The following is a 72,089-nucleotide window of genomic DNA, read 5'->3' as shown; positions in this document are numbered from 1 at the left end:
CGAGTCAAAGGGAATCCCATGTCGATCTCATTTTGTAGCTGTGTAGACCGCCCGTTGGCTCCCAGGCTATTTTTCTAGCCTCTAACAGAATTTTCTCTTGCTCTTCGGTTGTTAAAAGCATCTGTAACCGCTGTTGACAGTAATCCCAAGAAGGCTGATGAGAGAACATAAGGAACTCCGCCAACCCTGTGAGGCATTGGGGATCCTGAGAAAGGGGGTGGTTAGTTTTTTAGTTATAAATACCAGCAGAGGAAAATGACCAGTACTGAAGGGTTTAAAGTTTGGGTGGGTCCACCAGAGTCCGCCCGGACTCTGCTCTGCAGGTCCCTGTGGCTCCATGTACTCACAGCCGTCCGCCTCTCAACGCCCCGAGGGGTTTGGGGTTCCCTCGGCGGCTGGGGTCGAGGCTGTGGATAAGGGGAAGGTTATGGACTAGACCACTCAGGAGGCTTTATAGATTTTAGAGGAGCCGATTTAGCTGGTGGCTCCAATTCAGGAGAAGCCTTCAATTTCTCTTGTAACATGAGAGCACAACCACAATTTTGAGAAGCAAAACCCAATTTTAACAGTGTAAACAATCTATTTTCTTTAAAAATGAACTCTAAAAACATTACTTGCTACAAAGTTTGGCTGTCTGTTCCTGCACACAAACACAAGAAGGTGTAGCCGCCAATATATCTCAAAGACACTACCCTAAATCTTATCTTTTATAAATCAGATTTCTAGGATAAGAATTACACAGAATATTACCCAATTTAGGCGTATCTTTAGAGACCTGTTCCCATGGGTTGTCTCATGCTGTATGTTGTAGTTCTAAATTACTCTAACCCAGAGTTACCAGTTTTAAGTCAACTTTTTGTTACCAATGTTACAAATTTTTAATCATAACCAATAACTTATGAGCCACTAATCTATAACCAAGACATATAAAACATATTTATACTTTTGAAACTATTTAGAAACAAAAATGAAATGGCCATATACATTTGCCCATTTAAACCAAACAAAATTCTTAATTTTTCTAGCTGTAATTTCAAGAGAGGAGCACCTTGTCACCTGATGAATCCAATAATCACAAGCACTGAGATTTTTGTAGGAAAAGCAGCCATCTGTTCCCTTACCATAGAACTTGAGAAGCTGCTCGTCCCTATAAGAGCAGCGTTTATAATCAGCGCCTAGCAGGGCTTCTCCAGCCACACTAGATTCCTAACTACAGATGCAGGGCTCTAAAGACCAATCAATACTGTTTATTTTATTTTATTACCAAATTACCCCCAGATAGTCGGAGAGTACTACTTTTCTTAAAACCCATTCTCTCACATCTCAGGTGTAAACTATCTCTAGTCAGGATATAAAGCACCTATGAGAATTACCTTTGCTTTTGTTTTTTTTTAGATTTTCACATAGCTCTAAACACATACACAAAAACACACAAAACAGAAACCAACAGATCCAGACACACTCGACCCTTTCTTGTCCTCCACAAGCAGGCAAAAGAATTAGACGATGTTGGAGGGGGAAGCTTCCGCTTCAACAGAACTCGGTCCCTCTGACCGATCTCCGGAGACAGCCAGGCGTCCCTGACTCTCCCTACCTCCCAGGGCGTCCCCCAGGGCCACAGCCTGTGGTCCTCTTAGCACGTCTGCCGACCACAATCCTCCGGTCCTTACGGCCCAAGAGGACAGCTGCAAATACAGACGCGCGCATTTCAGAAAACCCCATCACCCCATCGTCTACAAACACCATCGTCCACTTCTACCTAGACGACCAAAACCAGAGAAGCACACTTGTTCCTCACTCTGCCAGGTGTAAAACCAAGGCACAAGGTGGGACTCGAACCCACGATCTCGTAACCCTGAAACCAAGACACAAATTCAATAAACTCAGATGGATCTAAACTCAGACTTTGCCGTGTTTCACAAACAGGACAAGATACAAACAACCCAACACAACAAGCACATGTTCCAATGTTCGTTTCAGAAAACAGACACTCAGAACAGAGACACCGGCTGGCACGCACACAAGAGGGGATCCCCATACCTCCAAGTCGGTTCTCGGGTGTGAGGGGTGGTCGCGTTTCCCGGCCAACGCACCAAATGAAAGACCCACAACGTGAGGACTCCCCCACGTTCTGACTCAGGAGAGGCGACACCCCAAAATCACCAACGAGAAAACGGTCTTGTTGCAAATTGCAAGAGGATTTTTATTCAAGAGCGCTCTCGGGCCCACGGTCATACACCACGCAGGGGTAGAGGACTGTGGCGCCCCGAGTAGCTGGGTAAGGGGGTATTTAAAGGAAGAAACCGAAACTCAAGGAAGTGGGGAGGGCTTTGTTGGAAGATACCAAAGATACCAGTTAAGAGTCACAAGGAAGTGTAAAGTTACAAGAGTCACAAGGAATACCTGGTAATTGTTAACTCTCAAGACAGCTTCTAAGAGCCCCTAACAATAGCACATTTGCATTGCAGGTTCTGGTAATGGCCAGGGTGACTTTCTTTGAATGAGCACTCTTTGAACCCAGGAAGCGGGTGGGTAGAGGAATGTCGCTATCTCTTTTATGATTAGCATACCTTTACAAAGGCCACATTCCCAAGCCTGGGCCTAAAGGCCTAGAATTCTGTTTTTACGTTGTTATACTTTCAAAACACGTGGCATATGCGAGCCAAAAAAAGTGGGCCTCCTAAGATACTTTTAGCTGAGATAATATTTAATGTGATTCTTATCCTAGATTAAGATTTAAAGCAATGTCTCTCTAATGAAGCATTAAAGCTTTCACTGTCATGCATTCATAGGTATAAATTGGCAGCCAAATCTCACAATGTGGTAGTGAAGTTTTAATGTTGATTCTTAAGGTGATAAATTGTTTTGAAATTGTGTTTTGCTTTCCCAAGATTGTAGTTACAATCTAATATTACAAAGAAACTTAGTAGTTCTAAAATTCTGTCCTCATTACAGGAGGGCCAAAATGCTTGGGTTGGAAAAAAATTTTTTTTATGTTCGAGTTAATGCAAGTTCAGAGCAGTCTGGGGGAAGCTGGCATGAAATCTCCTTTGTTTTGCAAACTGTGACTAGGGAAGTTCTGAAAAACCTCTCCCCTCCCTGCCTTCAGGAGAGAATTCCTTTTAGCTGTAAGAGTACCTTTGCAGATGTTGCTCTAAATAAAGTTTAAATTCTAAGTTTATAAAAAAGGTCAATCGGACTGTAGAATTTATCAGGGCATTACAATCTGACTTGCCTACTTTATATAAAGTTATTATAGTTTTAAAAGTTTGGTTTTTTGTTTTTTTTTTTTTTCCTTTACATTCTGGTATTTATAAAGATGTTTTGCTTCTAGTGAGCTGTAATCAAGAAGCTAAGAGTTTGAATCTTTCAGTGTATATTGTTTCCTAAGTGGAAAGTATTTTATTAGCTATTGCCGCTCAAGGGCAAGGCCGAGGTGGCATTCACCTCATAGCACAATTTCAGCATTCTATTAAGCCCCTGTGGTGCTAACAAAAATTATAAGATAAAGTCATATAGTTTGGGATAACTATAACAAGAATTGTGTCTTAAAAACCTGACAAGAGAGCGGTGGGCCGCCAGGGCAATAGTGCCGTGCCATGCTTCTCGGCCTTGTTCCTCAAGCCACAATGCCTCAGTTCCAGACCTGGGAGGAGTTCAGCCAGGCAGCTGAGAAGCTCTACCTGGCAGACCCCATGAAGGTACATGTGGTTCTCAAATACAGGCATGTTGATGGGAATTTGTGTATCAAAGTAATGGATGATCTAGTTTGTTTGGTGCTCAGAACAGACCAAGCGCAAGACGTAAAGAAGATTGAGAAATTCCACAGTCAGTTAATGTGACTTATGGTGGCCAAGGAATCCCGCAATATCACTATGGAAACAGAATGAATGGTTTGAAATGAGGATGACTGTTATGTTGTTGGGAAGTAATCAGCTTTTGAAACGGAGAGTGTTGGGAAGGAACTACTTATGTAACGGAGCTGTCAAAAGCTGAGAGACCAGCCTGTGTGCTAAAGTTTGCTTTAGAGAGTAGGAATGTCAGGGTTTCCAGTTAGAAAACCTTTATTTTTGGAAACAGAATAAAAATAGCTTAGGAAAAAAAAACCTGACAAAATGTCTGTTCCTTGTTCCAAACAGCAATTGATTTGGTTATTACAGAATATTAATAATTGATCTCTTGCATACCATCATTTTAAATAAAATTGACAATCAATATCCCAAAGATAAGCTAAAAATTGTTTTTATGCATGTTTCTGTATTTTCTATAAATTCATGCATGCATGCATCCTAATTATTGTGTTAAAAAAAAAAAACTCCTCTATGGGAAGTAAGTAGATGTGAATTAGATCACATGCTTATTCTTTGAGTTTCCTCCTGTTTCAGCACAGATAATGTAGTTGTGTGCTGTGGATGGTGTTTTAAAATGCTGAACAATCAAACCTTAATTTGTATATTAATAGTCAATATTATATCTCAGAGCTCACAATTGCTTAAGATTGTTCGTTCCTCAGATGCTATTAATTCTCAAATTTGCAATTGCTTATGCATATACAATTCATAAGAAAAAATGCTGTCCTTTTAAGAAGGCTGTTTTTAGGCATTTAATAAATTGTTCTGGATTGCCTGGATATCTTAAAGCAATGCCATGCTAGATTTATATCTCAGGCAATCTATAGGTCCTACATATAAGATAGATTGGATGTATAATCTCGTTCTTTATATATTCAAAACAGTTATGATTTAAGATAATACTTTAATATTCTTGGAAATTGTGCATGTTAAATTCTTTGCTCTCAGTGTCCTCAGTTACTACTTGTTTCCACATAATAGTGTTAATTCTTGAGGACTTATCCTTAATAAATTGCTGCAAATAAATGCTCTTATTTATGAGTTAATAAATAAATAAATTATACACATGTGACTATTAATAACTTTTCAAGCTTTCTAGTTACAACCGCTCTTTAAGAGAAACAATTGAGATCCATCCCATAATCAGCCTCCAAATGCAGACACCATTGCATACACTAGCAAGATTTTGCTGAAAGGACCCTGATATAGCTGTCTCTTGTGAGACTATGCCGGGGCCTAGCAAACACAGAAGTGGATGCTCACAGTCAGCTATTGGATGGATCACAGAGCCCCCAATGGAGGAGCTAGAGAAAATACCCAAGGAGCTAAAGGGTTCTGCAACCCTGTAGGTGCAACAACATTATGAACTAACCAGTACCCCAGAGCTCTTGACTCTAGCTGCATATGTATCAAAAGATGACCTAGTCGGCCCTCACTGGAAAGAGAGGCCCATTGGATATGTAAACTTTATATGCCCCAGTACAGGGGAACGCCAGGGCCAAAAAGGGGGAGTGGGTGGGTAGGGGAGTGGGGGGGAGGTGGGTATGGGGGACTTTTGGTATAGCATTGGAAATGTAAATGAGCTAAATACCTAATAAAAAATATTTTAAAAATCATGAAACTTAAAAAAAAGAGAAACAATTGAAAGTGCAATTAGTCACTGCCCATGTTACATGAATACTGACTATGACAGTCAAGTATTTAAGATGTTTTGTCAACAAATTATTAATTCTCAAGGACGAGGTATTGTGGAACTTTAAAACTCTATAGATTCTTAAAAGACAAAGAAGGGGAAAATTATATCCCCGTGCATATTATTCAGTGCATTCCCATGCACATTAATTAAATCATACCTTTATTTTAGAATTTTGAAATTTGGATGCCAAAGAATTTAATAAATGCCTTATAGTATCTTAAAAGGATCTACTTATGGGCATATGGTTTGATTCTGAACAGCTACTTTATTAGGAAAGGGAGAAGCATAGGTTCTCTCCACAGAATGCTACAGAAACATGAATGGCTAATTCGTGTCACAGGCTGACAGGTAAGTGCCCTGACTTTAGTGACAAGGAAGCTAATTTGGGTACATGTTTTCGACCCATCCTTGCTTGCCATTTTTCCAGTTTGGGCAAGTAAAGCTGCCTTGCTTCAAGCTTTTAACCTTACAGTAAAAAGAACATCAGAGACTGTGTAATCTGACTTAGAAAGATTGCTCATAGAAAAAGAGTTATGGTGATCCTTCTCTTTCCCTCATTGTGACCAGTCATTCTAACTCAATCTTGGACTGGTCTAGTAATAATTCTAATATTAGAGATTCCTATTGTAGATAGCTAAAATTCTTAATTACTTAACAAAGTTAAATCAGAACACAGCCTCCTCTCCCAGAAAGATTGCAGCCTTTCTGCAATTCTCAAGGTCACCACCCCCACACCTGGAGCTCTAAGTCTAAACTTGATCATTGCTAATTTGCAATTGAATGGAGTACCTGGACTTCCCCAAAATAAGCTTTTGTACTGTTGCCTTTCACTGTCTGGATTTTGTTTTTCAAGCAGGTCAGTCAACACCCTTCAGCTTGACTGCAGCAGGCATGCATCACCTCCTCCAACAGCGCAAGAAGCATTCCAGTACATATTGTGGCTTTTGGTCTGATTTGGGATTAAGGTTTGCTATGAGGGCCAGACAGTCTAGAAAGACGCCCAGATCTCAAAAATCATATTAATCTAGACAGAGGTGCATGCCAAGAGGCTGTGGTTTATTGATACTACACCACAGAGCCATGCAAAAATTAGATGCAAAGGTTAATGTCTTAAAAGTAGTAGTCGTAACAATAGGGCAGGACATAGCATATATTAAGGCTAGAAAGGCAGAAATCCCAGATATTAGCAATAGTCACTTGGACACTTGGAACATTGATGAATTGGCCAAAGATTTAAAAATAACCTAAGTACATTGAATCCCCTGGATTGGGTTCAATATATTATCCTACTTGCTATTATTATTGGCACTATTTTATTAGTAAATCGTTGTGTTTCCACTCATCTTTAGAGCACTCCTAAGATCTGTAGCTACAATGAGGCAGGACATCCTGGAACTTCGGCTGAAAAATAAAAGAACAGGGGAGATGCCACACACACTCCAGTAAAGTCCGCTTGACAGGCTGAGAAGCCTGGAAGCACTCATAAGGCAAAAGAGTTTCACGGAAACTCACCTCCTGGAGCTTTGGCTTTCTCATTAACCCGTACATTCTTATCCTATCCCCGAGTTAGTCTGGTGTATGGATCCATGTGCTCTCCTTTAGTATTATCTTATTATAGTACCTTTTAAGATTGAATTCTGATATAGTTTAGCCTTTGCCAGTGTTCCAACATCCTAGAAGACCCTGAAGCTGACAACTTGGAATTCAGTAGGAATTCAGCAAAGAAGTTACCTATTCAGTAACTAATTAAGCATTACAAAAGACGAGCCAACAGCTCAGGGCTGGTCTGCAGACTGTTTACTAGAACCGTAAGGACAGTCTTAACCAAATAAGGGTTTACCCTGAGAAAAGTTAGGGAATCCCACTGGGACAGGTTTTTTCACTAGGCCCAAAGAATTCAGGCAGAACTATAGAGCATAAATAAATTTTATGTCTCAGTCCAGTTTTATTTAATATTATTTAAAGGGGGGAAATGTTACCTCCTTCCAGCCTAGCAAGACTGGCTGTGACCATCCGCCACTGAGGCAGAGCCACCTGCTGTGCTGCTTCTCATCACTCTCCTTTGATATGCCACTACCTGCCACCTGCCTGAGGCTGAACCAGCTCCCCAAGATCTTCCGGAGTTAGCACCCAACTGTGATTTTCCGGAGTTCCTACTAAAAGGCTGATCTGATAATTTCAAAGGAACTTTGCATGACTGGGAATGGGCCTTCTCTCTTCTTTATAAGGCATGTTCCCCGACATTAAAGTTGAGCTTTGATCAGGAAGTCTTGACTTAGCTCCATTCTTTCTCTTGTTGCCTAGTTTCCCTCTCTTTCAGTTTCCAAGATGCCTTCCAGGCTCGAACCCAGACATGAGAGCCGCAGGCGGGATTCAACACCCAGCCTTTCACTCTGAAGTAGTGTCTGTCTTTTCCCTGAGATGGGTTTCCTGTAAGCAGCAAAATGTTGGGTCCTGTTTGTGTAGCCAGTCTGTTAGTCTATCTCTTTTTATTGGGGAATTGAGTCCACTGATATTAAGAGATATTAAGGAAAGGTAATTTTTGCTTCCTATTATTTTTTATTGTTAGAGTTGGAATTCTGTTCTTGTGGCTGTCTTCTTTTAGTTCCTTTGTTGAAGGATTACTTTCTTGCTTTTTTCTAGGGTGTAGTTTTCATCCTTGTTTTTGTTGTTGTTGTTGTTTTTTTTTTTCTGTTATTATCCTTTGAAGGGCTGGATTCATGGAAAGATATTGTGTGAATTTGATTTTGTCATGGAATACTTTGGTTTCTCCATCTATGGTAATTGAAAGTGTAGCTGGGTCTAGTAGCCTGGGGTGGCATTTGTGTTCTCTTAGTGCGTATATAACATCTGTCCAGGATCTTCTGGCTTTCATAGTCATGCATTTCATGCATTTTGCATTTTCTTTGATTGTTGTGCCTATGTTCTCTATGGGATCTTCTGCACCTGAGATTCTCTCTTCCATCTCTTTTATTCTGTTGCTGATGCTCGCATCTATGGTTCCAGATTTCTTTCCTAGGGTTTCTATCTCCAGCGTTACCTCACTTTGGGTTTTCTTTATTGTGTCTACTTCCCTTTTTAGGTCTTGAATGGTTTTGTTCAATTCCATCCCCTGTTTGGTTGTGTTTTCCTGTTTTTCTTTATGGACTTCTACTTGTTTGGTTGTGTTTTCCTGTTTTTCTTTTAGTGAGTTATTAAAGTTGTTCTTGATGTCCTCTACCATCATCATGAGATATGCTTTTAAATCCGGGTCTAGCTTTTCGGGTGTGTTGTGGTGTCCAGGACTGGCTGAGGTGGGAGTGCTGGGTTCTGATGATGGTGTCTGGTCTTGGTTTCTGTTAGTAAGATTCTTACGTTTGCCTTTCACCATCTGGTAATCTCTGGAGTTAGTTGTTATAGTTGTCTCTGGTTAGAGCTTGTTCCTCCCGTGATTCTGTTTGACTCTATCAGCAGACCTGGGAGACTAGCTCTCTCCTGAGTTTCAGTGGTCAGAGTACTCCCTGCAGGTAAGCTCTCCTCTTGCAGGGAAGGTGCACAGATATCTGGCATTCAGACCTGCCTCCTGGCAGAAGATGAAGGCCCGAAACAGGGCCTGTCTCAGAAGCTGTATTGCTTCTTCCTGTCCCAGAAGCTGTGTAGCTTCTGTAGTCAGCACTCTCACCTACAGAGAGGTCTCTGAGGGACCTGGGAACAAGATGGCTTTCCCTGGCAAAGCCCTCCGGGGTGGGGCGAACACCTCTCCTCTGGCAGGGAAGGTGCCTGTATGTCAGCCCGAAACGGGGTCTGCCACAGAAGCTGTGTCGTTTCCGCCTTTCCCAGAAGCTGTGTAGCTTCTGTAGTCGGCACTCTCACCTGCGCAGACTAGTCTCTGAGGGATCCGGTAACCAAGATGGCCCCCCTTTTACTTTTTTAAAAGAAAGGAATCATTGGAGTAACTGAGTCGTTTGTAGTGAAAATTTTGGGTGGGGTGGAAGTATAGAAGAAAGTACTATACAGACCGGCAGGGGGAGGGGAGGGGGGACAGAACTAAGCCAGAGTGGTAAGGAGGTTTGAGGGTAGAGGTTGGGAAGGCAAGGGATTATTGAATCAATTAACTGTTCCATGGGTTGTACATTTTGAGGGTAATAACATCAGTTCTAAACAACATTTGATTAATCTATATAGACATCATGTTTTCTTACTATCATGTAACTTCCCCCAAGTTCAGTAGCCATTTGACTTAGGCAAGAGAGTTCATCTGTAGCTGGAAGGTCCCAAGTCTGTCCTCTATGGGACTCAGTGTGTGACTCTGGATCTCAGAGTGTGTCTCAGGAGTCTTCAAACAGATGAGGTGTCTGGAGAAAGGAAGCTTTGTTGTCCCAGGCAGTTCCCAGAAGGTGGCGCTGTCTCAGCTGGATCTGTGTCAGCAGGTTCTGTCCTTTCTTTTGTGGCAATAAACCTGTAGGGTAATCACTACAAAGGAGCAGAACCCCAGCAGGGGGAAGTCTGCATAGGGTGGATAGTGAGTGTTAAGCCTGCAATGGTTTGCTTGGGAGCACATTCATTGTTATGATCCTAGAAAAGCAAGTGTATTTGAGGAATTTAGTCTTGGAAGGCATCCTTTAAGTCTGCTTTAGATGTCTGAGGAAGAAAATATAATCTTAATTATGCATCTAGAATAGGCAGTTACAGTTTGTTTATAAAAGGAAACTGGTTGTTAATTAAGGATTGAATAATGGTGATCAGCATAGTTGATTTGACCTGTGGAAGTAGATTAGATGACTTTTGAACCTTAAAAGAAATCTTAAACAAGTTGCAAATTTTGGGGGCATATATCACAAATGCTAGGGAGAAAAATAAACATCTAAATAAAGAAGCAAGAAAAATTTTGGTTGAAAAGCATGAACATTGTTTCATGTATTCCTGTTAGGGATAGCAAGCATTTAAACAAAGCCTGAAAACCTTTGGTTTAAGGGCATCAGGTGTGATTTTCTTTGGGGGGCAGGGTGTAGGGACCTGCTCTGTGATGAGGTGGCTGTGTGTCCTAGCAAACAGGTCCTTGTTTTCTCCATTTGTTTTTTCTTGGCTGGTATATCCTAAATGTAAAGCAGGAGATCAAAAGCCAACCTTGAAGAAAAGCTCAAAGGAATAAGCATAGAGGCTTTATAGAGCAGTCAGGACAGAGGGAGTGAAAGGCTTTCTAGCCAAAGCAGTGGTAGCCTGCTGGCTAGTGTGAGAGGGCAAATTCTGCCTTTTGGTCTGTAGGGGTCTCATTAAAATGGAGATCTGTCTTGAGGCTAGTGATATGCAGTCACATCCTCTACCTGTGGAAGGGCTTGGGGGTGTTGTCCTTATGTGACTGATGACCACAGAATTATGGAGAGCTAAGGCCTCGTGCCAGGAGCCTGGTGTCTAGGAGTGTGGCAAAACATGTTATGTCCCTTGCAGGATCACCTGCTGGGTCACAAGGGTTTTAAACCCAGCTCAACCAGAAACTAGGTTGCCTTTAATGGTCCCACAAGTGGGTGCTGCAGCAGACTGTCCTGGGCTGCAAGCACAGGTGAGGAGCTGTCTCTCCCACAGCTGCCTCCAAAAGTACCTCTTCCCTTTATCAAGCCAGGAAACCAGATGTGCCAATTGATGCTTGTGTCCTGATAGGTCCTAATACCCAAGCTACTAAATCTGAGAACTGTGTACAGTATTTCTGAATACACAAAATAGCTTAGCTTACTTCTGATACTCAGTGCTCACCGAGGCCCAATGGCAGTGAACTTGCTTTCCATTTCTTAGGCATGATCTTTCTTTCTCTACTGAGATCCTAGCACCTCTCTGTTCATGCTGAAATTGCAATGCAACCACAAGAACATTCTCACTTGCCTTAGAGCAGGGTTTTCAAAGTCCTCTCTAAACACCGATATTCCTTTTCAATCCCTCACAGTGATAGTCAGGAAAGTTTCCAGAAATATGTGGCAGCACAGTTATCAAGAAGAACCAGACATTATTGCCTAATAAAATGACTTAAGTGTAGAGTAATAAACTACATGGGAAACATGGGAATGTGGAATGAACAAAACTCATTTCAACTTTGTGTGACCTTAAAAAAGTCAAGAGTGATCTATTTTCCCAGGTCCATCAACTAAGGATGAGCTATGAATATCTCCCAACTCTTTATCTGGGCTGAACTGTCATTGTTTCTGGATCAGCCTGGATGGAGTCTTTAGGCCTCCTTGCCAGGTTCCTAGCCCTTAAGTGGTCTTTTCTGGAATACAAGCTAAGGAGGCAATTGCTTTCATTGAGTCAACTTCTTGGTGATGGTAGGTACAGAAATGCCTTTGTGATAATTACAAACAGTGGTGAGCAAAGGGTCAGATCACACAGGGTGATGTTCAATGAAAACATGGCTGTGACATAAAATTCCTCTCTGATTTTCTACAGCTGCTCCCAATTTCTCCCCAGCTCACCTTTAAATTAAAAGAATCTCTGCACTTTCAAGAATTTTAAAACAAAGCCATGCGTATGAATATGAGATTCACTTTTATGCCCTTGCAAGCAATTGGTTGCATTCCTTTTTCTGCACTTAAAAAAAATAAAGCAACACAAAAACCAAGCAAAAATTTTCCCAAACTATTTTCCCACTCCATCCACCCCAGAATGCCATATGTATAAATTATCCCAAATTAATCTTTAGCATGAGCCATATTGGTTTGATTTACTACATTTTAAAATGTATCAATTGCTCTCTTTTAACATCTTTTGGCTACTATTTTAGAGTTTGAAATGTATTAGAAAAATGAGTATAATTAGAAAGTACTATTTAATAAGTATTAATGGTATAAATATCCCAACAATATACAAATAGCATGGTTAAAGGCTCTGTGATGCTGTATAAAGATTCTTTTCTCTCTCTCTCTCTCTCTCTCTCTCTCTCTCTCTCTCTCTCTCTCTCTCTCTCTGTGTGTGTGTGTGTGTGTGTGTGTGTGTGTGTATGTTATCTGTGTATGGTGTAATCTCACATGTAGGGCATAGTAGTGCTTGTACATGTATTTAGAGCATATCAGAGATAACTATCAGTATCTTGCTTTCTTTCTGTCTCCACCTTAGTCCTTTAAGACAGGATTATTTACTGAACCTGGCTGACATTCTTCAAGTCTCAGCAATTTTGTTTCCACTTCTTTCAGTACTGAGGTAACAAGCCCACAGAGCAATGTCTAAATTCAGATACTTATGCCTGTGCAACAAGCATTTTTACCCACTGAGACACATTTTTATCCATACCTGCATTCTTTGTACATATTTAGTATATGTATATAGGCACATAAGCACCTTGGTGTGTGTATGGAGGTCATAGGTCAACTTGTGGGAGTCAGCCTCTTGTTCACCATGTGAGCTTCAGAGATTGAATTCAAGCCATCATACTTGTTTGCAAGTTCTCTCACCTCATAGCAGTCTTGCTGGCCCCCTATTATCTCTTGAAAAACAAACTAATATAGTTACCAGAATGGTTTTAAATGCCTCTAAGTGTGTTATGGTTTCTATATGCTCAGCCCAGGGAGTGGCACTATTAGAAAGTGTGGCCCTGTTGGAGTAAGTGTGGCCTTGGAGTAGGTGTGTCACTCTGGGTGTGGGCTTTAAGACCCTCATCCTAGTTGCCTGGAAGCCAGTATTCTGCTAGCAGCCTTCAGATGAAGATGTAGAACTCTCAGCTCCTCCTGCACCATGACTGCCTGGATGCTGCCATGTCCCTGCCTTCATGACAATGGACGGACCTCTGAACCTGTAAGCCAGCCCCAACTAAATGTTGTCCTTCTAAGAGTTGCCTTGGTCATGGTATCTGTTCACAGCAGTAAAACTCTAAGACAAAGTGTGTGGTTTTGTTTAGTTTCTGTGTGTTTTGTGAGACAGGGTTTCTCTGTATAGCCCTAGCTGTCCTGGATTCATTTTTTAGGTCAAGCTGGCTTTCAATTTAAGAGACCTGACTGTCTCTGCCTCCCAAGTGCTGAGACTAAGACATGTACCACCACGTTGAGCACAGTTTTGTGTTTAAGGTAAGAATATGATGTAATAGAAATAGCAATGTGATTGCAGTTAGGAAGCATTCTGTTTCTCATCCTTAACATTTTTTTCTCTTTTCTTTTTCCCTTTGATTTAAATTTTATTGCATTATGATGAGAAAAGATACATAATTTCAATTTATCTGAATTTGTTAACATTTAAAAACATATTTTGAGTAAATAGACTTATATCACATTCTTCTTTCCCTTTTGTACCCCAACTCCTCCCAGAGAGCCCCCACCTCAAAACCTGCAATACCTTTGGTTTTTTTTATCATATTCTTTAAAATTTATAAAATATTGTAACAATAAAAATGAGTATTATAAAAGTTGTTTGATATAAAACAACAATCAATTGAACAGTCTTATGTAGTTGTTTGTCTACAGAAATACTGAAAATACATATGTTTTTCTCAATATAAATTTTAAATAACTCCAAATATATTAACTGTATGATATTTTAAAATAATATATCACTATTAGTTTTTTTAATGAACATAAACAGATAAAGACTTTTTGTGTGTTTGTTTGTTTGTTTTGTCTTTAATAAAGCTTAAAATCTTGGCTCTTACTGTGTGGTACAAGCACAAAATAAGAACAGTTTTCAGATATTGGAGTTCATTGTAATTAAGACTGTACTTGAATGTCTCTCATATCACCAAAGGATTTTAACTCCATAGTAGATAAACTAAGAGTTGACAGTTCTGCTACACCAAGGAATGAATTGTAGGCATGGTTTTTGGATACAGATTTCCTGCTATGGTCAAAGCTATTTGACTTGAGTGATTGTCGTCATTCTCAGCCCACACGGAACAGGTTACATTCATTTAAGAAATGGTGTGTGTATTAAGATGGTCTATCCATGAAGTCATTCATCAACTGTTTCAATGAACAATGGTTCTAGTTGGAGGGTGGCACAGACATTAAGTAAGGGTAAGATTCTAGTTCATTGGCTGTGATGATTTTGAAAAGCATTCATCTCAAAATAAGAGTAACTTATAAAGTCCTCTTCTTCAAAATTGATACAATAATTATAAATATCAAGGAAAGCCTTCAGTCTCACTCTTTGCTGTTCTCTTACAAGCCACCTCCCAAATTAATTGTCTACATTTCTTTTGGCTGTATAAATAATTTTGAAATATGTAAGTTGTTCTGAAAACCATACTATAGTGTAAAAACATCAAATAAACAATCCTACTAATAGAGAGGCTGAGATAGGAGAAGCATGATGTCAAGATCATTATGTGGCACACATCAGGACTCTGTCATGTACAAACAAGCAGAAAGTGTATGTGGATTGTATCATATTGGACCTATTCCTTCCATTACCAAATTAGAGAGACTATGGGATGACAGCTGATAATTTTCTAATTCCTCATATTTTTGAATTTCAATCAATTGGGATATGTTGTTAATATTATTTTTCATTTTAAGAGATATTAAGAAAAAATGATTGTGATATCCTGTTAATTTTCTTGTTAGAGGTGGAATTATGTCTGTGAGGGTTTGTTGAAAGATTACTTTGTTTCTTCTCCTGGGGTGTAGTTTCACTCCTTGTGTTGGTGTTTTCCATTTATTATCCTTTGTAGGGCTGGATTTGTGGAAAGAAATTGTGTAAATTTGATTTTGTCATGGATTATCTTGTTTTCTCCATCTATGATGATTGAGAGTTTTGCTGGGTATAGTAGCCTGGGCTGGCATTTGTTTTCTCTTAGGGTCTGTATGACACCTGCCCAGGATCTTCTAGCTTTCATAATCTCTGGGAGAAGTCTGCTATAATTCTGATAGGACTGTCATTATATGTTACTTGACATTTTCCCCTTACCGCTTTTAAAATTCTTTCTTTGTTTAGTGCATTTGATGTTTTGATTATTATGTGACAGGAGGAATTTCTTTTCTGGTCAAGTCTATTTGGAGTTCTGTAGGCTTCTTGTATGTTCATGGGTATCTCTTTTTTAGGTTAGGGAAGTTTTCTTCTATAATTTTATTGAAGATTGTGGGGGCCGTGGGTGTGGGGGAAAGAGGGAAGTGGGAGAGAGCCCACATCCCACCAGAGTTCCAGTGCTCTGGGTGGGCAGATGTGGAAGACTGCTGCATACTTTCCATGTGGCCCTGGGTGGGTGTCTAGCTTGTGAAGCCAATGACCCCACACGGCAGGTGGTGGACAAGAGCCAGCCCTAGGTACCAGGTTCCCAGCTTCAGGCATCCTATGCTGGTGGAGGAGCTGAGAACAGAATGGGGCCCCAGGGCAGCACTGGGCCCTGGGGCCGAAGGGAGGAGAGGGCAGGTGGAGACGGGGCACTGGATGGTTCCCACACAGGTGAGAGTCCTTGGTCAGGTCCGTGGCTGGAGCACAGGATGGCCTTCTGGTGGGAGGTTAGACACAGCTTGTTAGGAGAAAGCCTATCCCATCTTTCAAGCATGGCAGGCCTTGATGAGCAGAGACAGTCTATAGTTTTAGAGCTTTATTGTAGAAAGGCAGGGAGAAAGAGAGAAGGTAGAAAGAGAGAGACCGGCCACGGCCACATGGAGAGAGGGGTGAAGGGAAAGAGAGAGAGGAGGGTTAGAGAGGAAGAAAGGTGAGGGCTTAAATAGAGTGAGGAGGGGCCAAGTAGCCCCTCTTATAGTGGGCTGAGCTATTTTGCTGTTGTGAGGTAACTGTGGGGAGGAGCATACCTGGCTATAGTCAGGTAACTGTTGGGGTGGAGTCTAGCAGAATGCCAGAAGCTTGATAGTCACAGAATTATGGATAGGCACCTGATTCTGGGAATGTGGCTTGCCTTTCTGTCTGTCCCTTGTAGATTTCTCTACTGAGTCACCAGAGCAAGCCCCATTCAACCAAAATAGGCTGCCTATCACAGTCCCCCAGAAGATATTTACTGGCCCTTTAAGTTGGGAATCTTCTCTCTCTTCTATACCTATTATCCTTAGGTTTGGTCTTCTCCTTATGTCCTGGATTTCCTGGATGTTTGGGGTTAGGAGCTTTTTGCTTTTTGTGTTTTCTTTGACTGTTGTGTCAATGATTTTTATGGTATCTTCTGCATCTGAGATTCTCTCATCTATCTCTTATATTCTGTTGGTGATGCTCAAATCTATAACTCCTGACCTCTTTCCTAGGTTTTCTAACTCCAGGGTTGTCTGCCTTTGTGATTTCTTTATTGTTTTTAGTTCCACTTTTAGATCTTGGATAAACCATCATTTCCTTCATGTGTGTGATTATGTTTTCCTGTAATTCTTTAAGGGATTTTTGTGTTTCCTCTTTAAGGGCTTCTAGCTGTTTACCTGTGTTCTCCTGTATTTCTTTAAGGGAGTTATTTATGTCCTTATTAATGTCCTCTATCATCATCATGAGAAGTGATTTTAGTTCTGAATCTTGCCTTTCCAGTGTGTTGAGGTATCCAGGACTTGCCATGGTGGGAAAATTGGGTTCTGATGATGCCAAGTAACCTTGGTTTCTGTTGCTTATGTTCTTATGCTTGCCTCCTGCCATCTGATTATCTCTAGTGCTACCAGCCCTGGCTATGTCTGACTGGAGCCTGTACTTCCTGTGATCCTGGTTGTGTCAGAACTCCTCCAACTCAAGCTGTTTCTATGATTCTGTGATTCTGTGATCCTGTGATCCTGAGATCCTAAGTGTGTCCAATCTCCTGGGAGTCAAACTGCCTTTGAGACACTGAGATCCTGGTGTGACCAAGCTCCTCTGATCCTGGGATCCTCTGATCCTGGATGAGTGAGAGCGCCTGGGAGTGGAGCTGCCTCTGGTTATTGTGGGGCTGGCTGTGGAGTTTGTGCCCAAGGTCTGCTCAGGGTGCCGGCCCAGACAGAACATTTTTTTTTTTTCAAATTGGACATAACACCTTTTCTGATCTTTGGTGTTTCTTTCTTCCTTTTTTCCCCATTATGCTCTTTTGTTCCCAATATAATATTTTTGTTGGTTCTTTGCAAATTTCATATCATGTACCCTGATTTCATTCATTTCACAGTCCTTCTTTGTTCTTCCACCAAGTCTTGTGACCTCTCACCTCAAAAAATTTTTTTAAAAAAAACTAAAATTAAAAAAAAATGAAAGAAAAAGGAAACAAGTTCAATTTGTATTATCTATACTCCCTGGAACACGGTCAACTCTCAGTAGTCTGTCTCTTAAATAGATCTGAGTTCTCCTCCCACACCCTAATGAGAAGTCATCCAATGTGAAGAGCTATACTTCAGCATCCTTATCATATGAAGACACTTCTCAGCTGCAGAAGATGAGAGGACTTGAACAAGGCCCTTGAAGGCAGCCCACACAAAACATGGACATCAATGTGGCCTCAGGTGGTAGTGCAGACCATTCACATCAACATGGTCCTTGGCAGCAGCATTGCCCATAGACATCAACAAATGGCAGCACAGGCTATGGACATCTACATGACCTTCAGTGGTAACATGGGCCAAGGACAGCAACTACAGCTGGGCCTCAGAACCAGGCATGTGGTTGTTTGGGACCCTCACTTCAACATGGCTCCTCAGGCTCTAGCTGTCCTGCCTATGAACACAGGCTAGGTCTATCTTCCCCCTTGCTCCCCTGCCCCGATTCATGTAGCTAATGCTATGGCCACATCCCTCATTGCCATGGCAGGAGAAAAAAAAAAAAGCCTGAGTGCTGCTTGCATCTGTAAACTGCGGCCATCTGCTTTTCCTCCAGCTCTCCAACAAGATAGCAATCTGTCAGGTTTTCATGTTCCCTCTCCCAGTCTGCTTTCTTCCCAGAGTTATCACCAGTTCTCCTGGCACCCGTGTCAGCCTTCCCAAGTCTCCAATTCTCCTTAGCAACAGTAACCCAAACAAATCCACATTTTCTGCCTGCCCCTGCTGCTTAGCACCAAAGCCCCACCTCCAGTACAGCTTACTCCAGGAGTTTCACCAGTTTCAGAGTGCACTAACCAGGCCAATGTCTTCCTCCCTCCATCCCTTCCTTCCTGTTGCTACTCTAAAAAGCCCCCATTGTTGCTGCCGCCCTGCTAGCAGTCACTATGGTCACCATTGTCTCTGCCCAGCCCATTTGCAGCTCTTGGTCACTGTCTCCCCTATAATCTGATGCCACCCCCCCCTTACTTTCAGTCCTCCCCATAATTGTTCATGCAATGGACTGACTTTGGATCCTGCCCCAAACCTGATCCTTGGGGAAGTGTCAGGTTTGGATGGTCCTGCTCTAGTCTGTGTCCCTTTCTCTCTTGGTAAACTTGCCCCAGTTGAAAAACATCTATAATTTACCCCAGATTCCACCACCTTCATCAGACAATTCCAGTACCTAACACAGACTTATGACTTCACCTTCTACAACCTCTATATGATCCTTTCTAATAACTGCTTGCCCAAGGAATGCAAATGTAACTGAGAAATAGCCCAAGAACATAAAAGATCAGATACAAAAAGCAGACTGAATCTACCACACTGGATGTGGAGTCCTCAACATAGATTCTAACTAATTACAACTACAGATATAATTGTCAGGCCATAGATAGTTCCATTACTTGTTTCTTTTCTAGCCTGATGGAGGCAGCCCTTAAACCAATTAAGTTTCAGAAAAATTCTAGAAGTAGTTCAGGACAAATCTGAAAATCCCTCTCAGTTTCTTTAACAACTTACACAGGTCCTACTCAAACATACAAACCTGGACCCAGAAACTCCATAACACCTTGTTATGGCCAATTTTATTTGCCCATTCTTACCCAGACATAATGGCCAAACTCAAATGTTTAGACCAAGGCGTGCTTACACTCCAGGTTGAAGTTCTGGCCCTGGCATTCAAAATATTTCAAAATCATGACAAACATAACCAAAACATAGGTACCAACTGTTACAGGATATTTGATCACACTGTGAACTCCAAGATTGTGTTATTTACTAGAACAACCTGTTTTTAATTGTGGTGTGGCTCAGCATTAGCACACACTTTTAATCCAAGAGTTCTCTGAATATTGTAAACAGAATTAAATAAAGTCCATCATAGGTCAAGAGGTGGAGCAAGCAACCAGGAAGTGAACACAGGGTTATTAAGAAAAAAAGCAGAGAGTAAGAGGAAGGCAGGAGGATGGGTCTAAAGATGCATGTGAAGTAGAAGGGAGGGACATTCAGTTTGAGGGGTTTTTGAGACCATATGTAAAGAGAAGGACATTGGCTGAGGACGAAGGTCAACTGGATGCTTCCTCTGCCTGTCTAAGCTAGCAGGCTTTCACTCCAGTATTTGGCTTCAGCGTCTTCATTGGTAAAATCAAATGACTGATAAAAACAACATTTGGTGCTCCAGTGCATGGCGTGACCACATAGACAGAGAAATCACACCAGGTATAGGCAATTGAGGAGACATCAGATTTGGCAAGACACTTGGGGAAGTCCTCAAGGAGAAAAATAAATAATATTAAAAGGAATAATATTTTCTACATTGAGGATGGGAAATATAATACAGGGCATCAGGACCCTATAAAGTGCTACTTTAGATGACTTGAAAATGGATACAGAAAATGAGAAGATGAGTGACTTAATTAAGACTGACATAATACTGATGCATATGTAATATATACATAATACAATCAGTCTGGTAATTCATATTTTATCCTTAATAGCCATTGTGTTCTTTGTGCCAAATATGAAAAATGGGTTGATACTTGTGCCAAATATGAAAAGTGGACATGTAAAATACAAACCTTAGAAAGACATATAAATGAAAATAAGAAAATTACTCAGACACAGACAAAGGAATTTAGACAAGCACTACTGCAGGATGAAACTACAGAGGGGCAGTAGTTTCTATCAAGGTTGGTAGAAAACAAACCTTAGTTTATCTAGTTTCTACACAAGAGCTACCAGCACACAATAGGTATTCCAAGGTTATGAAGAAGGTAAGCAGAATCCTACAGAAATATTAGATCTGAAGACATTTAAGGAAGTGATTCATATGGTATGCATTCACCCTATGTGTAGCAGATATTAAATGTATAGTCATCTCAGAACAGAATTATCCCCAAGACTGGAAAGATTTGGCAACAGCAATATTGAATATAGTGCTTGTCTAAATTCCTTTGTCTGTGTCTGAGTAATTTTCTTATTTTCATTTATATGTCTTTCTAATAGTTGAATAGTTACAATGATAAACATGATGGGAATAGAAAGCTAGGGCCATAGAACAAGGAAATAGGGCTAGAGATAGTAATATTTTCCAAGATCAGTTGCTAGGTGAAGGTCAATATGCTGACTTACAAAGGCAGCTTGAATTTGATAATCACACCGTGATGCTATGTCATTTATCAGTTTTAAGTGCTTGTGATAAGGTTGAAGAATCAGGTAAGAGGAGTGAATCGTTTACTAAAATATACATGGTTCCAAAGAAGCCTTCATTGATTTTTTTGCAGATTGACTTCAGTTGTAAATAGAATAGTATCAGATTCAGAAGTCAAACAAATATTAATCAAAACTTTGTCTTGGGAAAATGCTAATTCAGAATAGAAGGTGGTGATTAGGCCTTTAAAGGTAAGATCACAAATAGATGAGTGAATTAGAAATAAAGCTGATATTAGATTTCATGTTTATGATGCTACTTTGATGGGAATAATTTCTAAAAGTTTTTAAAAATGATAACGTCAGATGTTTTGTCATTTAAAAGCAAGGTCATTTGAAAAGGGATTATAGGCAAGGCATTCCTAGAAATGTTTTGCCCCTAGAGATAATGTAAAAAAAATACCCAGCCTTCTGGAGTAAGCAAAAGGTGTGACAAAGTTCAGCATTGGACTAACACTTGCAGATCAACAAGAAACATTCAAAGTAACCCTTTGCCACCAGAAAAAGCCTTAGGGGACCGTGTGCAACCCCCTATATAAAATTTGATTTAATTATTCCCTGTCTGCATTAGAGAAACTCATCTATAGAACAATAAAAATACTTAATGCCTGTTATTAAAAACAGCATTGCCCTAAATGTCATCAAGGAAAGAACAGATTCAGTAGATAAAACAAAATATTCAGGAGAGACAAGAAAACAAGTATTTTGACAAATTGCTATAAGTGACCAGAGACCAAAGCTAAAAATACAGATAAATGGCATTGAAATTGAAGGTTTAGTGGACATAGGGACAGATATAACAATAATTTCACCAAAATCATGATATCAAGACTGGATCTCCAGGAAGTAAATATTCAGCTTCTAGGGATTAGAATATTATCTCAGGTTAAACAAAGTGCAAGATGAGATCTATTCCAAAGTAAAAAAAAAAAAAAAATATATATATATATATATATATATATATATATATATATATTTTTTTTTTTTTTTTTTTTTTTTTTTTTTTTTTTTTTTTTTTTTTTTTTTTTGCCGGAGCACCTGGGAGAGCCATCTTGGTTCCTGGATCCCTCAGAGACTAGTCTGTGCAGGTGAGAGTGTAGACTACAGAAGCTAACAGCTTCTGGGAGAGGCAGAAGCCACACAGCTTCTGGGGCAGATCCCATTTCGGGCTTCAGACATTCGGGCAGCTTCCCTGCCAGAGGAGAGGTACCTGCCCTGCCTGGGAGGGCTTTGCCAGAGCACCTGGGGGAGCCATCTCTGGTCCAGGATTTCTCAGAGACTAGATTGTGTAGGTAAGAGTGCCGACTACAGAAGCTACACAGCTTCTGGGACAGGCAGAAGAAGCAACACAGCTTCTGGGACTGGCCCTGTTTCAGGCCTTCATCTTCTGTCAGGAGGCAGGTCAGAACGCCAGATATCTGCACCTTCCCTGCAAGAGGAGAGCTTGCCTGCAGAGAGTGCTCTGACCACTGAAACTCAGGAGAGACTAGTCTCCTAGGTCTGCTGATAGAGGCTAACAGAACCATGGGTGGAACAAGCTCTAACCAGAGACAACTATAACAACTAACTCCAGAGATTACCAGATGGCGAAAGGCAAACATAAGAATCATACTAACAGAAACCAAGACCACTCATCATCATCAGAACCCAGCATTCCCACCTTAGCCAGTCCTGGATACCCCAACACACCCAAAAAGCTAGACCAGGATTTAAAAGCATATCTCATGATGATGGTAGAGGACATCAAGAGGACTTTAATAACTCACTTTAAAAAGTACAGGTGAACACTACTAAATTGGTAGAAGTCCTTAAAGAAAAACAGGAAAACACAACCAAACAGGTAGAAGTCCTTAAAGAAAAACAGGAACACACAACCAAACAGGTAGATGTCCTTAAAGAAAAACAGGAAAACAACCAAACAGGTGATGAAATTGAACAAAACAATACAAGACCTAAAAAGGGAAGTAGACACAATTAAAAAAAAAAAAAAAAAAAAAAAAAAAAAAAAAACCAAAGTGAGGCAATCCTGGATATAGAAACCCTAGGAAAGAAATCTGGGAACATACATACAAATATCAGCAACAGAATACAAGAGATGGAAGAGAGAATCTCAGGTGCAGAAGATTCCATAGAGAACATAGGCACAACAATCAAAGAAAATATAAAATGCAAAAAGATTCTAACTCAAAACATCCAGAAAATCCAGGACTCAATGAGAAGACCAAACCTACAGATAATAAGAGTAGATGAGAATGAACATTTTCTGGGCCAGCAAATATCTTCAAAAAAATTATAGAAGAAAATTTCACAAGCCTAAAGAAAGAGATGCCCAAGAACATACAAGAAGCCTATAGAACTCCAAATAGACTGGACCAGAAAAGAAATTCCTCCTGACACATAATAATGAGAACAACAAATGCAATAAATAAAGATAGGATATTAAAAGCAGTAAGGGAAAAAGGTCAAGTAACATATAAAGGCAGGCATATTAGAATTACATCAGACTTTTCACCAGAGCCTATGAAAGCCAGAAGATCCTGGACAGATGTTTATACAGGCACTAAGAGAACACAAATGTCAGCCCAGGCTACTCTACCCAGCCAAACTTTCAATTACCATAGATGGAGAAACCAAAGTATTCCATGACAAAACCAAATTCACACATTATCTTTCCATAAATCCAGCCCTTCAAAGGATAATAATAGAAAAAATAAACAAACAAACAAAAAACAATTCAAGGACAGAAACCTCGTCCTAGAAAAAGCAAGAAAATAATCCTTCAACAAACCTAAAAGAAGACAGCCACAAGAACAGAATGCCAACTCTAACAATAAAAATAATAGGAAGCAACAATTACTGTTCCTTAATATTTTTTAATATCAATGGACTCAATTCCCCAATAAAAAGACATAGACCTACATACTGGCTACACAAACAGGACCCAACATTTTGCTCCTTACAGGAAACCAAGTTCAGGGAAAAAGACAGACACTACCTTAGATGAAAGGCTGGAAAACAATTTTCCAAGCCAATGGTCTGAAGAAACAAGATGGAGTAGCCATTCTAATATCGAATAAAATCGACTTTCAACCCGGTGTTATCAAAGAAGACAAGGAGGAACACTTCATATTCATCAAAGGTAAAATCCTCCAAGAGGAAATCTCAGTTCTGAATATCTATCATGCAAATGCAAGGGCAGCCACATTCATTAAAGAAACTTTAGTAAAGCTCAAAGCACACATTGCATCTCACACAATAATAGGGGGAGACTTCAACACACCACTTTCATCAATGAACAGATCGTGGAAACAGTAACTAAACAGGGACACAGTGAAACTAACAGAAGTTAGTAAACAAATGGATTTAACAGATATCTACAGAACATTTTATCCTAAAACAAAAGGATATGCCTTCTTCTCAGCCCCTCATGCTATCTTCTCCAAAATTGACCATATAATTGGTCACAAAACAGGCCTCAACAGATACAAAAATATTGAAATTATCCCATGCATCCTATCAGATCACCATGGACTAAGGCTGATCTTCAATATCAACATAAATAATAGAAAGCAAACATTCATGTGGAAGCTGAACAACACTCTACTCAATGATACCTTGGTCAAGGAAGAAATAAAGAAAGAAATTAAAGACTTTTTAGAGTTTAATGGAAATGAATCCACAATATACCCAAACTTATGGGACACAATGAAAGGAGTCCTAAGAGGAAAACTCATAGCTCTGAGTGCCTCCTAAAAGAAAGTAGAGAGAGCATAAACTAGGAGCTTAACAACACAACTAAAAGTCTAAAACAAAAAGAAGCAAATTCACCCAAGAGGAGTAGATGGCAGGAAATAATCAAACTCAGGGGCAAAATCAACCAAGTGGAAACAAGAAGAACGATTCAAAGAATCAAACAAACTAGGAGCTGGTTCTTTGAGAAAATCAACAAGATAGATAAACCCTTAGCCAAGACTCACTAGAGGGCACAGGGACTGCATCCTAATTAACAAAATCAGAAATGAAAAGGGAGACATAACAACAGATCCTGAAGTACTCCAAAACACCATCAGATCCTTCTACAAAAGACTATACTCAACAAAACTGGAAAACCTGGTTGAAATGGACAATTTTCTAAACAGATACCAGGGACCAAAGTTAAATCAGGATCAGATTAATGGTCTAAACAGTCCTATATCCTTTAAAGAAATAGAAGCAGTCATTAATAGTCTCCCAACCAAAGGAATCCCAGGACCAGATGGGCTTCGTGCAGAGTTTTATCAGACCGTCAGAGAAGATCTAATTCCAGTTCTTCACAAACTATTCCACGAAATAGAAGCAGAAGGTACTCTTCTCAATTCATTCTATGAAGCCACAATTATTCTATACCTAAACCACAGAAAGACCCAACAAAGATAGAAAACTTCAGACCAATTTCCCTTATGAATATCGATGCAAAAATACTCAATGAAATTCTTGCTAACTGAATCCAAGAACACATCAAAACAATCATCCATCCTGACCAAGTAGGTTTCATTCCAGGGATGCAGGGATGGTTTAATATAGGAAAATCCATCAACGTAATCCATTATATAAACAAACTCAAAGACAAAAACCACATGATCATCTCATTAGATTTGGAGAAAGCATTTGACAAGATCCAACAGTCATTCATGATAAAAGTCTTGGAAAAATCAGGAATTCAAGGCCCATACCTAACCATGATAAAAGCAATCTAGGGCAAACCAGTAGCCAACATCAAAGTAAATGGTGAGAAGCTGGAAGCAATCCCACTAAAATCAGGGACTAGACAAGGCTGCCCACTTTCTCCCTACCTCTTCAACATAGTACTTGAAGTCCTAGCCAGAGCAATTCGACAACAAAAGGACATCAAGGGGATACAAATTGGAAAGGATGAAATAAAAATTTCACTTTTTGCAGATGATATGATAGTATATATAAGTGACCCTAAAAATTCTACCAAAGAACTCCTAAACCTGATAAACAGCTTCAGTGAAGTAGCTGGATATAAAATTAACTCAAACTAATCAGTGGCCTTTCTCTACACAAAGGATAAACAGTTTGAGAAAGAAATTAGGGAAACAACACCCTTCTCAATAGTCACAAATAATATATAATACCTTGGTGTGACTCTAACTACCGAAGTGAAAGATCTGTATGATAAGAACTTCAAGTCTCTGAAGAAAAAAATCAAAGAAGATCTCAGAAGATTAAAAGATCTCCCATGCTCATGGATTGGCAGGATCAATATAGTAAAAATGGCTATCTTGCCAAAAGCAATCTACAGATTCAATGCAATCCCCATCAAAATTCCAACTCAATTCTTCAATGAATTAGAAAGGGTAATTTTCAAATTCATCTGGAATAACAAAAAACCTAGGATAGCAAAAACTCTTCACAAGGATAAAAGAACCTCTGGTGGAATCACCATCCTTGACCTCAAGCTGTACTACAAAGCAATTGTGATTAAAAAAAAAAAAAAAAACCTGCCTGCTACTGGTACATTGACAGACAGGTTGATCAATGGAATCGAACTTAAGACCCAGAAATGAACCCACACATCTATGGTCACTTGATCTTTGACAAGGGAGCTAAAACCATCCAGTGGAAAAAAGACAGCATTTTCAACAAATGGTGCTGGCACAACTGGTGGTTATCTTGTAGAAGAATGTGAATTGATCCATTCCTATCTCCTTGTACTAAGGTCAAATCTAAGTGGATCAAGGAACTCCACACAAAACCAGAGACATGAAACTTATAGAGGAGAAAGTGGGGAAAAGCCTTGAAGATATGGGCACAGGGGGAAAATTCCTGAACAGAACAGCAATGGCTTGTGCTGTAAGGTCAAGAATCGACAAATGAGACCTCATAAAATTGCAAAGCTTCTGTAAGGCAAAAGACACCATCAATAAGATAAAACGGTCACCAACAGATTGGGAAAGGATTTTTACCAATCCTAAATCAGATAGGGGACTTATATCCAATATATATAAAGAACTCAAGAAGGTGGACTCCAGAAAATCAAGTAACCCCATTAAAAAATTGGGCTCAGAGCTAATCAGAGAATTCTTACCTGAGGAATACTGAATGGCTCAGGAGCACCTAAAAAAATGTTCATCATCCTTAATCATCAGGGAAATGCAAATCAAAACAACCCTGAGATTCCACCTCACACCAGTCAGAATGGCTAAGATCAAAATTTCAGGTGACAGCAGATGCTGGTGAGGATGTGGAGAAAGAGGAACACTCCTCCATTGTTGGTGGGATTGCAAGCTTGTACAACCACTCTGGAAATCAGTCTGGCAGTTCCTCAGAAAATTGGACATAGTACTACCGGAGGATCCCACAATACCTCTCCTGTCCATATATCCAGAAGATGTTCCAGCTGGTAAGAAGGACACATGCTCCACTCTGTCTTCATATTAGCCTTATTTATAATAGAAGAAGCTGGAAAGCACCCAGATGCCCCTCAATAGAGGAATGGATACAGAAAATGTGGTACATTTACACAATGGAGTACTACTCAGCTATTAAAAAGAATGAATTTATGAAATTGCTAGGCAAATGGATGGACCTGGAGAACATCATCGTGAATGAGGTAACCCAGTCACAAAAGAACTCACATGATATGTTCACTGATAAGTGGATATTAGCCCAGATACTTAGAATACTCAAGATCCAAGATACAATTTGAAAAACACATGAAACTCAAGAAGAACGAAGAACAAATGTTGGACACTTTACCCCTTCTTAGGAATCGGAACAAAATAGCCATGGAAGTAGTTATAGAGACAAAGTTTGGAGCTGAGATGAAAGGATGGATCATCTAGAGACTGCCATACCTGGGGATCCATCCCATATTCAACCTCCAAACGCTGACATCATTGCATACACTAGCAAGATTTTGCTCAAAGGACCAAATATATGTCTCTTGTGAGGCTATGCCGGGGCCTGTCAAACACAGAAGTGGATGCTCACAGTCAGCTATTGGATGGAACACAGGGCCCCCAATGCAGGAGGTAGAGAAAGTACCCAGGGAGCTAAAGGGGTCTCCAACCCTATAGGTGGAACAACAATATGAACTAACCAGTACCCCCGAAGCTCATGTCTCTAGCTGCATATGTGTCAGAAGATGGCATATTCGGCCATCATTGGGAAGAGAGGTTCCTTGGTCTTGCAAACTTTATGTGCCTCAGGACGGGGGAACGCCAGGGCCAAGGAGTGAGAGTGGGTGGGTAGAGGAGTGGAGGGAGGGTCTGGGGGACTTTTGGGATAACATTTAAAATGTAAATGAAGAAAATACCTAATTAAAAAACTAAATAAATAAAAAGAAAAAATGCAATCTTAATATGTATCAGTATACAAAGAGGTGTACCAATATAGGATTTTTGGCTTATAAATATGCTTTGGTCTAACAGTAGATTCAATAATCTACTCATTATTTTTAGTATTACTATATTATTCCTATATCGCTTCTTTTTCTTTTTATCCCTTCTCCCCCTAACACTAGATAGAAGGGAAAGAAGGATAGAGGAAAGAAAAAGAAATCCCTGAATCTAACCTTATTTTGTTTTCTCCCTGTCCAAGACCATACTTATTTGTAACCATCTCCCTTAAACAATCCCAAACATTCAACACCCATTGGACAACCAAAAACTATCAACCCCACCTTAAGGGAATGGGACTCCATTCTCTTAAAATTCCTTCCTGCTGATTTGGAATGTAGTGTTCCTTTTGGGTCGGGAGCAAAATATTGGAAAATAGTTAAGAAAGCTAACTGTAACATTTTTTGTCCACTTTATAAATACTGAGAAAGACATAAATGCTCAGACATCAATTAGGTATTGACTAGAACAGTTTGTAAGGATGGACAAATTGAGTTCTCTGGGGTCAGCAGCTTCATTTGAAGGTGTTCTGACATAATCTCAGCATTAGCAAAAGGCACTACGATTTTGTCTGGGTCTGTACCTGACAATTGTTGCAGTGTTATTCTAACTTTTATGATTAAATCAGAAACTTTTTCTATGTAAGTATTAAATTTTTTACTTTGTTCATGTGCTAAGAAAATCCACTCTATAATACTATCTTCCCTTTGTGTAATGAGCCCAGTAGGGGAATGAGTTGAGGGCAAAATAACCAAAATATAATCAAGTTTGGGATCTATGTGATCCACATAGGCATCTTGAAGTCTCTGTCCCACTATAGTTAACTCTCTCTGATACACCTGTTAAACATCCTGGACTGTTTAAGTTTGAATCTCCTTGTAATTTTAAAAAATAAATTACTTAAATCTTATGTAGCTAACCCAGTGATAGGCCCTTGCCAATTAATATTTCCATTAATCTTTGAAAATCATTAAGAGTTTAAAATTGATATCTTCTAATCCTTTTGTGATTGAATTTTTTGTTCTATTTTATAGTTAATAGAATCTTCTCTTCATATTTTTTCATGAGTAGTCTGTAACCTGTAGCATGGCAGAACTCTTTGTTTCCTTAAACATTTTCTATAAAGTATCTGTGTCAGAATCAGCCAACAAAATATTATCCATGATATGGTAAATAATGAATTGAGGAAATTGCCAATGAGTTATTTCTAGTAGTTGCTGCACAAAATATTGACATGAAGTTGGCATATTTAACATTCCCCATGGACAAACTTATCAATGATATCTTTTTGCATATTATTAGTACACAAGTAGGCACTGTGAAATCAAACCTTTCCCTTTCCTGCTCATGCAAGTGGATAATAAAAAAAAGCAATCTTTTAAATGAATTACTAGCATAGGCTATGCCTCAGGTAATAAATAAGGTTAAGGAATTACAGGCTGTAATGGACTCATTGGTTGAATTACTGTATTCACTGTTCTTAAGTCTGTTAACATTCTTCATCTTCCTGACCTTTTTTATCACAAATACAGGGAAATTTTATGAGCTGATAGACTCTTCTATATGTTGAACCTCCAGCTTCTCTTTAGTCAGCTGCTCAAGTGCCTGTACTTTTTCCTTAGTACCACTAATCTATGCACACAGGCTTACCCATCAACCATTTTAAGGGTAGAGTCATTGGTATCTCAGCAGTGGCCCCTCTTATAAATTTAGAAATAAAGTCCCTGTGATGTCCTATGTCTTGCAATTGGCACAGCCTGAGTTTGTTTTTGATTACCTATATTAATTCCTTCCTCATCAGCATCTACCATTTCATCCCTAATTTCATCATGAGCTAGGAATATTTATCTGAGTATCCCACTTTTGTAAAAGATCCCTTTTCCATAATTTATGGGTATGCCAGCCACATAGGGTCTTAACATTCCTATTTGACTTTCTGGTCCCACACATTTAACCCATAGTATACCTTGTTTTAGCTGAGATAGCTTTCCAATTCCTAGAAACTATGTGTAAACCATTGGAAATGGCCATTATAAATTCCAAGATTTTTGAGAAATGATAGTTTCATTGGACACTGTATTCATCAAGCCTTTTATTTCAATATAATTTACTTGCTATTTAAATTTTGGCCTCTGAACATTAGCTACTGTTTGCCAGAACACACATTTTCCCAGTCCTTCAAACCTTTCTGTTCTTTCTCCTGAAGTGGCTTTGAGTGAATCTTCACCATATCCATATTCTTCTAGGAATGGAGGCCCAGAAAAGAGCAAATTAATAAATGATTTGTAGCCTGTGTAATTTTTATCAGTAAACTGTAGTTGGGCAGAGTATAGTGTGGATTTAGTGCCTACATTAATGTTTAAATTAATCTCTAAAAAGTAAAAGTTTTTAACAGTGATTTGGAGCCAAATACTTAGTTTTGATCTTAAGAGACTTATTCAACAATTTGAATCTAGGCATTGGTCTATTCTTAGTCACAGTGTTCTCCATGACCCAGGGCCTAACTGTACAGACTTTACATACCCACTAGATATTACATTTTGGCAATAATTTTGATTTTTTTCCTCTTTTCTATGGGAATCAAACTATTTTATATATCCTTAGATAGCCTCAGGCTCAGATTTATTGTCATCAACATTTTGTAGGTCTTTATTTGGTTTCTCTTATTTCACCAGTTTTATGTTACACATCTGCCATCTTCTCAGGGATGGCAAGGAAACTCAAGGCTTGGCAGTAAAGATTACCATGGAATCATGGAGCCAGCAGGAAACTTCATTATGGTTTCAAGGCATGAGTGTCAGGGCACTGGGGACTCCACCATGCAAACAGAAGAGGTGAAAGCACTGGTGGGTATTTAAACTCAGCAGCACATCCAGGTCTCTGCTCACACAAAGTCTTTCCATGTGGAGTGAGTGTTGCTTTGGTCTTTTGGGGTGACTAGTACAAAGTTGTCAGTTTTTCACTATTATTTTCAAGCTTAATGAGAGAAAAAAATAATCTACCAATAACTACCATATGTTTTATAATATTCACATTTGAATGGAGAGTTTCATCTTTCCATCATAATTTCTTTGAATACCATATAGCAGTAAAGTATTGTGGGGTAGCAACATTTATGAACATAGAACTCTTTAATCACTGAATCACTGAAATAAGCAAAACTTAGACATGCTGGCAGTGACTCGAGTCATGTGTGTCAAGGACATTATAATGTGTGCTTCTCCTTTTTTAGTATTTAGGTTTAAATATCATCTGTTTGAATACTGTTTATGTAAATTTAGCACTGTTGCTAGATGATAAAAGGTAGCATTTCTCTAAACTTCCTTTTTTTGAGAAATTATATAGTTGTACACAGTTTTTTCAGTATAAATTATTGATACCTAGACAGAGAAATAATTTCATTTTGTTTTGTTTCAGTGCTGGAGCGTGAACACAGAGTTTTTAACATGACAGGCAAAGCACTCAAAACCCAAGGTCTGTATCTACCTCTAAAAACTGTAGATAAAGTTAAATGTATATGTTTCGTGACTGAACTCTAAACAGCTCTTAGGATTCCTACCACTTAGTGCCATATCCTACAGTATTCTCTCCCTTGCGTACGGCATGGATCAATGATGATTGAAATGAATCTCAACAAACTAGCAACTAAGCTGACTACAAATGAATAAACTTTAAGAAAGTTGTTGGGTCTTGCTGCTGAGGTGCTCAATGTCCAGATAGCTCTCTTGAGCTTGGTGAAAGAGGGGGGATTCCCTTCTCTTAGTCAGGCTTCTACTTCTTTGCCTGGTCTGGAGAGCCAAACCCTATATCTTCTATCTGCTGAATGTCACATAGCCTTGGTGAGATTACAGGTTCAGCTTTTCCCCTGATAAGAACCTGTCCAGCAAGTGCCTGGAATTCCTGGAATGCCTTTCAGTGTAAATGAGGCATTCTTTGGTACTACCTCTAGCCAATGGTACTTACCCATCCTGGAAGTCCCTACCTCTTCCTCAAAACTATATAGTCCTCCATTCACTCAGAGTAAAGTTGAGCTGCCTCTCAGAAGCTGATCCTGGAAGTCTGTCATTTCTATACTCAAGAGTCATCCAAATCCTGTTCTTTGACTCTGTTCTCTCCATGTGGCAACAGCCCCCAGGAGAAGGGAGGATCATAAAAAGTAATAAATCAGTAAGAGCCAGGCATGGTGGCACGCGCCTTTAATCCCAGTACTTGGGAGGCAGAGGCAGGCGGATTTCTGAGTTCAAGGCCAGCCTGGTCTACAAAGTGAGTTCCAGGACAGCCAGGGCTATACAGAGAAACCCTGTCTTGAAAAAACAAAATAAATAAATAAATAAATAAATAAATAAATAAATAAATAAGAAATCTAGACAAATCTGCAAAGATAGAAAAATATCTAAATTCTTATTCCTCAGTTACTGATAGGCAATGAACTCCAGAAGAAAGGAAGTAAAACTTGAGTAAATGATTAAGTGTCAATAGAATTTATTCCAGGGTAAGACTTAACATCTTCATTTTTTCCTAAGGTCCTAGTGACAAAACTATAGTAGGATTCACTCTGGGAACCAATGAGGGCATAAGGTTTACTTACAGAGCACAGTTCAGGGATTATCCACAGTTGTGAGGGTGTTCTTCCCCTCAAAGTTGCACCAGAAAAGTTATTACCCAGTGAGGTTGAAGTCTTCCACTTACTTACCTACATAGGTCCCCTCCCCTAGTCTTTCCTGGCCCATATACTCTAGGTCTTCTCCAAGGCCATGTGCAATTAGGGCAGAGTTGGATACAGCATGATATAGATATGGTGAAGACTCTCTTCCTGGTTTGAAGATGGGCCTCTTCCAAAACTCACCTCATAGAAGGAAACAAAGAGAAAGGTACGCATACAATATGCATGTACACAAACACACACACCTACACTACACATAAATGATTTTATGTTTTTTTTCTCCTTGGAATTTGACAGCTATACAAACATAAAGGCAAAAAATAATATTATTTTGAGGGATGAACTAGTTAAAGTCCTTCCATACAATTTTAGGACCTATGAGACTAGAGAAGAGTCTTAGTAGTTAAAAGCACTGGCTGTCTTGGAGAGGACTAGGGTTCAAATCCCCATAATGACATGTCTCAGTGCCATCTGCAGCTCAATTTCCAGGGGCCAGTGCTTTGCATGGAATAATTTCCTGACAATATATACAACCAATAAAAGACTCACAACCAGAATATATGTTTGTATAAATCAATGAAGAGAAAGCCTGCTAAAAGAGTGGGAGGATGGCCTGAAGTGCAGCTGCATGTAATAAAACAGAAATATAAACAGACACCAAACCTACTAAAAGTCCTTAGCCCCACTAGCTAATACAGAGTTACTGAAGTGAGTGAAATTGAGAAAAGAGGCTGCAAAGAACCACAAAATAAGCCCACACGTACGCCAGTGGTAACCTGTGCATGCTGGAGCTAGAGCCCTAGAAGGATTTATAGCAATAAGCATAGAGAAATCGAACATGGAATGTCAATTTAAAGTGAATAAAGAACTTGGGGTAAGTTAAAATAATGTGAAACTACTTAATACAAATGACTCAGATGTGGCTATACTGAACAGGGATTCATCATCAATGTTAAAGGGAAGATGCCAGACAGAAAAAGACAGTATGAGTGAGCCAGGCTGCTGAGTTAAGCAATACAAGCTCAGTGTATCAAGATTCTACTTAAATGTGAGGAGGAGGCTCCTAAAGCAACGTGGTATCCCTTGCAGGATGGGGAGTGGTGATGACAGAAGAGTACATGGGCTTCAAGGGGCTGAGAGCATTGTGAGTTTTTACTCTGGGGTGTTTATGTACTAGTTTATATTACAGTAATAAATCAACATCTTATATACGTTTTGCTATATTTTGCTATCTTTATTTTACACTAAAAACAAATATAAGAAGAAAATGCTAAAGAAGTAGTGGAACTAAGATCTGGTGAAGCAGTAGGGAATGAAAAATGGATTGTTTTGGTCAATGATTGTCAAGAGGGATGCAGAATTGAAAGAAAATAATGAGAGAAAAGAGATGAGGTTGAATTTTGCCAGACAATGCATGCAGATAGGGACTTTGGTCTCCTCAGAGCTCAGAAAGAATGTAAAGCAGGAATGTGGATTTCCAAATTATCCATGTAGAAATCTTCCACAAGGATCTCATCTATAAGCCGACAGACACTCTCTATATAAGAGTGGCTCTGGTGCACCATCATATGAGCTGCGTGTTCACATGACACCATGGCGATGGTCTGAGCAGAATGGGATCCATGTCTCCAGGAATGTCACTGAGTGGACTCAATGAGATGTCTGTGGTTTCTCTGCAGGCTTTCCTGTGTTACTGGGCAGGCCTGTGTGACACGGCCCTCAGTAACCACCCATGGTCACACTGCAGGCTCTATTATGGACCCAGCTCTAGTCAGAGAGCAAGGCAGACTGTGGACAGTCAGTGCCCTATCATCAAGGCTGAGGTAAGCAGTTCTTGGGTCTCATCCTGCATTAAGGTGAGTAGGGGCTCCTGAAATAGGTGTTCTCTAAGTCTGTCCTGGAAATAAAGGTTATGATTCTCCCACATTTGAACTGGGGGTGAAACAGTTTGAGACTGTTGTGCACATCATTCTATACAGTAATACAAACATCAAAGTGGGACAGTGAAGGGAAGACATTGGGTCACAGACCTGAATGGGGTCCTCACATGGTTGGCTCATGCTGAAAAATCCCTAGCCTTTTGTTGTCTCTGTATTGAGGGAATGATTAATACTGCATAGTGGTGGAACTGGGTGAGGATGACACCTCAAAGTGATTGTGCCTTTCCCATGTGCCTCGTCTCTCCATAAACTGCAGTAAGACAGAAGGAACGCTGACCTTCCCCTGCTTCATTACTGTAAGACAGAAACCACTGTGCTGGAAGGCATTAGCATGAACCAGCTTCTATCTGGGAAGGGGCCATGAGCATGGAAGGAAGAGCTCCAGAAAGAAAAGAGTGCCATTGCAGGAAAAACAAAAACAAAAACAAAAACAAACACAAACACAAACACTCACCAAGTTTATTACCAGGAGGCATGCGGACACAATGGCTGGGCAGATGGGACATCTAAAAGACTTCCTGGTATGAGAAGGCAAAGGTAGTTTGTGGCACTTGCTCCTTGACCCACTCGGTAAGGTCTACCTAGCGTCACACTCTCTCCATTGGCAGCAACACCTGACTGCTTCTTGCCTCTAGTTTCCCTGTACTTAACTGGATTCTCTGGGATTCATAAAACAGCCATAGCCCCTTCCTTTCTTTGTATTTTGATGTGGGTTAAAGGCCTGGCTGATGTGCACAAAGCCTGATTGCTCCTTGTCTCCAATTCCTCTGTGTCTGAATGAATGGTTGTGCCCCCCAGGGCTTCTATGTAGACAGCTGCCCATTCCAATCTTTGTTCTTTTTTTTTCTTAATTTTTTTATTATTTAAATGAATTTTATACACAGAACATATTGATAATATTGAGTATTTTGAGAATCAAATAATACATAAAAATTTGTTTAACTTTTATATTCATATCCTTTCATACCCTAAAAATATCATTAATGAACATTTAATACTATCCATAACTGAGGATCCTATATCTAATGTTGAATACTAAATTATTTCAAAACATACAAAATATTCTTTGGGAATTAAGCATAGTAAAAGAGCATAAAATATTAAAAATGAATCATTAAGAAATATATTCTTTTTATTAGATATTTTATTTATATTTCAAATGTTATCCCCTTTTCCCCTGCCTCCCCTCTGAAAGTCCCCCATAACATCTCCCCTCCTCCTGCACACTAACCCACCCACTCCTGCTTCCCTGTCCTGGCATTCCCCTACACTGGGACAGCGAGCCTTCACAGGACCAAGGGTCTCTCCTCTCATTGATGTCCCTCAAGGACATCCTCTGCTACATATGCGGTTCAAAAACCCTTATGTGATACCACCTGACAAAGTGAGAGAATTTAAAATGCATTACATATCTATTTACATTGTCTAACTATAAGTTTACTTAAAAAGATTATCAGTGTTTCTAGGAGAGAAATTTTATCATTAGGTATATTTTAAAATTTTCAAAATAGCAAAAGCTCCTTGAAGTTAAACATTAAGAAAATGCTAATTTCAAGCACAATGAGAAAAGTTATCAATAATATTTCCATGATGTTTATAGAACATGATTTTAATATTTTCAACTGTTAATATTTAACAGACAGAATAACTATTTTTTAAAGATATATTTTGTTGTTTTGCCTACCTTTTCATTTCTGATTTTATTAATTTGGATACTGTCTCTGTGCCCTCTGGTTAGTCGGGCTAAGGATTTATCTATCATGTTGATTTTCTCAAAGATCCTGGTTTTGTTGATTCTTTGTATAGTTCTTTTTGTTTTTATCTGGTTGATTTCAGCCCTGAGTTTGATTATTCCCTGCCATCTATACCTCTTTGGTTTATTTTCTTCTTTTTGGTTTAGAGCTTACAGGGGTGCTATCAAGCTGGTAGTGTAAGCTCTCTCCAGTTTGTTTTTGGTGGCACTCAGAGCTATGAGTTTTCCTCTTAGTGCTGTGTTCATTGTGTCCTATAAGTTTGGGTATGATGTGTCTTCTATTTCATCAAATTCTAAAAAGCCTTTAATTTTTTTTCTTTATTTCTTCCTTGACCAAGTTATCATTGAGTAGAGCATGGTTCAGCTTCCATGTATATGTGTGCTTTCTGTCATTTTTGTTGGTATTTAAGACCAGCCTAAGACCATGGTGATCTGATAGGATGCATGGGATTATTTCAATCTTCTTGTATCTGTTGAGGCCTGTTTTGTGATTGATTATATGGTCAATTTTGGAGAAGGTACATGAGGTACTGAGAAGAAGGTATACTCTTTTGCTTTAGGATGAAATGTTCTATAAATATTTGTTAGATCCATTTGGTTCATAACTTCTGCTAATTTCACCGTGTCTCTGTTTAGTTTCTCTTTCCATGATCTGTCCATTGGTGACAGTAGCGTGTTGAAGTCTCTCACTATTATTGTATGGGGTGCAATGAGTGCTTTGAGCTTTAGTAAAGTTTCTTTAATGAATGTGGGTACCCTTGCATTTGGAGCATAGATGTTCAGAATTGAGAGTTCATCTTGGAAGATTTTTCCTTTGACCAGTATGAAGTGACCTTCCTTATCTTTTTTGATTTTATTCAATATTGGAATGACTATTCCAGCTTTTTTCTTGGGACCATTTTCTTTGAAAATTGTTCCACAATTTGTATCTTTATCACTGAGGTGTGTTTCCTGTATGCAGCAGAATGTTGGGTCCTGATTATGTATCCAGTCTGTCAGTCTATGTCTTTTTATTGGGAAGTTGAGTCCATTGATGTTAAGAGATATTAAGGAAAAGTGATTTTTACTCCCTGTTATTTTTGTTGTTAGAGTTGGGATTCTGTTCTTGTGGCTGTCTTCTTTTGGGTTTGTTGAAAGATTACTTTCTTGCTTTTTTCTAGGGTGTAGTTTCCCTCCTTGGTTTTTTTTTTTTTTTTGTTTTTTTTTGTTTTTTTTTTCATCTATTATCCTTTGTATGGCTGGATTTATGGAAAGGTATTGTGTAAATTTGGTATTGTTGTGGGATATCTTGGTATCTCCATCTATGGTAATTGAGAGATTTGCCTGGGCTGGCGTTTGTGTTCTCTTAGGGTCTGTATGAGATCTGCTCAGGATCTTCTGGCTTTCATAGTCTCTGATGAGAAGTCTGGTGTAATTCTGCTGGGTCTGCCTTTTATGTTACGTGACCTTTTTCCCTTACAGCTTTTTGTTTTGGTTTGGTTTGTTTGGGTTTGTTTTGGTTTTTGTTTTTTGAGACAGGGTTTCTCTGTGTAGCCGTGGCTGTCCTGGAATTCACTCTGCATACCAGGCTGGCCTCGAACTCAGAAATTTGCTTGCCTCTGCCTCTCAAGTGCTGGGATTAAAGGTGTGTGCCACCACTTCCTGGCCCCTTACTGCTTTTAATATTCTTTGTTTATTGAATTTGTTGTTTTGATTACTATGTCACAGGAGGAATTTCTTTTCTGATCCAGTCTATTTGGAGTTCTGTAGGTTTCTTGTATATTCATGGGCATCTCTTGTAGAATCCAAAATAAATTCAAGACCACTTAGCCCCTTCCCCCTCTGAAGGGACTTTCCAAACTATACTAGCAGTCCAAGTGTAGTGCCAGATAAGGAAGCTGGCCAACTAAATAATGCTGAAAAAAAAAAAATAAGGGCAGGCAGAGTGAGGGACTAGGCCAAAGGTAGTCACCCTATGCAAACCAACCAATGCCTTTAAGGGTTACTTGCTATACCAATTAGAATAAGTCAGCTAGCCTTGTTGCTTAAATCTGCCCCTTACAAGGTATAAAAAGTGTGTTCTTTGTTTGTTTGGGGTCTCTCTTCTTGCCTGCGTGCTGAGGGGCGTTCCCAATGCATTGGATAAAAAAACAAAACAAAACAAACAAACAAACAAACAAACAAAAAACAAAGAAAAAAAAACCTCTTGCAGTTTGCAGCGATGTTGGTCTCTGTGGTTCTTTGTGAATGAAGGTCTTTTGGTGAACTCCAACATTTGTTGTGTTGACCGGGAAGTTCCTCAAGACCCATACGCTCGAGGTATGCTCAAGCTTGTCTATGTTACTTTCTGTTTCATGTTGTCCACGTTTGCTGTCTGTGTTTGTTATTTGCGAGACTGGTCAAGTCCTGGGAGGGGATGACCGGTCTCAGGTTTGCAAGGCTGTTTTGGTCCCAGGAGGAGACCAACTGGTCTCTGGTTCTGGGTTCTCATGGGAGACCCATCTGTGTGGTCATTGCGACATGGAGATGTGCCGGGACGTCACAGGCCACAGGAAACTGGAGGACTCTCCAGATTCCCATTGCTCCCAGAAGGATCAGAGACAGTCCTTCTTTACCCAGAGGTAGCTAGGATTCAGCTACTGCATGGTACAAACAGTATCAGACCTCTGTGGGTATCACATTTAGGACGCCTTGTATTGGTCTCGTTTGTCTTATTTGTTTTCTGTGGTATTACTGTGTCACTTTATCTGGACGAAAATCTGGGCAGGGGAAGTAATCATCCCTGGCCAGCAGAGTCAGTTTTTATTCTGTGGCAGTCGCCTGGAGGATGGTTTCTGTTGTGTGTCTTGTGTGTCTTGGTGTGTCTCTGCGTTCAGACTTGGATTGATGACTGTTTTGAGAATCATTGGACAGACACTACCCATTCCTCTGGGCCTGCCCTTTTCTCCCATCCACAGGGCCCCTACCAGTTGGTACTTATGCCCTCTGGGATAAGCCTAAGAAGAAAATCCTGCCAGACTCCAATGCTAACCCCCTCCTTTCAGATCCTCCACTGTCACCCTATTCCCCTTTTTCTCCCCAACTCCAGGGAGCAGCTGGCTGCCGCTGTCCTTGGATCGCCAAGGTGGCAGACCATCGGCCCCGCCCACAGACCTGGAGCAGAGGGAGTCTGGCATGTCTGCCCAGCATGGCCCAGGCATCAGGCACTGTGCTCCTGGGTGGCCCCGCCTCCGTTCCCATCCCCCTGTGCTCACTTTTGGGCTGTGTCACACACGCGAGGTGGAGCGAGGCAGAGCAGGCGGAGCAAGGCAGAGCAAGGCGGAGCAGGGCACTCACTGCAGGGGTGCTGAGGGGCTAGCTTGCTCCCCCACATCGCTGCTGACCACTGTGCTGCCAACGCTTGCCAGCCGCCAGGCCCCACCACGCCCAACTGAGAGGAAAGGCAGAGAATTCTCTTAGAGGCTTAGAGGCAGATGGGAGGCACTCAATTGCTTATTGGACGCTGGGTTCATGGAAGGTAGGGAGCGCCTAAAAGTCTATCACCAGGCTCTAATGGCGGGCCTTGTCTCTGGGGCTGGGAAGTGCTCCACCAATCTGGCCAAGGTAAAAGGAAATTACAGAAGTTAGAAGGAAAGACAGGGTAGGTCAGTAAGAGAGTTGTGCAGATTGATAAGAAAGTAAGGAGGAGTAGGAGGGAAGGAAGGAAGGAAGGAAGGGAGGAAGGAAGGAAGGAAGGAAGGAAGGAAGGAAGGAAGGAAGGAAGGAAGGAAGGGAAGCACTGCTAAGAAGTGAGCTAAGAAGTGAAGGAAGGGAAAAACAAAGAGTATGAGGAAGACAGATGTGTACAGATAGAGGTTTGGAAAGAAGAGAGAAATATTAAACCCATAGAGAATCTAGGCAAGAAAATCTTGAGGGTAAGGAAGAGCAAAGCTTCAGCACACTCAGGAGAGATGGATGACAGTGGCAAATAGAGAGATTAACAGTGAGGAGAGGTGGAAATAGAGATGAAGGGGATTAGAGAGAGGTCTGAGATGGGAGAGACAGGCAAGAAGGGTTGTTATATAGAAATAGGAAGCATGATGGGCAGAAGGACAAAAAACAAGTGGAGAGACACACAGGCAGGTTGACAAAGACAGAGACCAGAGTCAGAATCAGAGATGTTCAGGGAGACAGAAGGATAAACCAGGGCAGAGGCAAACTATAGGGGAGGGTGGGTCACAGGATGGGGATGTGATAATTGGATAACATCCAAAGGAAGCAAAGACAAGAAGGAGGAACAAAGGGATGGGGAGAGAGAGAGAGAGAGAGAGAGAGAGAGTATTGTATGAGATCTCCATTACAGTTAGGAAAACAGGAGCAAAGAGAGGTAAATAACAAAGACTAGAGCCTGGCAAGATAGCACATGCTGATAATGCTAGCATTTAGAAACGATAAGTAGAAGGAACAGGAAGCCAGGGAATTAAAAACAGAGAAGAAACATGCATAAAATATTGGTACAGTAGTCAGAGAAATTAGAGAGCTTAGTAAGATAGTACCTGACTACAGAAGAAACCCCCTGGCTAAAGACCAGTGTGCATACTGAAAGGAAAAAAGGACATTGGGCAAGAGAATGTCCCAAAAAGCCAAAGAAGAAAGGAGCCTCACACCCCAAGGTGCTGGCAGTGCAGGAAGAAGACAGTAATTAGTGGGGATGGAGTTTGGACCCCCCCAGCCTAGGGTAACTCTCAGAGTGGAGGGAAGCCTACCTGTTTCTTGGTGGACACAGGAGCACAACACTCAGTCTTCATACAGACTGATGGAACCCTATCTCCCAAAAGACCTTGTGTTCAAGGGGAGTAAACAATATCCATGGACTATCCAAAGAACAGTGGACCTAGGCATGGGCCGGGTATCCCACTCGTTCCTTGTCATACCAGAATGCCCCTACCCACTGTTAGGATGAGATCTTCTCACCAAATTGGGGGTCCAAATCCACTTCCTTCCTGAAGGGCCTGTGGTTAAAGGGCAGAAAGGAGAGCCCATACAAGTCCTGACTGTTAAACTAAAAGAGGGGCAACGGTGGCTCTCTGAAGCTAGAAAAGAGACTGTGTTTCATATTCCCTCAATGACCAGTTCAAGAAGACATGTTAGAGAGTTCCTGGGCACTGTGGGCTTTTGTAGACTGTGGATTCCAGGTTTTGCTGAATTAGCACTTTACCCCCTCACAAGAGGTAAACAGCCGGCCCTTCGTATGGGGAAATGAGAAACAACAAGCCTTCGACGCCATTAAGACTGCCCTAATGTCAGCCCCAGCTTTGGGCCTCCGGGATATGACTAAGCCCTTCCATCTATTTGTGGCTGACAACAAAGGTATTGCCAAAGGGGTTCTTACTCAGAGATTGGGGTCCTGGGAAAGACCTGTGGCATACTTATCAAAAAAAAAAAATTAGACCCTGTGGCTGCAGGATGGCTTGCTTGTCTGTACATAGTGGCTGCTGTGGTGTTATTGGTCAAGGACGCAAATAAAATGACTCTGGGGCAGAACTTGGTAATCTCAGTGCTGCATGCCCTAGAAAGTGTAGTTCATCAGCCCCCTGACTGATGGCTGACTAATGCTTGCATGACACATTACCAGACTCTGTTGCTCAACTTCGACAGAGTCACTTCCCCCCCCCCCCAACATGCCTAAAACCAGCTACCCTGCTCCCAGACCCAGACTTAGAGCCCCCTGTCCATGACTGTCAACAAGTTCTTGCCAAGGCACATGGGTAGCATAAAGATCTGACAGACCAGCCAGTAGAGGTGCAGACATTACCTGGTTCACAGACAGATGCCCACCTGGGGCTGAGTCGAAAGTGTCTGGCAGCCCTCCCACATCTGCCTGCCCAGAGCATAGGAAGAACTCTGGCCGGATGTGGGCTTCCCCCCCCTCCCACTCTTTCCCCTTTTCCCTGCCCCCTCCCCCTTTTTTTTTGTTCCCAACAGCCTGGGAGTGGAGCTTCCTCTCGGTGTAGTGGGACTGGCTGTGGAGTTCCTACCCAAGGCCTGCCCAGCACTCCAGCCCAGACTGGAAGGATTGTGTGCCACTGGTCAGGCAGAGTTCCTGGGTGATTGCATCCTGCTGGTCCCAGTTACTCCCAGGCATTGGGGCCTTCAGTCTTTGTTCTAATTTGACGACTGAGCTCCTGCTTGTCTCCAATTCCCCTGTACCAAGATGGATGGTCATCCCCTTGGGAGTGGGGAGCTATTCAAAGCTCATTCCTCTCTCTACTAGGTTCTGATGTTGGACACAGGCTTTCTGGGCATCAACACCTGACTGTGGTTTATTTCCAGTCCCCTTGTATGTGAATGGATGGTTGTGATCCTTGGTTTTAGCATGGCCACAGCTCATTCTGCTTGCTGCTCTGCTATGGTTTGGGTCATAGAGACCCCCAGAAGAGTGGGATGAGCCACCCAGCTGGGATGTCAGTGATTTCACTTTATAGTCTTGCATCTTTGATGGGTTCCCTTCATTATTCACAAGGATCTGCACCAGATCATTCAGAAGAAATTACAGTTTGGTTGCCATACTGCAAATGAGTTTTTTCTTGTTACTACCTCTTGTGTCTGCTCTGTAGCTTGGGGTGGGGGTGGGGTTTCCTTCTTCAAAAAAAAAAAAATCCCTCTGCCCTTTGTATTTTGTGTTGAGATTTCTATATTGTAAAGCATTCCTTGTGATGTTCTTCTGGGAGATTTTAGGAGGAGCCTCTCCTTTTCCTGGTATATCGAGGGAGGAATGACTCCTAGTATTGCCTGTATCCTTGAGCTGGGTGGAGGCATAGAAGGCCTTACTCTCCTAAGCCCTTGTCCCTGTCTTATGCCTCTAGATTAAATAATATTTGGCCACTCTTCATGGGGATGAAACACCTTGTGATTCTTTGCTGCGATCTTATCCTGGGGGATGCTGAACTCGTAAGTCTTCACCCTCTGATGTATCCTCATGAAGGCATCACCTAAGCCCTGGGAAGTCTTAAAGTTTTGTCATCTATTCTGGAAGCTGGGCAGTGAAGGCAAGCAGACCATGGCAGGGAACACTGTACTGGGGCCATCTGGATGATGTCTCAGAGGTCAGGCCTGTGTCTTCTTGTTTGATCTCAAGTCAATAATACTACACACTTGTTTTTAGAACTGAGTCCCCTGAATGCTGTGGGGTAGGTGGTTTTGTCCTCTACAGACTCTAAGTCCCTGGGAACAATACTGATGGCTTGGCCATTGTGTATCTCACTGGATCCCAGACTCACTCTCCATGCAGGAGGTGGCTCTTCTTTTACCTCCACTGTATTAGTTTGTTTGCCCACTGATGTTTCGATACTTTCTTCAGGGCCCATTGTTGTCACACTACAGTGGGGATGTCCTTAAACCTCTTCCATGGTGCATGCTTGGCCATTCTTGGGCTGGTATTTGGTTGCAGTCTGCCTCTTTCAGTTCCTTGGATAGTCCAGCTCTGCTGGGGTTTTGCCTGGAAGCAGAATGCACGTTGCTGAACACTTAGCCATGGATCTGGGTGGGACTTTGAGGGCCTATGGCTGGCAGCAGCAAGAGGGGCTCTTTGGATCTTCTGAATCTTGTAAGGTGAGTGTATAAATGCAGCACTCTCTAGGCTGATAGCTGAAACACTTTCTACCCTTCTCCTTCCTGGATCATGGTGATGCAAAATTTCTGGGATCATGGCAGCCTTGGAATAGTATACAGCTTTGGAATCACAGATGGATCAGAAGGGATACACAATCTGGGGAATGTTTGAGGCTGGAACCCCAGTGTGGTGAGATTCCTTGCCTCAAGGATATGCAGATATGTCTCCTGCATTTCACAGGAAGCTCTGTGATGTTCTAGCTTTATTTCAGTTTTTGAGTCAATCAAGGAATGATGCTCAGCAGTGTTTACATAGAGCAGCTGGTCTGTCCTTGGTGCAGGGTTCCTGGGTTCCAGCCCCTTCTGAGGGCTGCTCCTTGAGGTGCAAGGCAGATCTTTGTGGCCAATACCAAGGCCTTTCTTGATGGTGTTATGTATGTTAGACTTTGCCATGGCCTTCTTTAAGGGCACCCCCATGGGCACAGACCTCATCATCTCGCTCCACTTGTAGTTTTTGGGCTTGAGGATGGAATAACCATTACTGTTTGCTGCATTGCCATGACTTCATTCTGTGGGGCCTCATAATGCTGGACCATCTGGCAATACCCAGGAAGGATGGAAGCTGACTTGATAGCTTTAGTGGGCAGGGTGCCCCTGGACAAGTTGTCAGTGGGCTGGCTAATGGTTGCCAGATTTTTTTTTTGGATATCAAAACATATAGTGTCTTTGCAATTCAGTCCATGTTTTCAGGGCTGGTTTTCAGTTTCTCAGTGGTAGGACACGCTATTCCACAGACCCTACTCTGGAAACAAGAATGTGTTTGGTTTAGTGTAGAGCTTAGGATGTTTTCCAATTCCTGGACACTTATTATAGCTACTAAACTTGATGTCACAAGTTCATGAGGCAATGGCTGCTCCTGGGAAAGCTGTGGAGGTCATTGAGTCTGGGATAGAGCTTGGGCAGGGCCACATGCACCACAAACCCCACGGTTCTACATCCTGCTAAGGAAGGGGTTCTTATGATCTGGTCAGTAGCCATAACTTACTCTGAGAACACAGAAGATGTATCCCAGAAAAGTCAACTAAATTTCTGCTATATAAGATCCTCCAAGGTCCTAAGGTAAGACAACAGCTGGGAGAGAAGAAGGTGATCCATTTTCTCACTAAGGAAATGGTTTGTGGTGTGGAGTCCAGAAAAGTTGCCTGGTGGGACAGCAGAAGATGGGGGTAGGGCAAAAGCATCAACCCCAAGCAGAGGATCAAAAGGTCCATTCGTCTGCATAAATATGGCACCTGTACCCATATAGTCCCTCCACTGCCTCCATAGCCCCTATCCCTTAGTATCACATCAAACAGGGCTCTGTTCCAATCCCACCCAGTATAGCATCTTCAGTGCCCCAGACCCTGAGCTCAGATTCTGGTATGAAAAATTCTACAAGACAGAGATTTCTTACATTTTCATAGGTTGTGAGGGAGTCTGGATCTCTTCCACATTTTTTCCACTATCTCTACAACTTGGAAATAGTTATATAGGATAAAGGAGGAATAAGGACACACAAGAGTGAGACTTTTTTTCTTTCTTTCTTTTTTTTTTTTTACAACTACCCATGCTATGATTGTAATCTCAAGCACCATTCTCCAAGGACACAGAACACTGAAAGTGAGCGAGGGGAATTGAGGGACCTCATTTCTCCATTTACACTTTCCTTGCTCCTCCCTCAGCCCCTGTCATTCCCCATACCACACTGTGAGGAGCACAGGATCAGTCATCTGAAAGCGAAATGTAGATGGGAGAATTCCACCTTCTGTCAGGTGGACCTCGGAGTCCCCCAGACACAGCACAGCAACACTCCACTGCCTTGAACAACACTCCCATGGGCAGCACTCATCCCCAGCCAACCATAGATTCCTTCTATCACAAAACCTGGGGATTCCTTGATACTATTTTCCTTCCTGCATCTCATGTCCTCAGAATCATGGCTCTCATCATGAACCTCATCGCTAAGGGGCAAGCCAGGTGGAATTTCTTTCCACAGGAAAGCAGAAGCCTACCTTTTACAGTAGCAGGTTTCGTCCAGGGCTTGTTCTGCCCCTTCTTCACCACCTCCCTGTTGGAAACAGGATAAATGAGCTGAGGTCCCTTCTTCCTCTCTGGTAGACAAGCTGCCTACCCTCTGTGCTCATGGATAACATGAAATCCGCATTTCCCAGGGAGCTCTATCTCATCCATCCTTGACTCATTCACACCATGTATAAACATATTTCCTTTTGTCCTTGTTGGGAAAACAGCAGGAAGAGCTATCTATGCTACACTTTCCAGGGATGTCCTTAGTCAATGTTCCTTAGACCCAAGGCTCCTACCCAAGTTTCTACCTGAGGCTGAACTCTGCAGCTGCCTCTTGGCTGTCAGGTGATATCTGCTTCCTCGAACCAGAGAGCACTCAAGCCCTGATCTGAGGCACTTGGTCTCATCACCTGCTTCACATCAGTTCAACACAAACAAAAGCAAGTGTCTGAGCATAGGACAAATGACTTTCTCAGACCTGTCCTGTGTCCAAACCAACTCAGAAATGCAGTCTGTCCATGGAGTCATGGTCGTCTTTAGTGGCCTCTCTGCCACCTTTTACAGGTGGTCTGAGAGCTTCAGGCAGACACCTCAGGCCACTCTCACCTTTTCCCTGCCTGCCAACTCCTGCAGGCTGAGTTGCTGCTCTTTTTGGAGATTTCCTGTCACCTGTCCTTAGCCAGACTTTAGCTACTTTGTAGGTTCTTCTTTCTTCCACCCTTTCAATCCCCTAACACTAGATAGAAGAGAAAAATGGATAGAGGGGAAATGGAGCCATCTTCTTGTAAGACAATTTCTGCTGATTAGGGGTGTTGAGTTCTTTGAGGCAAGTTTGGTCTTTACTATCAGTATATCTAATTTCTTCTTTCTTTCTTCATACACAGAACTACTTAGAAAACCACAAATACCAGCAACTGATAGCAACCACCAACATCCAATAACCCACCATGCACCTCAAGGACCTAGCATTGATATAGCCTCTGAAAAGTCCACAGAATTTGAAATGTCACAGTAATAAACTATCTGCTGCTTGCAAAATCAAGTCATGCCAGAACATGGGGCAAATCATGTTCAGCTGCTGTGGACAATCTGAAGCAACCCCATATCCCCCACATCTGAGATTAAAACAAAAACATAATTTTATATTTATGTTTTTTTAAAAAATGCCAAAATTTCTCACACCTGTCTTTCTAGGGAATGAGAGAGTAACAGTCATGAACAACATAATGCCTCTTCATTGTGTGTGAACCAATGCTTTTCTCACCTTTGAGATGTCCCTTTTGCTCCCAGATGGTGGTAATACTGGGTAATACTTCAGGAGTGGGATTAGTAGGAAAAAGAGCTCCACTCCACACATAATGGCAATACTTATGTCCATTGCTATGTCCATGGAGCTAGGACTTATCCATGAGTTACTACAGGTATTCATGTAAGGACAGAATTCTCTAACTTCTGAATTGCAATGCAGCTCTCAGGCCAGTGAGTCCTGGAGTGCAGTGTGAAATGTGTCAGGAGGGCTCAGGCTATATCACACAGCTGTATCCTCCTCATCACAAAAGGCTCCTGGCAGGAGAGATTGTGCCTCAGCCCCTCACCAGCCTCTAGCCCAGCAGTCTCTCCTGCCTCCTTTTCCTATTTTCTCCTTCCAAATCCTGCTGCTGAACCAGTCAGAAATAGACCCCTGTCCATATTTTTCTCCTTCTCTCCCAGTATTCCTCTGTGTAGGCAAATATTTTATGTAACCTACCTTAATAAGGGTTTAACCACCCCGCTAGTCCACCCACCAAAGGTAGTGGAAAAGGAGATACTGAGATACAAGTGAATCTGCTTAGAAATAGTTCTTTGGGGACAATTCCAATTTGCATTTTTCTCAGTCCAATCCACTAGCAAACACCAAACTTGAATCAAAGGCTGCTATCAAGTCCACTTGGCAGACACCACACATGAATCAGCAAGGGCAGTTCAAGCCAAAAGAAACTGCAAGGCTTGGCAATGGTGCCTTAGTCTGTGGAAGGGGCAAGAAGCCACAGGAATCTCACTAGAAGTTTTTTGAAGAGTTTTTCTCTAACAAGAGACCACAGTGAAGCTCAGCAAGACAATGTAAGGTGAGTCAATACATGCTTGTCATCAGCAAAGACTAGCAGGGCGAATTAAAGCTCAAGTTCCCACTGTCTTTGGGGCCATATTTATATTTCTTCTAAACATCATGTGGGCTGGAGAGATGGCTCAGAAGTTAAGAGCACTGACTGCTCTTCCAGAGGTCCTGAGTTCAATTCCCAGCAACCACATGGTGGCTCACAACCATCTGTAATGGGATCTGATGCCCTCTTCTGGTGTGTCTGAGGACAGATACAGTATACTCACATACATAAAATAAATAAATAAATCTTAAAAATATTTAAAAAATAAACATCATGCGTCCTTTTTTTTTTCTTTCCTGTTTTTAACATCTTTATCTTACAATACTCATGCAATACACACATGGCTACTTAATCTGCTAAGCTTGGCAGGAGCTATACTCATCCAGGCTGATACACAGGATGCTTGCTGTCCATGAGCAATCTCACAAGAGGCTTGGCCAAAGTTGGGTGACTGTCTAGCACCAGCCCCTGCCTACTTGGGTTTGTACAGGGCTCCTCCTCCAACAGGCGAGGATCTGTACTCTTGAGTCTGTATTCAGGGAGAGGTGCCAGTTATTTTTCAGAAGCTTTGATGATAAGAACAGGACATCAATCTAAAGCCACGAGATCACGTTGGATCCACCCTGACCCTGTCCTGTAGAGACTAAAAAAAAAAAAAACAAAAGAAGCTTGCTGGCCAGTGATGAGCCTTCAGGATATAGAAGCAGCTTCATTCTCTCCATGGCACAGGCTTGCTGGGTGCCACCTGAAGGCCCTGCTGTTTGCCTTGCCTTCTGCCCTTTGTGCCACTGTCCTCCAGTCCACTTGAGTGTTCCGAGTGCAGGACTTCAGCAGGCACAAGGTGGTTCCTCCTCTGTGTCTTCTTCTGAAGGTCAGGCCTTTTAAAGCGTGCCTTCTTCACAGCACAGACACTGAGGCTGCTAGGAGCATCTCTTAGTCTGAAACTCTTAGCCACATGCCCAAGGTATAGGGATCAGATATGGAAGATGGACTTTAGCTCCTTGGGGTAGATGGCATAGGCTCAGATGAAGGGCTGCAGGGCTTTCTTTGCCCAGGAGACCATCTTCTGACTGGAGTGCACGTAATCTTTAAACACTGTCTGCAATACTGTGGCTCATTCTCAGAGTTCTTGGGGGCCAATGGCATGGAATTTCTGGGCTCCCCTTTGTCTCCTTTTAAAACAATTATCCTTTGCCGGGACAGACAAAATATCTTCCATCTTAATCTCAGAAATATTGATTTTGTGAGAAACCAAGGAGTTGACATATTCTGTCTTTGAAGGAGCCAAAATGAGGAGGCTGCTCCCATGACAGCCAATCCGGGCAGTTCTTCCAATGCAGTGAATGTTCTCCACAGGTGAAAACAGAGCACTGTACTGAACAATCCAGGTGACTTGTGGGAGATCCAAGCCTCGAGATGCAACATTTGTGCAGAGTAAGACTCCAGTTCCAGAATGGGAGAACTCATGCAACACGGATGTCCTTTCCTCCTGCTCCATGTTGCCATATAGCCAAAGGAATTTCAGTGGACAGGAGGCAGATGACAGCTGCTCAGAAGTAGGGGTCCCTGAGTGACAAAGCAGGGTGTGAAGGAAGAGGCTGTAGTGGAACTCCACCAGGTCACAACTTGAGAAAAAGACAATCATCTTCTGGTTCTTCTCAAACTTGTACTTTTGCAGGATGAAGGCTGCAAGGCAGACAAGGCACAGCTTGCGGGGAAACAACACCACATGCTGGTCGAGACTCTCTGGTATGGCAAAGCTGCCTAGCTGGGTACTAGCAACTTCCTTAGGACTGGGCTGGTCCCAGCTTTTGTCCAGGGCAGAGATAACTGACTGGATTGTGCAAGCTGATATCAGCTAACCATGTTACACCTTCTGTGAGTGTCGCTGACAGGAGGCCATTCTGCTGTTTCTGGCACTCAGCATTTACAGCATTCAGAATCACTGTGATGTCCTTTTCAAAACCCAAATCCAAGATCCTGTCTGCTTCACCCACAATCAGACATTGTATTCCGTTAAAGTGAAGGTTCTTTGTGGATTTTGTATGATCCACTAGATGGCCAGAGTTGAGATACGGATATTTACGCCTTTGTGGAATCTAGCTTTTTTTTTTTTTTTTCTGATTTCCTCTTCTCTCAACCCATCAACACGCCAAGGAACAATCCAGGTGAATGGCCTAAGTAGTGTCTGGGCAGTGTAAAACCTTTGTGTTCAAAACAGTGTCCAACTCTCTGGTGGACACTAGGACCAAAACATAGGGTCCATCACTGTGCTGTATTTTTTATGTCAACACTTGAAGAGACTGGTCTACAGGGATGAAATAGGCAAGAGTTTTCCCTGAGCCCGTCTGGGTCCACACAAGGGCATCTCTGCCTTCCAATAGCACTGGGATACTCTACTTCTGAACATTGGTCATACTGGACATTATTAAGACTGTATTTATTGTGGAAATTAGATGTGGGTGGAGGTCCAGCTCCTGGAAAGTTTCTGGAGAGAATACTTGCTCTCGAGCCTGCTTCACTACAGTTCTGTGGAGTTCTGGGATTCAGGATCGTTTTTAAACGACGAAGTCTTGATTCATTCTCCTCTTGTCTTCCAAATACTTCTTTGGAGGAAACATTTTGTGTTCACTCCATTTAAATGTTCTCTGAGTTTCTTTATCACTGGCTTTCTTGGCCAAAAAAGAAGATATTTTATTCCTCCGTTTTGCTCGTGGAGAATCATTGGACACTTGGTGCTTTCTCTTGGTAGCCTCTGCTTGCCACCTCATCTGGGCCTGGGTGCGTCAGAAGCAAGTCCTGGAAGACTACTCAGGCAAAGTGCTGCAGACAGTAGTCAAAGCCCAAGCAAAGAGCTGAGGAAGAAGCAGGGAGCTGGAGCGGCACGTGGAGAGTGAGGTTCTTCGCAGCTGTTGCTGACTCCCCTGCCCCTTCGGGTCTGGGAGCCAACGCAAGCTCCAGAAGGGGATAAGAGGCCTCACACTCCTCAGAAACTGGAAGAGGTCGCGCGTAAACAGACTTTTGAAGTCAGACCTAATGGTTCTTTAGATTTTCTTAGTGTCTGGTGTTTTGTCCCTCTTCTCTGAATTTTTAGCTTTGGGTACTATCTCTCTCTGCCTTTTAGTTAGTTTGGTTGTTTGTCTATCTTGCTGATTTTCTCAAAGAACCAGCTCTTGGTTTCATTGGTTCTTTATATTGTTCTCTTTTTTCCTCATGTATTGATTTCAGCCTTGAGTTTGACTATTTTCTACTGTCTACCCCTTTTGGGTGTATTTGCTTCTTTTGTTCTATAGCTTTCAGGTGGGCTTTTAAGTTGCTAGCAGGGTATCTCTCCAATTTCTTTGTGAAAGCACTTAGTGCTGTGAACTTTTCTCTTAGCACTGTTTTCATTGTGTGCCAAAAGTTTATGTATGTTGTGCCTTCATTTTCATTGATTTCTAGAAAGTCTTTAATTTCTTCATGTCTTTCCTGACCCAATGGTCATTCAGTAGAGAGCTATTCAGTTTCCATTAGTTTATAGGTTTTCTGCCATTTCTGTTGTTGAGTTTCAGCTTTAATCCATGGTGGTTTGATAAGATGCAAGGGGTTATTTCAATTCCATATTATCTGTTGAAGTTTGCCTTGCTTTATATGGCAATTTTGGAGAAGGTTCCTTGAGGTGCTGAGAAGAAGGTATATTCTTTTGTACTTGGGTGAAATATTCAATATATATCTGTTAGGTCCTCTTGATTAATTTCATTATTTCTCTGTTTAGTTTCTGTTTTGGTGACTTGTCCACTGGTGAGAGTTGGATGTTGAAGTCTCCCACTATTAACATGTAGCGTTTGATGTGTGATGTGTGATTTAAGCTTTCTTAATGTTTCTTTTATGAATGTGGGTGCCCTTGCATTTGAGGCATAGATGTTCAGAATTGATAAGTCATCTTTATGGATTTTTCCTTTGATGACTATGAAGGGTCCTTTCCCTTCTCGTTTGATTATTTTTGGTTGAAATTATATTTCATTAGATATTAGAGTTGCTACTCCAGCTTGCTTCTTTGGTCCATTTGCTTGTAGAACCTTTGGCCATGCATATGTTTGATCCTGAGGTGTGTTTTTGGTATGTACCAGAGTGATGGATCCTGTTTTCACTTCCATTCTGTTAGCCTGTGTATTGTTTTTTTTTGGGGTGGGGGGAGTCCATTGATGTTGAGAGATATTAATGACCAGCATCTGTTAATTCCTGTTATTTTGATGGTGGTGGTGGTGGTGTGTTCTTTTGATTTTCTGTTGTGGGGTTATTTATTTCCTGTGTTTTCTTGTGTGTACCTCCCTTCTTTGGGTTAGAGTTTTCCTTCTAGTATCTTCTGTAGGGCTGGATTTATGGATAGAAATTCTTTAATTTGCTTTTGTAATGGAAAATCTTGTTTTCTCCATCTATGGTAATTGTAAATTTACTGGGTATAATAGCCTGGACTGATGTCTGTGGTTTCTTAGAGTCTGTAAGACATCTGCTAAGGACCTTTTGACTTTTAGAGTCTCTGTTGAATGCAATTCTGATGAGTCTGCCTTTGTATGTTATTTGGTCATTTCTCCTTGTAGCTTTTAATATCCTTTTTTGTTGTTGTGTACATTTAGTGTTTTGATTATTGTGTGGTGGTAGAATTTTCTTTTCTGGTCCAATCTATTCAGTGTTCTGTAAGCTTCTTGGATGTTTATAAGCATATCTTTCTTTAGGTTGGTGAAATTTTCTTCTATATTTGTTGAAAATATTTTATGGTATAGTTTGAGGGATATTGGTATTAGCTCTTCTTTGTAAGTCTGCCCTAAAACCATCTGGCTCTGGGCTTTTTGTTGGTTGGGAGGTTTTTAATGACTGCTTCTGTTTCCTTAGGGGTTATGGGACTGTTTAGATAGTTTACCTGTCCTTAATTTAACTTTGGTACATGGTATCTGTCTAGTGGTTTATTTACACAATGGAATACTATTCGGCTATTAAAAATGAAGACATCATGAATTTTGCAGGCAAATGAATGGAACTAGAAAATATCACCCTGAGCCAGGTAACCCAGATCCAAAAGGACATGCATGGTATATACTCACTTATAAGTGGATATTAGCCAAAAAGTTAAAAATACCCATGATACAACTCACAGACCATATGAAGTTTAGCAAGAAGTAAGGCCCAAGTGAGGATGCATCAATTTTTTCTTTTTTTTTTCTTAAATTGCAAAGATTTATCATCTAATTTAAAACATTTTATAATAAAACTCACTGCAGAAAACACTTATTACTGCACAGTAATGACTTAGTAAAAATGTCTGCAATCTGAGTCTACTATTTTAAAAAGTAGAGAAATTTCTACTTACATTTAGAATTCTATTATTCGACACTTGTACAGGGCAAGCTACTGGCTGGTCAGGCTGCTGTGAGGCTGCACAGAACAGTGTAAGCACCATGGCACCCTGCTGCACCATGGTACCAGGAAGCTCGACACTGCAGCCAACAGGTAGTGAGGCTCCAGGGACTAAGCAACACCTCCCCAAGATGACTGCTGCATGTTGGAGGTGAATGACAAATAGCCGTAGAGCTCCTGTTTCCTTCCAAAGGCCACTTCTCTAATAAATGTATACAAAAGTGGCTCAACAAAATGTTGATCCTGACCCAAGGGCCTTTTACCATCATTAAACAGAAAGGTAAGTGCAGGAGACACTGAGGTCTGCTGCCTTTTGTTGGTCTTTGAGACACAGGGCCTTGCCTGCAGCCCTAGTCAGCCTGGGGCACATATCGACCTCCTGCCTCTGTCTCCCAGATGCTGGGATTAAGGATGTTCGTGGATGCACCTGGGCCATCTGCTTTCCTTAAGGCAACCTTTGTCTAGGACAGGAGTGAACATACATAAAATGACTTTGCCTTTTTTTTCCTTTTTTTTTTTTTTGTTCTTAAGACAGGGTTTCATGTAGACCAGGCTAGCCTCAAACTTGCTATGTTGCTAAAACTGGTTTTAAATGGCTAATCCTCTTGCCACCACCTTCCAAATGCTAATAAGATTATAGGTATGTACCACAATATCTCCCTAGGAGCTTTGCTCGTATGAGAGTGATTAACACTTCTCAACTATTTCCAGTACAAAATGTAGGCACACTGTGTAGCTTAGGGTAGCAGTGACATGGGACAATGTTCTCTACAGCACACACATTGTCAAGCCTCTTCAGAAGCTTGGACCCTGTGGAGGAGTGACCCAGAGATTTCTAAGAACAAGCACAGGCTTCTCCAATGAAATTAGGTCTCCAGAAAAGGCAGCACGCTGGGCTTTGCAGGTCCGGGCAGGACTACCGGATGTACTAAAAAGCACTGACTTCCTATCTTCAGGGCCAAGGAGGTGAACTACATTTTAAAAATGCTGTCAACTTTACCAGGACTTAGAAGTCATTTACAATAAAGTTCTTTAGACATCAGTTATCAGGAAAATATTTCATTTAAAAAAAAAAAAAACCAGTTGTAGCCGGGTGTGGTGGTACATGCCTTTAATCCCAGCACTTGGGAGGCAGAGGCAGGCAGATTTCTGAGTTCGAGGCCAGCCTGGTCTACAAAGTGAGTTCCAGGACAGCCAGGACTACACAGAGAAACCCTGTTTCAAAAAACAAACAAACAAACAAACAAACAGACAGACAGACAAAAAACAAAACAAAACAAAAAACAAAACAGTTGTAAATTTGTTTCTTCCAATCTGTTTCAAGCATATAACAGAAATTCAGAACCCCACATCACAAAAATGAACAGCATGCAAATACTTAAAATTTTTACATCCTTTGAAAAGAATATAGACAGGAAGTCCTGTGAATAAGCAGTAGTCAGAGCTCAAGTCTGGACTTGGTCAGCAAAGGCAGGTGATCTGAGGAGTTGTGCTCTTTGGGAAGGCCATCCACAGTCCACAAGTCATGTTCTGTTAAAAGTGACAGTCTAGCTAGAAGTTTCAAGCTACCAACCAAAGCAACTTCAGCTCCTGGACCCCGAGCAGTGTCCTGCTCTGCAGAGTAGAAAATATAATCGACAGTTATGGCACTTCGGGAACTTCGGTGTCAGGAGCATAATGGGAATAGACAGATGACAAGCTGAAACTGTGCTGTAGATGCGACTTTGTCAGTTGACACTGGGACCTCCCCTTTCTACTGCTGTGCTTGAGTCAGATCACTGTCTTTTCTACTTTGGGAACCTGTTGTGCCTCATAAACAGAGTTCTGAGAGATGCCTAGGTTTGAGGGCCAAATTGGAATAGATAAAATTCTTTGTCCCTGTGAAGACTGTTCCTGGTCAGATACCTTTCCAATTGCAAGACCTTCGTAATTTAATTTCCCTTCCTTTATGAAGCTATAGAGTGGAGAACCAGGAACAGAATTAAAGTCACCACACATGACAATGGGACAGGAGCTGCCATCTTTGTAATGGGTCACATTGGCAATCTCTGCTAGCAGCATCACCAGGTGGGTCAGCTTAATATCACCACACCGAGGATTATACAGCAGATGTGTGTTAGCTATCCAGACAGATGGAGAGGCAGCATGTGGGACCTTGGGATGCAGGAGTAAAACTAATCCAATGTTGTTCTCTGTCCAGCAGAGGAATATTACAGTGGCAGAACTCTACTGGGTTCACAGATAAGAGGGAGAACTTGGAATGTTTGAGGCAGGTGGCACAGCCATCCGGCTTCCTTCCTGTTTTCATCTTATATTCACAGTGATAACCCAGTGATTCTAGACTTGGCCTGATCTCTGTCCCATAATGATCTTGAACTTTCAGCAGACAAAGCACATCTGCATCAAAATGTATGATTTCTTTCAAAATATTGGGGAAGCGAAAACTCCAGTGTAACAATGTCTGTAGGGGTGCAAGTTATCCTCCAGTAAACCCTTTGAGAGGAAGTTATATCACTGAGAAGTCAAACTTATCTTCACAGTCCTCATACATGGAATCAACATTTCTGTCTTCTAGGTCCTTTGTATTCTCTTTATGATGGCTACATAAATATTCCCAGTTCCTTTTTATTGTTCTTTGGCGTTTTCTTCATTTAGATGAGGGCTCATCTCTGTCAGCATTTGTAACGTAACGAGAGAGATGGATCAAGGCTCAGTTGGTCAGGTCTACAATTATAGTACTGAAACTATGTTCCAGACTCAAACAGAAAAGGTGGTCTACAGTTCAATGAGAAATGTCTGTACTGAAGTATGGGTAAGGTGCACATGAGTAATGTTCTGGCCACCTCAGACAACTGGAAATGTGTCTACGCTAGTAGTATTCCTGCAGATCCTCCCACAGCATGGTCCAGTCTCAACCCAAACTCTTTAGAGGATAGGGAAACATCGAGTACCCAGTATGGTGCAAGAACTTGAGTAGTGGTGAAAGTTGGCCTCCATGTGACTCAGGACGCTCCCTAGCCACCCCACAGTGCGCAGCCTCCCTCCGGATGGGGTCCCAAGCTCAGGAGGCCTGCAAGACTCCAGAGGCTGCCTCGCTGCCTGCCCATATGTTTCTTTTCCTCAGAGCAGAGGGGTGCGTTCTGATTGTGTTTTCTTTATTGCTTTTGTTTCCATTTTCAGTCATGGAGCAGCTTTATTAATTTCCTTCACCTGTTTGATTGTGGTTTCTTGTATTTCTTTAAGGAATTTATTAGTTTTCTTTTTAAAGGCCTCTCTAATCTTTATAAGTTTGGATTTAAGATCATCATTTTGTCTCTGTAACTCCTTCCATGGGTGTTTTGTTCCCAATTCTAAGAAGGGGCAAAGTGTCCACACTTTGGTTTTCGTTCTTCTTGAGTTTCATGTGTTTTGCAAATTGTATCTTGTATCTTGGTTATTCTAAGTTTCTGGACTAATATCCACTTATCAGTGAGTACATATCGTGTGAGTTCTTTGGTGATTGGGTTACCTCACTCAGGATGATGCCCTCTGGGGCCATCCATTTGCCTAGGAATTTCATAAATTCATTCTTTTTAGTAGCTGAGTAGTACTCCATTGTGTAAACAAACATTTTCTGTATTCATTCCTCTGTTGAGGGACATCTGGGATCTTTCCAGCTTCTGGCTATTATAAATAAGGCTGCTATGAACATAGTGGAGCATTTGTCCCTCTTACCAATTGGAACATAAGCAAGATACAAGATACAATCTGCAAAACACATGAAACTCAAGAAGAATGAAGATCAAAATGTGGACACTTTGCCCCTTCTTAGAATTGGGAACAAAACACACATGGAAAGAGTTACAGAGACAAAGTTTGGAGCTGAGACAAAAGGATGGACCATCTAGAGAGACTGCCATACCCAGGAATCCATCCCATAATCAGCCTCCAAACGCTGACACCATTGCATACACTAGCAAGATTTTGCTGAAAGAACCCAGATATAGCTGTCTCTTGTGAGACTATGCCAGGGCCTAGCAAACACAGAAGTGGTTGCTCACAGTCAGCTATTGGATGGATCACAGTGCCCCCAATGGAGGAGCTAGAGAAAGTACCCAAGGAGCTAAAGGGATCTGCAATCCTATAGGTGGAACAACAATATGAACCAACCAGTACCTCCCCCTCCCCCCCCCCCACCCCGGAGCTCGTGTCTCTAGCTGAATATGAATCAGAAGATGGCCTAGTCAGCCATCAGTGGAAAGAGAGGCCCATTGGTCGTGCAAACTTTATATGACTCAGTACAGGGGAAGGCCAGGGCCAAGAAGTGGGAGTGGGTGGGTGGGGGAGTGGGTGGGGGAGCGTGTGCGGGACTTTTGGGATAGCATTGGAAATGTAAATGAAATAAATACCAAAAAAAAAAAAAAAAAGAATATAAATGACGTATAAAACAAACAAAAAAGATCATCATTTTGTCCTCTGGCTGTATTAAGATATTAAGGGTTTGCTAAAAGCAAGAGAGCTTGGCTCTGGTGATGACATATTTTCCAGGCTCTTGTTGATTATTTTCTTATACTGTCTGTTAACTCTCTGGTTGTCCTTGCTATTGGCAGGATGTTTCTGATGTCAACATACAGAGCCATGGACCTAACAATGGATCTTAGGGAAAGGCAAGCTGTTCACCTCTGCTGGCAGTGTCCCAGGTGGATCCAGCAGGCAGAGACTTTCTTGGGGAGGGGATCTAACCTTGATGTTCATGGAATACCACCACAGGCCACCCTGGGAAGGCAGAGAGAGTTGTGGGCCAGATGATGGAGGTCAGGAGACAGATCACAGCTCACCTCTGCTAGCTGTGTCCCCAGATGGACCCTGCCATTGAAGTTCTTGTCAGAGAGTTCCTTCAGTGCTTTTGTGTGAAATGTTTTCCCATTCTCTTCCTCTAGCAACTTTATTGTTTCAAGTTTTAAATCCAAGTCTTTCATCTGTTTTGAACTGGTTTCCTGCAGGGTGAAAGATACGGATCTATTTCATTCCTCTGCGAGTGATGTCTTGCTATACCAGCACCATTTATTGCTACTCCTGTTTCCAGTGTATGGTTGTGATTCTTGTGTCAAAATCAGGTTTCTAACCCGTTCAGGTTTTTTTTTTTTAGATCATGTACTATGTCCTGTTGTTTTATATTAGATTCTTGGTTATTTCTTATTATCTCTGTCACTATGGATCCAAAGTACAATTTTAGGTCAGGGATTATTTGTCTCCTGCCATATCCTTTCCGCTTTGTTTGCTTTAACTATGGATGTTCCAGTATTATTTTAGAATATTTTCTAGTTTCATAAAGTGTATTATTAATAATGTATTGATCCTGGATACTACTTGCTGTAATGTTGAATTTTTAAAAGATTAAATGCAGGCAGATTCAATTGTCTAGTGCATTTCTTTGATTTCTTTGATAGTTTTTAATGTTTTCTTCACAAAGGTCTTTCACTTCCTTTGTTAGGTTGTTTTCCTAGGAACTTAAATTTTCTGCTTTAGTGAATGGAATAACCTTCCCATTTCCTTTTTTTTTTTTGTTTGTTTTTGTTTTTGTTTTTGTTTTTCGAGACAGGGTTTCTCTGTATAGCCCTGACTGTCCTGGAGCTCACTTTGTTGACCAGGCTTGCCTCGAACTCAGAAATCCGCCTGCTTCTGCTTCCTGATTGTTGGGATTAACGTACTTATGTTTTTAAGATGAATTTTCTTCTTCCCTGATGGTATTTGTCAATTCTGAAATTTTCTGGTGTTGTGTGTAGAGACTTTTAAATATACAACCATGCATACAAGCAATTTGGCTTCATATTTTTATATGTTTTATTTCTTTTTCTTATTGATCTAAGAGTTCAAGATATAAGAGAGTAGAGAGCTGACACCCTTGTGTCATTGCAGATTTTAAAGAACATACTCTCACTTTTGCCATGTTTGATATAATGTTTGACTTAGGTCTGTCATGTAAAGTCTTTATTACATTCAAGTATGTTATGTCAATTTATAATTTGTTAGGACTTTTATCATTGAAAGCAGGTTGCACTTTGTCAAATTTCCTATGTGCACCTATACAGAAAATCATGTGATTTTTACCCATAATCATATTCATATCAGGTGTTACAGCTTTTGGTTTATGCTAGTTGAACCAATCTTATATTCCTGCAATGAACACAAGTTGCTTTGAAGGTAAGTGGATATGTTTAAGTTGTTCATATCTTCCCAGCCCTTAATATTTTATTTTACTTATTTTAAATAATATTTTATTTTATTTTTATGATGTGTGTGTGTATATATATTGTGTGTGAGGGAACCCACAGTGGCTAGAAGGGATAATAAGAACCCTTGCAGCTGTAGTTACAAGCAATTGTGAGCTGCATGATATGGAGAGCTAGAATCTGGGTGTTCCCCAAGAGCAGCCAATATAAGTACTCTTAACCACTGAACAATATAAGTACACTATATAAGTTCTCTTTTTTTTTTTTTTTTTTTAAGGATTTAACAATGGCGCTCTGGAGCACTGATTGGCGTGGAACTCACTACATAGGCAAGGCTGTCTTCACACTCACAGAGACTGGGCTTCCTTTGCATCTGAACTATTACTGAAATTAAAGGCATACTCCACCATGCCTGTTCCCTAATTTAGTTTTGATAGGTTCATAGTGGAATTTTCTGTTTATCTGCATTCTCAAGTGTTTTAGGATATGTATTTTCAACATATCCGCCAACAATCCTCTAGATCTTGTCAAAATCTTGTAGAATCTCTCCTGTCATCTCTAATTTTGCTATCCTGGACTCAGTATCTTTGATGAATTTGGGTAGGGTATTTTCAATCCTATTTATTTTTCAAAGAACTAATCCTTGTTTAACATAGTTTTTATATTATTCATTTAGTCTCTCTTACATTTGTTTCTGCTCCAGTCTGTATTAGTTCTTGCCATATACTGCTTGTAGGGGGGTGGCAGCTTTCTTTGTTTTTTGAAGACCTCAGGATGCATCATTGGGTCATTTGTTTGAGATTGTACTGTTTTGTTTTTTGTTGGTTGTTGTTTTGTTTTGTTTTTTGTTTTAATGCCATTGCTACAAATTTTCCTCTTGGAACTATCTTAACTATATCCTAAAGGTTCTGATCAACTGTGCTTTTACTTTCCTTTGATTCTAGAATTTTAAAATTGTTTCCCTGAGATTTTTCAACAAAGCATTAGTCATTCAAGAGTATAACATGATCATTCTCTAAGAACTTGGGTAATTTCTCCTGGTAGTGAGTCTGAGTTTATGCTACTGTTTTCTGGTCTGATACATGAAATTACTTTAATTTCTTCCTAATTTTTAAGACTTTACTGTGGCCTAGAATATGACATCTTTTAGAGATTACATAGGCTATTTAGACAAATGTATACTTTGTACTTGTTGATAGAATATTCTGTACATATCTGGTATGTCTGTTTTAATTTTTAGTATAGTTTAAGTCTGAAATATGAGAACTTCTCATTTGAGTGTCCCCTCGAACAATGTTACTAATGTAATGTAGTAGTGAAACTATCTTTTTTCTTTTTATTCATATTATATTAACTTATTTATTTTAGTTTTAAATTTTTTAAATTTATTTTTCTATTATACAATTCATCCTGACCACAGTGTCCCCTCCCCCTACTCCTTTCAGATCTCTCTCACCTCCTCTCTCCCCTCCCCAGGTCAACCCCCATCTTTCCCCAGGAAAGAGCTCTACTCTCAGGGTTATCAACATAACACAACAGAGATTCAATAAGGAGGGGCACAAACCCTCATGTCAAGGCTGGAAGAGGCAACTCAGTAGGTGGAAAATTGTTGTGGATAGCTTGTATTTTGATGATAATTTCGCTCTTCAGGAAGAAATGAGTCACCTCAGGTGACTTCTTGTTCATCATCCCCCTAATGAATAAAGGAGCCAGTCCCTGGATGAGTGGGCAGGACTTCCGGGTTAGATAAGGAAAGAGAGGAAGCAGGAGAGAGAGTCTTTTGGGATGGGGATAGTGAGAGGACAAGTTGTAGCCACTAGCATCTCCTGGTTTCAGTGGTGAATCTGTCAGAATTTGCCACTGGAGAGCTTAGATTTAATAAGGCTTACAAAATCAGGATTTTAGTTATTGCGTCCAGTGATTGAGTTACCGTTGTTTCTGAACTAAGTTTGTGTGGTGTTTTCCTTCACATGGTGGCTCATCTGGGTTCAAGAGAGAAAAGTACAGTGCATAGGTTTGCATACTGTGCAAAAGAAAAGCATAGGTTTACCCTATGTGCACCACAAAGGCCGTGGGGGTTTTGAAGCATGAGGCTGGCATGGTAGCGACTGACCAATGGGAACTTAGCCAACTGGGTGGAAAGATTTTGGAGCTCTGATTCAGAGTCTCCATGAGATAAAAACATTGCCCATCAGAGCATGGCTAACCAGCCAGCCAGTCAGCCGGGGCAGAGAATAGCAGGGCATAGTGCAGGAACTAGCTGGTCTCTCTTTTTAATATTTCCCACAACAGAAAATTGTCCCAAAATCAGGGTAAAGTGTCACCAATACCCCATTCTCACTGTTATTAACTCTCCTCCAAATTCTAAGCCAACAACAATAACATATATAGAAAGAACCTGGTGCGAATTCTCACAGGCACTAAGACTGTTGCTTCAGTCTCTATGACACCCTCTCCCCCAGCCCTGTCTAGTTGATTTGGGAGCCATGCTTTCCTGGTGTCTTCAACCCTTCTGGCTCTCATAGTTCTTCACCACCTTTTCCATGGGATTCCCCTACCTCCAAGGGGAGAGATCACTCCCTTGGTTGGTCTCTCTTTATAATCTTTGGCTGTGAGTCTCTGCATCCTCTCCAAAAAGCTACACGATTCAGCCTCTCTAATGACAACTGGACCAATCTATTAATATAGCAGAATATCTTTAGGAATCATTTCACTGATATTTTTGGGGTGGGGTCAGTTGTTTTTGGTTCTACCGTAGGTCTCTGAGCTATCCAGCCTCTGGTTCCTGGACATCCAGGCATTGTCAGACTTAGCCTTTCTTCATGGCATGGGTATTGCCCAGGGTAGGATGTCAGGCATAGCATGATAACTAGCAGGGTATGCCAATTGACATTGTATGTACAACAGTGCCTTGAAAGAAAACTGATTCAGCAAGGTCTGGTTCCTAAAAGGTAAATGTAGAGGTGGCTGGGGATGACCCTCAGTGCCTATACATAGCAGTGCATGTTTGGAAGAAATGTACTTGTGGGTATTCTGCGGGGGAAGTACACCAACCAGTACATTTTGTGCTGCAGCAATTTGCAAAGGGAAGTCCAGCAGGGCCTGTACATTTGGGAATTTGATGGCAGGAGAGTAGAACATCTAGCAAATCCTGATATATAACAGTGTATGAGAATTAGTGGTCTATCAGGATAGCTTACAACCTGAGGCTGGGGGGTTCAGGGCTGTATTTGTTTCCCTGAGACATTTTCCTAGTAGCATATTCTGACCTTAGGGATCCCTGGGAGCCCAGTGCCAATGCTTTCTTCCACCCTTGGCCTGTGGGTTGCCAGGGCCATTGTGAACTTGTCAAGGTTTCTCTGTGACCCACAGAACAGGAGGCTTTCTTTGTGGAGAAAAGCAGGGGTTCTTTAAACTTCATCCATTCATGACCAAAGTTTTCAACCAAGAAAATTTTTACACAACCCAAAGTATGTCTTTATTTGTAAGATAAGTGTGTCAACCAAATATTTACTGCCAATAAATGATCATTTTGTTTTAAAACAGTATTGTATGCATATTATTTTACTATTTGTTAAATATGAAAACCATTTTCCACACAAATGAGATGTATATCCTTATTCATTTTTACATAGATCACTAAACCTTGCATGAATGGTTGACACAGAGTCTTGATACCTACAAGCTTCCAGATGGTGAAGATATGAGGCTATCATGTCAGGATCTGATGCTCTATCAGGCATCAAGGAGGTTTCATACCTATTAATTAGTATATATGAGGTGGCCATGGGGAGGGGGGCTGATACTTAGGGCTATAAATTTGGATGGCAGTCGTGGTGGAAGAGTGTCCAGTAGGGCCTGCATTCTAGCATTGTTTGTGGGCTGTCACTTGAGGAAGTTGTCCAGGAGGCTTGATACCTGTAAGTTTAGAAGGGAGGGCAACAGTGCTGAGTCTAGCTAGCAAGGTCTAAAGAATAGCAATTTATTTTTGGTGTCAGTGCTGCAGGGACCATGTACAAGAGGACCAGGGTCCTAGCACAGTATGTGGGGGTAGTGTTCAGTCGGGCAAGGCAACAATGTATGGATAGTTGAAGAGGGTTGTATAGCAGAGCCCTGAACATAAATGTATACATGTGGTAGCAGAGATAAGGGGGAGATAACCAAGAGGATCTGATTCCTAGCAGTCTTTGTGGAGAGGGAGGGAGAGGGAGAGGGAGAGGGAGAGATGGCTAGATACCTAATGTGTACCTGGAATGTGGCAGAGGACTACCAGTAGGGGCCAATACCTAACAGTGAATGTTAGAATGTTAGCTAGGGATAGAGGTGCAATAGGACCTGATACCAAGTAGAGTATTTAGTTTGCAGAGTCCAGGGAGTTTCAGCAAAAGGGAGATAGTTATCAAGACCTAATCTCTAGTAGTGCCTGCAGAATGGGTAGAAGGACAGTGGGCCTGATACAAAAAAAGTTTATGTGGTGGCAAGGTCTGTAACACTACTCAATAGTCAGCATTTTCTGTGGATTGCAGTGGGTATCCAGCTGGCACTGATACATTGTGCACTCAACCATGCTAAATCCCACATATACTGCTGCATAAAAGGCCCTTCTGGATACCCTTGCACTACGACTGATTTATTGCACTGCTAGAAGTCAGTATATGTGCATTGGAGGCCTGAAATCTAAAGGTATGTAGTGCTGATGTGAAGGTGTCTATTAGAGTCTGATGATTCACCAGGCTGCTTGGTGCTCTTAGTTGTATGTGTAACAGGGCCTGATTTCTAGCATGCTATGTTCAGTGGAGTGGGTGTGGATGCATAGCACCATATATGCAGCTGCAGGAGGGCAGGACCCATCAGGGCCAGATTATGTAGACTGCATGCAATGCTGGGCTTTTGTAGCTATTGATCAGGGACTGGGAAGGGGGTTCTGTGAGAGGCAAGATGGGAAAAATTAGCTGTTATCCATATATATGCTGTTTTGAAAATGTGGGGGCCTGTTTTCTCCTTTATGTAACCACCAGGTATCTAGAATGAGGTCAGCTGCTTTTTTTCTGCAATCCCCAAATAGCTGGTCTCCTGGAACTTTGAACTCAGTTTAGGGAATCAGCTTTTAGAGAGGTCCTTTTATGAATTACATATTTTCCTTTTCTCACTGTATAATACTAAGACTTGTATTGGACTATCTGATTCAATTAGGAAAGAGAAACCATGCTGGAAGAGGCTGAGTCAATCCTGCGCATGTGTCTTTAGGAGAAGATGCTGGGTAATTGTGTGGGGGTGATGCTGAATGACTTTTCCTGGATGAACAACCATCTTGACACCTCAGAAAAGGTTATAATGAAAGATCAAAGAAAATATTCCACTGAAGTGTAGCTTGGTAAGTCAGTGAGTTTATTGGGGCATCATACAGAAGCATGGGTGAGGAGTAACCTACATGAGCATGGTGGGCTCTGCAAGTGCATTACCCAAAATCTTACCCTGCATGGGTCACAACTCATGAGAGCTGCATCTTTGGAGCGCCCTTCACATCTTGCAGGCAGCAACACAGAAGAGTCTTTTCTTCCCCAGCAATGATTTATTGCTCGTATGACCTTGGAGTAAGTTCCATGAGCTTCTTGAGTTTAGTGAGTTCTCCTTCACTCCTTCTCTTTCTCCTTCTCTTCCTCCTCCTGCAGGACATGTTTCATCCTCAAGGACAGAATGTTGACATCAGGCCAAACCTTCAGTATATTCAGCCAAAACTTAAAGCTGGGATGGCTCAGTGTGACCAAGGAGATTCGGGTTATGCAATCTTGGGAATGTGTGATACAAACATTTAGAGGAGGCTACTTGAGAAGCTGTCACAGAGCAGCAATGGCATCTTTTCTGACTTCATTTTGAGTCTTATGATGAAACAGAAGTATAGAAGTTGAAGGATCTAACATTTCTCATGTGTTCTAGGTGACCCTGGAAATGCCACTCCAGCTAGTCATTCCCATGTTTACAGAAGAAAAAGGTCTAGGCATGTGAATATAAGAAATCATGTTCTATGGGCTAGGAGATGATTCAGTGTGTAAGAACATTTGTGCAAGCTTTAGGACCTGAGTTTGAATACCTGGCACTCATGCTAAAAGCTAAATGTGGCCATGCATGTTGTACATACCCAGCATCAAGAGCGATAGACATTTCACTGGCTTGCTTTCTGCCAGTTTATCTATCAGGTCTCAAAGGAGCATGAGCACACACACCTGCAAGTGCTTCTGGTTTCCACTACTCTGTTTGTAAATGTATAACTGAACAACAGGGGATATTGTGTTAGTGAGTACAAAGCCAAACTAACAGAGATGGGGCATAGAGAACAAAGACACATGGTCTATTATAGGTAAGGAGAGCATGCACATCCTTTGGCAACAGAAAGCATGTGGATTTTATCCAGTAGTGTATGGGGGAGTCTGATTTTATGCATGCTCAGTAAAGGAAGGCCATACCATCATGAGTGTGCTCAACTTAAGGTCATGGAACCAAAGTGCCAGAGATTTAAATTATGGGGCAAATGTCAAGATGACTCAACAGGTAAAAGCATCCACAATGTAGCCTGGCAACCTCATTAGGCCCCAGATCCAAATGATGGAAGAAGAGTACTGATGCCTCAAAATGTCTGAACAGCCACACAAGTGCCCACAAAGTGTACACACACAGAGAGACACACACACTCACACACACACACACAATGTATTTTAAAAGATATTTAAGTTATGGACAGAAAGTACTGTGAGTATGCACAGTTTACACTATTAATAGTGAAGCTGGAAACAATAAACAGGATTTTTCAGGGTATTGACAGAGGAGCTTTCCTTGGAAGGTGCCAGTCTGGCTTTGAGGGTGAATTCACCACAGTGGACACTGGGGTTCTTGTTGCCACCTCTGAGGCACAGGATCGCGGGAAGCAAGATGAGCATTGGCAGACACTTCAACCAAACTTCACACTGAAAAAATGTGGTGAGTTGTATCCACTCGCTGGAAGGAGTGAAGGCATTTATGACATGCTTGGGAGCACTGCATGAAATGAGCGGAAGCCCAACATGAAATGAGTGGGAACACTACAGGAAATGAATGAGAATGCTATAGGAAATAAGAGGGAGAGCTACAGGAAATAAATGTAACATGGTTATTTGTGCCCCTTCTGGCCTTCAGATCTGATCTTTTTTTTTTTTTTAAATTAGGTATTTTCCTCGTTTACATTTTCAATACTATCCCAAAGGTCCCCCATACCCACCCCCCCCAATCCCCTACCCACCCACTCCCCCTTTTTGGCCCTGGTGTTCCCCTGTACTGGGGCATATAAAGTTTGCAAGTCCAATGGGCCTCTCTTTGCAGTGATGGCCAACTAGGCCATCTTTTGATACATATGCAGCTAAAGACAAGAGCTCCCGGGTACTGGTTAGTTCATATTGTTGTTCCACCTATAGGGTTGCAGTTCCCTTTAGGTCCTTGGGTAATTTCTCTAGCTCCTCCATTGGGGGCCGTGTGACCCATCCAATAGCTGACTGTGATCATCCACTTCTGTGTTTGCTAGGCCCCGGCATAGTCTCACAAGAGAGAGCTATATCTGGGTCCTTTCAGCAAAATCTTGCTAGTGTATGCAATGGTGTCAGCATTTGGAAGCTGATTATGGGATGGATCCCTGCATATGGCAATCACTAGATGGTCCATCCTTTCGTCACAGCTCCAAATTTTGTCTCTGTAACTCCTTCTATGGGTGTTTTGTTCCCATTTCTAAGAAAGGGTAAAGTGTCCACACTTTGGTCTTTGTTCTTCTTGAATTTCATGCGGATTGCAAGCTTGTACAACCACTCTGGAAATCAGTCTGGCGGTTCCTCAGAAAATTGGACATAGTACTACCGGAGGATCCCGCAATACCTCTCCTGGGCATATATCCAGAAGATGTCCCAACCGGTAAGAAGAACACATGCTCCACTATGTTCATAGCAGCCTTGTTTATAATAGCCAGAAGCTGGAAAGAACCCAGATGCCCCTCAACAGAGGAATGGATACAGAAAATGTGGTACATTTACACAATGGAATACTACTCAGCTATTAAAAAATGAATTTATGAAATTCCTAGGCAAATGGATGGACCTGGAGGGTATCATCCTGAGTGAAGTAACCCAATCACAAAGGAACTCACACAATATGTACTCACTGATAAGTGGATATTAGCCCAGAAACTTAGGATACCGAAGATATAAGATACAACTTGCCAAACGCATGAAATTCAAGATCTGATCTTTTTATTCCTCTACAGTTGTATAAGGACATTGATGTGGCCCTGGAAAAGCCTTTTGCAATGATGTCTGTTCACCTTTACCCCTAACTCTTTTCTTAGGTAAAGTTTGCTCCTGCTTAATCATGGCCTCTATTCCAACCCTGGGGTTAAGTAGTGGAGTCCAGCCCACGGAGACATGGCTTCCTGAACCCTCATCTTCTGTGACAGGCCAAGACTCTGCTGAAGTGTGACTATATTTCTATGGGTGGGACCTTCATGCTTGGAGAGCACAGTTAGCACTAAGACTGGGGGTGGAGTCCCTAGTTCCTTGAGCTTTTATTTCAATGCATCACCCTAGTACTAGACACCAGGCTAGCTCCGAGAGTCACTTATAAACTTGTCCCAAAACAGGGCATGTAGAACAGGACCTGGGACTGCTCAGGGCCATGAAATAAGTTAGAAAGATAATGCTGGAGGCTAACTAATGGTCAAAATATAAACAAGGTGGTGGTTCATTCCACCTTGAAATCAAGATGCAAAGGTGATGGTCATGGTGGTCCATGAAATAGGATCTAAAGGAGAGTAGGTGCCATGGGTCAGTGACTGGAGCACCTACCTGTCTTCAGAGTTCACATGAAGAATTCTACCATGCTTCCCTCAAGTAGACTGCTTGGACTTGGGGGATATTTATACCCTTGTGCATATTCTTACATCTTATCTGCTACCGTAGATTGAAGTCATGATAAAATGTGACTCTGAGAGGTACACTACTCTCCTGGGTGTGCCCATTCTTAGCACATGGCAGAGATGACAGGAAAAGCAGAGATGGGAGTCCAACATGCCAGGCCTGCTTGTTTTGTATACACCATATTCCATTTTACTCATTTGCACTTATTAATTTCTGGACAATTGGTTTTCTGCAAAGTCCCAATCTTAAATCTTCTGTTTCAGGACCCCAAGAGCCCAAACTGCTGCTGGTGGAGTGCAGAGGGAACTTGAGCCCTCTCCACAACTCTTGTATTTCTATTGGTGTTTAGCTTTATGTTATACTGGATGGTGACAGACACAATAAGACAGACTAACTCTCACTCTCTACACTCTCACCCCCTTAACATCGTCTTGGCTCACTTTAAGGAAGTGAAGACCAGAGCCCACAATCTCTCAGTGGACATGAACAAGAAGAAAATGCAGGCATATTGCAGCTGAGAGTGGCCCATTTTCAGAGTGGGATGGCTAGCAGAGGGAACTTTTCCTCTTGTTAACAAGTGGAAAACAAAGTGTTCCAGAAGGCACAGAGACATCTAGACCAAGTCCCTTACATTGTAGTCTAGAAAGATTTGGTTGTCAATCCACCACCTTGAGTGAAACCCTTTTTATTACTCCTGACTAACACTACTTTGCTCCCAGAAACTATGACCGCTATAATGCCAAAAGAACAAAAATGGAAAGACGCCAAGCCTTCAAAATTTCTCTATCCTATTCTACAGGACAGAGGTTATATTCCCACTGCCTTATACTCAGACACCAGCTCTGACTGAACCCTCATCAACTGCCTTTGCCAGTCCTCCATTAGAACATCCACCTGCACTCTTGCAGGCAGGGCCAGGGCAAGCGCCTTGGCTGGCAGGTCCTCCACAGATGCACCCACCCCAAGGAATTCCTCCAGCAGAGCCAGTGGTCCCTGCACTGGCTTTACTCCTGTCTGTGTATTCACCAGGGAGAGTGCCCCAGGTTCCAATAGTGTCCACATCAGGGATGGAAGGAGACCCAGCCCAGGGGACCAGAAGCAGGCATGCTGTGCCACTGCCCCAGGCCACAGCATCAGAGGCAAATTCCACTATCTTACCCCTGAGAGTGATAGGGCCAATTGATGAGCAGGGGAACCAACAGCACCATTATTGGCCCTTCACTATGACTGATCTCTACAATTAGAGAAGAGAACATGCCAAGTTCTCTGACAACCCTAGAGAGCTCAGTGGTCTATTAGGCATCAGCCCACTTGAGATGATTGTCAATATGTAACTGTTACATATTCTCTTTACCATAGAGGAGAGGGAACACATCATCCTGGAGGCCTGGAAGAATATTTTGGGTGCCAATGGCACTCAAACACAGAATCCAGCTATTGATAAAGGGTTCCCCCTCAGGAGACCATCTTGGGATTATAACATGGGGACAGGTAAAGAGCATCTCCAAGTCTATCACCAGTCTCTAATGGTGGGTCTCAGGGCAGGTGCTAAGCAACCCACAAATTTGGCTAAAGTTTATGATGTCAGGCAGAGAGATAATGATAACCCTGCAGAGTTTCTCAAGAGGGTTATGGATGCTTTCCACCATTATACACACTTAGATCCTGAGGAAATGGTGAACTCTAACACAGTGGCACTGGCATTTATAAACCAGTCAGCACTGGACATTAGAAGGAAGCTACAGAAACTAGAAAGTTTAGGGGAAAAGACATTGAGAGATTTAGTGAGAGTGGCAGAGAAAGTGTACTATAACAAAGAAACTAAGGATGAAAAGATATTAAAACAGGGAAGATGCTAAGCAGAGATATAGCAAAAATCCTGCTAGCCAGCTAGCCAATTCGGATCAGTAATTTGGATCAGAAAGAAAGAAGATGCCAGCTCCGGAACATCGTGGATGGGAGGTAAACAAAAGAAAGCCACCAGTCAGATCATGGAGAAGGCCATCAACCAGCCTTGGGTAAGAGTCAGTGTGTCTATTGTAAGGAGGAAGGACACTGGGCTAGAGAGTACCCAAAGAAAGAGCTTAAAAACAAAATCATATTTACTGAGGAAGAAGAAGACTAAGGGAGTCTAGGATCAGACCCCTCTCCCTGAGCCCAGGGTATCCCTCAGTGTGTGTGTGTGGGGGGGGGGGGGGGAGAGGTGCCGCTGGACTTCCTGAAGGGCCATTGTCTAATAAAAAATCCTGGGTCCAGGGAGCCACAAGTGTCAAACAATATTCATCCCATTGTTAAAGAGAGATTTATTAGCTAAAATGAGAGCTCAAATTCATTTTGATCCTGGGAAAGTCTGACTGACAGACTGGAATGGAAATCCAATTCAGGTGCTGACACTTGACCTGGCCTCTGGGACTGAGTATAGACTATACGAATCAACAGCCAGTCCCAAACAGGACTTGGATGACTGGCTGGAAAAATTTCCCCAGGTATGGGCAGAGACTGGAGGTATGAGGCTGTCAGAACATCGACCTTCTGTGTTTGTAGAGCTCAAGCCAGGAGCAGATCCAGTATGGGTCCACCAATATCCCATGCCTCAGGAAACACAGAAGGGGATCATTCCCAATATCCAGAAACTGTTGGCCTTTGGAGTGCTTAGGCCATTCCAGTTGACCTGGAACATGCCATTATTGCCTGTGAAAAGCCAAAGTCCAATGACTACTGGCCTGTCCAACATCTATGGGAAGTTAACTGCAGGGTAATGGTCATCATCTCACAGTGCCTAACCCTTATACCCTGTTGAGTTCTCTACCTCCAGAATGGAAATGGTATTCTGTTCTAGATCTAAAGGATGCTTTCTTCAGCTTATCTTTGGCTCCCAAAAGCCAGAAATACTTTGTATTTGAATGGCATGATTCTGAGAGAGTCATTAATGGACAACTCACCTGGACCCGGCTGCCTCAAGGTTACAAGAGCTCACCCACTATTTTTGATGAAGCTTTGCATGAGGACCTGGGTGAATATAGATTTAATAATCTAGATATAATTCTTGTTCAGTATGTAGATGACCTTCTAGTTGTAGCAGAAACCAAAGAAGAATGCAAGAAGGAGACCCAGAATCTCCTACAG

The 72,089-nt window shown here is 41.5% G+C and overlaps 3 pseudogenes; 1 reads left to right on the top strand and 2 right to left on the bottom strand.

The window, feature by feature from the left end:
* Positions 1–3,595: 3,595 nt before the first annotated feature.
* On the top strand, positions 3,596–3,971 carry Gm46616 (annotated as a pseudogene).
* On the bottom strand, positions 48,653–51,437 carry Gm7274 (predicted gene 7274; annotated as a pseudogene).
* Positions 55,263–56,771, bottom strand: Gm7532 (predicted gene 7532; annotated as a pseudogene).

The sequence above is a fragment of the Mus musculus genome, chromosome 18 (genome assembly GCF_000001635.26).
Source record: "Mus musculus strain C57BL/6J chromosome 18, GRCm38.p6 C57BL/6J".
Taxonomy (NCBI): domain Eukaryota; kingdom Metazoa; phylum Chordata; class Mammalia; order Rodentia; family Muridae; genus Mus; species Mus musculus.
Note: the sequence above shows the minus strand (reverse complement) of the source record. Positions and strands in the feature narration are given on the sequence as shown.